The sequence below is a fragment of the Periplaneta americana genome, chromosome 1 (assembly GCF_040183065.1).
Source record: "Periplaneta americana isolate PAMFEO1 chromosome 1, P.americana_PAMFEO1_priV1, whole genome shotgun sequence".
In the NCBI taxonomy this organism is placed as follows: domain Eukaryota; kingdom Metazoa; phylum Arthropoda; class Insecta; order Blattodea; family Blattidae; genus Periplaneta; species Periplaneta americana.
Window position 1 is genome coordinate 4289146 of NC_091117.1, and position 72089 is coordinate 4361234.

A 72089-nucleotide genomic window follows, 5' to 3' on the forward strand; every position below is an offset into this window, starting at 1 on the left:
GCACAGGTACTGTCGTCCATTTGCCTACGTCACATCCCGATTTCTCTCACCCGCTTCAATTTCTGTTAGTAAGTTAAGTAATTAACTATCACGTGATTCTCCCCTTTCTACGACCCTGCGACATAACCACTTGGACGGACAGTAGATAGCATGTCTGAGTAATTTTATCTGTGCGGGTCGGGCAGAAGTGAAGATTGAATTTACAGTACGTAAGGTACTCTTTTATAGAGTAGGTACAGAATTATTTCAACATGAGTTACTAGTACGAAGGACTAAACTGGTAATTGGAATTAGGTGCAATAGTCTATAGTGCGATAATATGCACAAAAGAACTGAAGCCTGCATCGAAATGAACGGCCACCATTTTCAAAAATGTGTTTAAATATTCATATTATGATTATTCTTCAATTTAACTTAATTCTCTATATTGTACGCTAATGTGTTGTAGACAGTATAATATACACTGCATAATGAATATGTTCGCATGGATAACTCAGTTTGTGAGTAAAAACCCTTGTTGTTAATACTGTACTGTATTTTGATTAAATTATCGAACTCAAAATCGCGATATTTCCTAGTTTACGTAAATGGATGGACTACTTTTCTTCCCTCCTATACCTAGTAAAGTGATTTGTTTGTATTTTACGCCAGTATCATCGAACTCCAGTCGTGGAAGGGGTTAGCAAACGGTGTTTTCGATTCTCGAGCGTTAATCCAAAGGTATAGCGAGGTTAATATTAGAAATGTTAGTAAAAATAAAATGATGTCCCTGTACATTGGTGCTACAATTTGAGTTGAGATGCAGCACTGAACATCTGATGTGGTTTGAACCTTAAATATAAGTCTGCTGTCTGCCGCACGATTCAAGTGCTTCTCTACTTATGATTAATTAAGAAAAATAATTTACTTATACGTAATATCACAAGAGTCTCATCTTGTAGACCATCCGTAGCGTGAGTGAATTTATTTAAAGATATGAGAACTCACATGATATTTGAATAAAACTATTTCGCGAGTAGTAAGAAATAAATAACAAATAGAAGATATATATATTATTTTAATGTACCGAAGTACATATGATATTTCCATTCAGATATTCTGCGTCATCATACGATGAAAGAGTAATGGAACGGAGAAAAATTCTCTCCGGCGCCGGGATTTGAACCCGGGTTTTCAGCTCTACGTGCTGATGCTTTATCCACTAAGCCACACCGGATACCCACCCCGGCGCCGGACAGAATCGTCTCAGATTAAGTTCCAACTCTTGGGTTCCCTCTAGTGGCCGCCCTCTGCACTACGTCATAGATGTCTATGAACGTAGGACCGAAGTCCACACATGTGCTGAGGTACACTCGTTATGAGTGACTATGATATGCGTAAATCTCTTCGTGATTTAAGACGGCGCTTATTCCATCGGATCCCGGCCAACTAGTCACTCATAACGAGTGCATCTCAGCACATGTGTGGACTTCAGTCCTACGTTCATAGACATCTATGACGTAGTGCAGAGTGCGGCCACTAGAGGGAACCCAAGAGTTGGAACTTAATCTGAGACGATTCTGTCCGGCGCCGGAGTGGGTATCCGGTGTGGCTTAGTGGATAAAGCATCAGCACGTAGGGCTGAAAACCCGGGTTCAAATCCCGGCGCCGGAGAGAATTTTTCTCCGTTCCATTACTCTTTCATCGTATAAATAGAAGATAGCATAATAAATGTTATTACTATTAGGCTAAATATGATTTTTAAGTTCTTAACTTAATACAATATACCATTGACTGGCATGGTCTTGACTTCCTGCAATATTAAATTCATGGGTAAACATTTGACAACAGTTGTGGAAATTATGATTAGTGAAACAGCAAAATTAAACAAATATTTGAGGTTATAATATTTTATTTTGAACTAGGTACTTTCATTTAGTGAATTATCGACAGAGAGAATTCTCGTGATATTTGAATAAGACTATGTCGCAAATAATAATTAATTAATAAAAAGAAGAGATCAAGGGAACATAATTACATTACTATTAAATAAGATATTAAAGTCGCAAACTCAATACATTTCATTGGCCGCATGGCCTTGGCCTCCTGCAATACGAAATTCACGGATAAACATTTGACAATAGCTGTGGAAATTATGATTAGTGAAACAGCAAAATTAAACAAATATTTGAGGTTATAACATTTTATTTTGAACTGGGTACTTTCACTTAGTGAATTATCGACAACATGAGAATTCTTGTGATATTTTAATAAGAGTATGTCGCAAATAATAATTAATTAATAAAAAGAAAAGCACATAATTACTATTAAATAAGATATTTAAGTCGCAAACTTAATACATTTCATTGGCCGCATGGTCTTGGCCTCCTGCAATATGAAATTCATGGAGAAACATTTGACAATAGCTGTAGAGATTATGATTAGTGAAACAGCAAAATTAAACAAATATTTGAGGTTATAACATTTTATTTTGAACTGGGTACTTTAATTTAGTGAATTATCAACAAGATGAGAATTCTTGTGATATTTTAATAAGAGTATGTCGCAAATAATAATTAATTAATAAAAAGAAAAGCACATAATTACTATTAAATAAGATATTTAAGTCGCAAACTTAATACATTTCATTGGCCGCATGGTCTTGGCCTCCTGCAATATGAAATTCATGGAGAAACATTTGACAATAGCTGTAGAGATTATGATTAGTGAAACAGCAAAATTAAACAAATATTTGAGGTTATAACATTTTATTTTGAACTAGGTACTTTAATTTAGTGAATTATCAACAAGATGAGAATTCTTGTGATATTTTAATAAGAGTATGTCGAAAATAATAATTAATTAATAAAAAGAAAAGTACATGATTACTATTAAATAAGATATTTAAGTTGCAAACTTAATACATTTCATTGGCCTCCTGCAATATGAAATTCATGGGTAAACATTTGACAGTAGCTCTAGAAATTATGATTAGTGAAACAGCAATTAAACAAATATTTGAGGTTATAACATTTTATTTTGAACTGGGTACTTTCATTTAGTGAATTATCGACAAGACGAGAATTCTTATGATATTTTAATAAGTGTATTTCGCGAATATATTAATAAATTACTTATAACACACAGAAACAGATTATATTATAAATTAAGATATTTAATACTTACATTTGCTAGCACTGCCATCACGCAATATCACGGCCCACTGTATTGTTAAGGAAACAATGAAAATATTTAACATCTGAACATCAGGTGTGGCAAGATATTAAACAAATTCGCATCAGGTGTGACAAGATTGTTTCGACAAGATTGCAGTTGATAGTAAGTTGGCTTTGATTGGTCAAAACTCAATAAATTCCTACACTCCATATATGAATTGGTGCATGAGAGAAATATTCAACTTCTTCCTCTTCTCTATAATTCCTCACAACGTGCACGCAGAAAAGTTTCTTGCATAGAAAACTGGCAACATTGCTTTCCTACTTACATGAAAACATCGACAATTACACACTTAAATTATTATTATTATTATTATTATTATTATTATTATTATTATTATTATTATTATTATTATTATTATTATTATTATTATTATAAACTTAAGAAAAAATCGGATAGGATAAGCTAGACCAGGCATGTCAATTGATGCCCACAGGAGCAAGCGCGCGCCTTAGAGCCCAGGAGAGCCTGAGCGCTTTACAGCGGAAAGGAAATAGACAGACGAAAGAGGTGGTATATGCCGCTTGGTCGAGCTATATTCAGGGATGGCCAGCACTGATTCAATAGATAAAGGAAAGAGAACTTATTAAAATTGTATCCATGGTAATTTTTAGATTTGCCTGAGAAGTATAAGTGCATTATAAGAATGTAAGTTTTAATTTTAATGCTCATTTTTCACAAGTTTGATTTTTTTATTCAAAAGAAATATTTTCTCAACTTTTCGTATAGAAAAGTGAAATTTTCAGATATAGGCCTATTTATTTATTAGCCTTACAGAATGTTTTCGTAAATCTAATATACCGTATATACGTATTACTGAAGATAGTGTATTGAACATTTTGAAAATATTCGCTTGAAAATTGTTTGTAACGAAATGAATTAACAAAGCAACTACTGTTACATCATAAGCAAAAGATACGTGCCCATGTGTTGTAAAAATGTCAGCTCTATAGCTTCAGCAGATTTCGAGAAAATAATTTAATATTCTGATGATAGGAAGTTGCTCACAAATATCACCTTAAAAGCATAATGCGATAAGAGTTTTGCTATGTAATATTAGTTACACTTAAAACAGATACAGTTCCTAGGTAACTTTGCTTTGTACTGTAATATTGTTTTGATTAGTTTATTGATTACTTTTGTAAGGCTAAAGATACCGTCAATATAAATTCCAACTTATCATGTCATACTCAATCTCTTTCTTTATTAATGATGTGTTTCATCCACTTAATACAGTATAATATTATACTATGAAATTTAAGTGAATATTCCTTCTTAACTCTCTATTATGTTATTAAGATTTAAAACACAAGTGCAATATTAAGAAATCAGTGTTAGTACTTTTGTTTTACAGACAATATAGATAATATTAAACAGAAAGAAGCCATATAAAAATAACGACATAAAATTTCACGTTCCGTTTGAAGTTTGTGCACCACTGTTTTCTTCATCTAACAAGTTTCTTATTCATATACACAACCCTTCCTCTTTCCATACTTAGCGATTGCTGCCCGCGCACGACGTCAAGGTCAGAAAAACGCGCTTGCTTTGACATCACTGAGCTAGAATGTCGAATAATCGAGGTCAAACTGTAGGAAAGTCAAGGAAGTGGGATTCGAACGCTGGACACAGTATTCCCAGGCTTGTGGTGTACAAGAAGACCGCAAGCTCTCCTGATTTCCTTGTAGTTTAGCAGCAGCGGTACCGCGAATGAAATTTACGCCGCTAGGTGTTTCTGGCATCCGAGCTTCCATTGTTTTCTCTCTCGCGGCATTCGTTGCCTGGGCGACTCCATCTGTTCGCGATATTTTCAGCCTTCCTTTCTTTTGTTTCTTCGCTGACTTCTATCCTCATATTTCCTGAGGACATTTCTCTTCTGCCGTTCCTTTCATACGCCCGTTCGAGTTTAATCTTTTAGCCTTATCTTTAATCACCCCGTAATTTCTTCATTATTAATATTACCCAACCTCTCTACTCCATTAAGGCATTCAATTTCTATCTGCTTCTGTTGCGGTTCCAAAACGTATAATAACAACACTAGCATCATAAAGAAATTCTTATTACGTTCAATATCTTTCAGAACTCTGTTATTACAGCATACGTGCCACAAAGGTTGCCTTAGCAACATAACTATGACGTAGTAAACATACAAACATCATATTTATTAAAACAAGATAAAAACATTGATTTTTACATATATAAGACGTATTTCTGTGGTAAATATTGAAAGTACAATTTGTTATATTTGAAAATGTTACTCCTGTACCTATGCTGATATTTTTGTGTACTTATAGGCGTAATAGATCGACTATTGATAAGATTTTTTGTACTCGACAGATATTAGAGAAAAAATGGTAGTATAAGGGTACAGTACATCAGTTATTCATAGATTTCAAAAAGGCATATGACTCTGTTAAGAGGAAAGATTTATATAATATTCTTATAGAAGTTGGTATTCCGAAGAAACTAGTTCGATTAATTAAAATGTGTCTCAGTGAAACGTACAGCGGAGTCCGTATAGGTCAATTTCTGTCAGATGCGTTTCCAATTCACTGTGGGCTAAAGCAAGGAGATGCACTATCACCTTTACTTTTTAACTTTGCTCTAGAATATGCCGTTAGGAAATTCCAGGATAACAGAGAGGGTTTGGAATTGAACGGGTTACATCAGCTGCTTGTCTATGCGGATGACGTGAATATGTTAGGAGAAAATCCACAAATGATTAGGGAAAACACGGAAATTTTACTTGAAGCAATTAAAGAGATAGGTTTGGAACAATATTATTCCAAAGCCTTCACAAAACTGCACTGTAATGGTAACTAAGTAACAATAAGTGCACTGTAATGGATCTATTTCAGTATAGTTTCATGTTATGAAGAACGGTTCCCCTAGCAACAAGTTTCTGTGTGGGAATTCTAGCTTTTAACGCCTAACACCTATAGCTGTAAATACAACACAAAACACGATCGTGCAAAATAGTAATATGCGTTACAAGAGCGGTATGTTGAAGTTTTCATGTTCGAGGAAAAGTCTGAAAAAGCGAAACGTAGTTGAGCTTTTTTAATTTCCGAGAATTGAAAGAAAACATACCGCTCGTGTATCGTACATTATTTTGTGCGAAGATCGTTTATTACATACCTGAAAGAGGAATTTCTAATTAGTTGCAATGAAATCTCCATCTTGGTTTCTGTTCAATGACGATAAATTTGCAAAACAAATATATCTATCTTCAACACTGTTCCTATAAAATGTTTTCTGTGTTTACTATACTGCAGCAGGCCGTGATATACGTCTGTCTTTTCTTTCCCCCAGTCTATGATGAGTCTGGAATCTTGTTGATTTTTTCACGGCTTCCTTAATGTTGCTTGCATCACGAATGCAGTAACTTTAGTGGAGTTGTAGAGTTTATTTAATTTTTGCAAATATTTAAAAACAATAATTAACAGTGAAATTTAGGTGAAATTGCAGTGGTAAGTTTCCAATTTATAATTATTACTATATCGAACGTCTCTAAAAATAATATGTTAAAAGCCTAAAGCAGTAAAATCAATATGTCACTTAAGCGGTAAGAAGAGGGAAATTGTTATGTGTGTTAGGTTGGGAATACTGAATGTGGAATTTTAGACTTTCCGCGGATTGGTTTTGTGCGGAAACCAAGCAAATACGCACGATCTCGCATAAAATACTTTTTCATTGAAATTTCCAGTTTGTCCGGAATTGCTGTATAGCAGTTTGTTTATGGTCTGTGTGGGATCAAGAGGAAGATGTTCAGGAATAACAAATACTACAAAAAAATGTAATATATATATTTTTTAATGTAGAAAGCTGTTGTACAAAAATAAAACTAATCTGTCATCTCTACACTTGCCTTCTGCCTCACAATCTTACAATACAGTTAGGCTACTGCTGAGATATTCAACGATGCTACAATCAAACGCATTTGTTTCCTGCACGAAAATTAAACAAACGACACAACAACAACCATACACGTCACAAAATTACTGCATAGATACCCTCTGTATGTTAACTATTAGCAATATTTAGCATAAATCTTCCAACACTACTTTTACATTTCAACTATCTAAATTACAGTCCAGCCTTATAATGCAAAATGCATTTTGTATGCGCCATTTTTACACAGAAACAAAAGTTACATTCTTTGACAATAATTATTTTTTACCAACAGTTTTACGTGCATTTTACTGTGAATACAAATGTATATTTTGATGGAAAAAAATGTTTTGCTTACACATTTTTCTATTTCTACAAGTAAAATGCTATATCTCTCTTTTTTTTTAACAGTAATGACTATTATTTTTTGGGTATAAGACATAGAAATTTAACATTGCCATAAAGTATGTATAAAAACAAATAAAAAAATGACTATCAGTGGGCCATGTTTAAAAATTAGCAGGCTTTGAAAATAATTCGTTAAACAAGAGAACATCATTTTGTGGTTGCTAAATCAAAGCCTGCTAATTCCCAAGCATGGCCCTCTGATAACGTTATTTCTTCATTGTTTTTATATTATAATAATATACGTTTCTCATGACAATGTTGAATACCATGTCCTATATCCTGAAAAACACGCGGGATTTCATACTTTATACTTATAGAAATTAGACAAGCATAATGTTCTTTTAAACTGCTATTATATATGGGCACTTGTAATGACTCTAATGCAGAAATAACATTTTCACGTACAAAACATTCTTCAGTGACAGAAGTTTCATAAAGGAACATCTCAGAATTATTTTCATTACAAACTGTAACAGCACAGAATCCAGTAAATTCATTGACACGATGACTATCTTATTATAATTAAGTGTAGTAAGTACGTATTCTAGTGAATTTGTTGCGTATATCTGAGTATTTTGTAAGTGCAGGGGAAGAACAACGAACGTCCACAAAAGACGAATGTAAGTAATCTATTTACTGTATATCTTTCCATGACTATGAGCTAGAAGTTAACATTTTTTTAACCAAACCGTATGCAGAATACAGTATATAATTTGAAGGGAAAATTGTTAATAAATATGCTATTATTTATTAACAAAAATTACAAAATATTACTGCTTATAAATGTTACACTAAATATTGCAAAAAGCATGAAGCTCCTTAAAAAAACTATGACATAAGATGAACATCCTCAAACTAAAAAGAAATGAACATCACAATTAACTAGTTTAGCCAACAACTGACATGACAGCCAGTCTTACAAAAATAATATGCTGAACTTGCTTATTTTATTAGTTTTTTTTTCATACAACTTTTCTAAGAATTGTATCGTAAACATTACCATCTTCAGGCCAGCCACACCACCGAATTCTAAGCCATTTTCATAAAAATAGGAGTCAAAACCTTTCTTCCGCCACATTCATCTTACATATCTGAGCTCTACGTTACCCTCCAAGTAAAAAATTGAACATACATCTTGATTACACAACTTTTAACACTGTATCACTTCGGAATATGTATGATAAGAACTTTCTTGTGTTAAATTTTAACGTACCTTGTTTACAGGTTTCGACCTGTTTTGGGTCATCTTCAGAACTGGTCGTTGTTGGTCTTGGCGCCTCTTGTTCCCTGTGTGGGTGCGTTCGTAGTGTAGAGTCAAAGAGTGTATGTGTTTTGAAATTGAGTTGTGTGTTGAGAATATCGTTGGGGTGTGTTTTCGTGTGTCTGTATATTTCATATTGTTCTAGTGTGTTGAGTTTCTGGCTTTTTGGTTGGATGTGCAGCATTTCCATGTCTGTGTTGATGTCTCTGTAGGTGTGGTTGGCATTTGTGATGTGTTCTGCATATGTGGAGGTGTTTTGTAGTTTTGTTATGGCTGTGATGTGTTCTTTGTAACGTGTTTGAAACGATCTGCCTGTCTGTCCTATGTAGAAGTTGTTGCAGGTGTTACATTTGAGTTTGTATACGCCTGTGTGGTTGTATTTGTTTGTTTGTGTTGTTTGTGTGTTAAGATGTTTTTGTAGAGTGTTATTTGTTCTGTATGCGATGTTGTAATTTAATTTCTTGAATGATGTTGCAATTTTATGTGTGTTTTTGTTTTCGTATGTTAGTGTGATGTATTTTTTGTGTTCTTGTGTTTCTGTTGTATTCTTCAACATCAACACAGACATGGAAATACTCCACATCCAACCAAAAAGCCAGAAACTCAACACACTAGAACAATATGAAATATACAGACACACGAAAACACACCCCAACGATATTCTCAACTCAATTTCAAAACACATACACTCTTTGACTCTACAGTACGAACGCACCCTCACAGGAAACAAGAGGCGCCAAGACCAACAACGACCAGTTCTGAAGATGACCCAAAATAGGTCGAAACATGTTAACAAGGTACGTTAAAATTTAAAACAAGAAAGACTTATCATACATATTCCGAAAAAATTGAAGAATTAAACCAGAAATTGCCTCATATTAGTGAATATCAATTGTGGCATTACTTTGTAACATCATTTACAAAGCTGCGTGTGATGAATAACAATATTAACGAGAAACGTTTTAATGTAGTAAAAATGACAGAAGATACTAGGGATATGATACAATGGGTAGCTACAATGTGCTATAGTTACAGTTTGAAAGTAATAAAAAAAAAGAAAAGCTTGCTATCTTAGGTTACTTCTTAGTTGAATGAAAGCATTTATTAACAACAGTTTGTCTAAATAAATACAACTGCAGACCATACTCATGCCAACAGATACATATTAGAAACACAACAATGCATATCATAAAAACTTCGACATAACATCTAAATAAACGTCAATCACAAATCAAAACAAAAGATGAGCGCCTGTCCACAGCCATGGAACAAAAAGAGGCCATTTTGTTGTTGGATAGCACTTAAAGGCGTGGAAAGAAATCAACCTGAAGTCCCGGAAAATGAACCAATTGTATAACTTCTTTTTCTACATCAATTTCATATTTTAAGCTCGCACTTTACTGCTTTTATATGTGTATTACTGACTGAAGAAAATATGCGTTTTTCTCCGTTTAATGTGGTTTCAATTACTCTCAGTATTGTGTGTGAAAATTGCTTTCTGCAAAATATTACCCGATTATTCCTTGACTGTGTTATATTTATTAATGATCACTTTCAGACAAAAACAAACCAATTTCCAATTTTACTTGAGCTGCTGTAAACTGAACATAATTTAGAAATAGAATGACTATGTGGCTATTTATAAGGCACGTCCAGAAAGTTAGTGTCATTCACATAACTCCTGTATACTTCGAAAGAACAGGGTCACGGATGAAATGCATAATTACTTAAGAATGGTTTCATCAATGCTTCTTTAATATCAATGTTTTGTATTAGGCGTATTATTGGACGTAATGAAAGATTTGAAAAGGGAATTAATTTATTCTTTTTAGGTTCACTATGAATCAGTGATAAAGTCTACAACAATCAATCATTACAGGTATACCAGCTGTGATATAACACATGAATGGTCCAGGCAATAACAATTAAATGAGCTAATGGTGCCATCTGTTAGAGGAAGCCAAGTACTATCTTCTAAATGTTTTTCTTTATTTTTTCTTTAATGTATCACATCACATTATATTGTACATGTTTATTGTATTCAGGACCCTTGTGGTCACTCAAATTCTTTGAGCTGATGTCTATAATTTAGAAATTTATTATTCATTGGAGAAAAGTGATCAGAGTCCTGAATATTACGAGTAGAAATTTGAATTCAAATGGAAGAATGATCAAAGACCTTAAATTTTTAAATAAAAACATGGTTTATTAGCATGTTTGAAGGGACCTAATATGTTGTTAGGTTGACCAAACTGTATTGGTGTTGAATTAAATTTTATTACCATTGTTGTTAGTGTTTAATTGAAAGAATATTGTCATTCGCTTGAATAACATTAAGTAAAGTTATCTACAGAGACCGGAACTTTGGCAGAATGCCTTTTTAAATTTGTTAAATCTATCTTCATTTTCAAAGTAAATATGTACGAATTATACCTTTGTGACTGAAACGTCACAGTTTTATGTTGCCCTTTTCTGCCTTTTTTAATATAAATGCCTAATTTACAAAATAAATGCTTTTTTTTTTTGCCTTTGATTATTTATCTATTATTTATTAATTTATTATTAAAAATTGCCTACAGGTATATTTTAATTTATTTCTATAACCGCTTTAATGAAAGTGACTTCATCGAATGTATATTATTGTCTTTCAGTCAGTTCATATTCTCTTTGCAACAATCAGTGCTGCCGTGCAAAAATGTATAGCAGTAAGAGTTTTAATTATCGCTTGTGTTTATTTGAAAAGGCAACAATGAGTGCGGGTCTAATGTTATTTTCAACGGTTATTTTTCTTTCAGTTTTCATTGCGACATTGTTGTAGCTAGCTAAATATTTCATATAGCAACATATCAGCACAACCAAACACAAAAATGCACTTTCCAAGGCTACTGGGAAGAAGATTTCTTTGCTTTCAACAGTAATTGCAACATCGAGTCGAAAATCTCAATTTGCATTCGACTTACGTAAAGCTTTTCTTGCTGCCGAAATCCCTTTGTGGGAAGCGCAAGGTTGTGAGTCTAGTGCAAGGTTTTTGTAATTGCCTTTTATTGCGTATTTTAACTATTTATAATGCCTTTTTGCCTGCCTATTTTAATAATTCATAATGCCTAAACTTCCGATCTCTGGTTATCTATAATGGAAAATGAAAATGAAAGTAATACAAACCCTGACAGCATTGCAATGATGATGGTGATGATGATGCATTTCCATCACCAAATTGAGATGTAAGATGAAAAATTTAACTTTTTTCCATGTATATTTATGTCAAATTACTACAAACATTGATTGTTTTTCCATACCAGAGAGTGTAGTTACAACATGATCTATGTGACATTCTTGTGGAAAACAGTAGGCATATAGGACTCGCACAGTTTCATAATATCATTAAATTTATATATATTTCTAAACTCTGTCTCTCCCCTTTATTAAAACCTGATCAGAAGATCACGATTATGAATCGATATCTCTGGCCCACTCAAGCCCCTACAGTCTCGGCTGCGCGAAACGAGGAAACCGGGGCAAATTGAACGCTGCGCTTGCCGCCATATTGTTGGAGAGCAGACAAATAATAGCAGTGCGTAAATCACGCAATTTAACGCTGTGATGATCTAAAATTGACATATTATGGCCATTTTCGACGTTTAACGTAAAATTAGGACGAAATAAACATATTCAAAGTTTCATTGATATGTGTTAGAACATTAAAGAAAAGAAAATACGTATGCAGCAATTTATAGAAAACATACTGTTACATCCATAAATAGGCCTACACAATACACATTATAGATTGTATAATTTTACGATAATCAGCAAATTGTTAGGTTTCAGAGAATCTAAAATTATATTAACATATTAACTCTTAGATCACAAGACATAAATATATGCACCTTGATTACACAAGTTCCAGTTATAATCAAATTCCTAAGTGAAATAAATATGCGATAATCAGTATAGACTTGTTGTTAAGTTTTAGAGAATCAAAAATAAATATTACCGGTACTTTTAGACCACAGGACATAGGTAATCTGGTAAAATATAATATGCGAAGGTAGCCAAATTACATTGAATTCAATCTTCAATTAATAAAGGGAATGCTATCAATTATAAAAAGTATCGGTACCTAATACACTGCAAACAATAGATAACGTGAAGACCTAAAAACTAAACAATCACTTTATGCAAGATAAAAAAAAACACATACTTTTTATGTGTGGATTTTTTACATATTGTATTTTTATTTTAAATAAATAAAATAGATATATTATCATTGCTTGCGGAGTGATGGTACATAATTTTTATGCACATATGCAATATCAATAAGATGCCATTCCTTGCTTTTGTTAATAAAATATATCCGGCAAAACGTAAAAGAGTTATTTATAGGTGAACTCTGAATCATAAATTCACAAAGGAGGCTTAGCTATTATAGCTATTTATTTATTTATTATCTGTATATTTATTTATCCATATATGGATCTTGAATGAAAGTTTATTATCTTGCAGATAAATTCATTTACATAATAAAAACAAAAAGTTATCTTTCCACTAATGTTTTAACATCTGATGTGTAAGTTTAAATAATTCACTCAGTGGGATTTCTCTAGTCTGATATACCTGTACTAACAATTAAGTATTCTTTATTGTCGTAAACTACTGATTGATTTTTAATGATATTGATATTGTAACAACAGAGATAATATTATATCGTACCTTTTGCAAATAGCTTGGAAAATTAAACAGGGATGGTACTACCACAGTCTACTATATACAGTCGCGAAGCTTGAGGTGTTTTTTTTGCAAATCTCGTGATAAAGCGCTCCAAGCGGTTAGCAACTAGAAACAATAGACTGTCCATGGTCGACTTTGGACTGTGTCGTATTTCTATCGAGTGCTAGCTCGTTGCGTATTTCACATTGATACTTGTGAAATGTTCGTTATTGGTTATAATGAAAATGTTAATGGCTAAAATATAATAATTGGAATAATAATATGGGACAAGGAGGAGACGTTTGTAGTGCTATAAATTGCAGCAACAGTAAGAGAAAGAGGCCAGAGTTATCCTTTTTCCGATTTCCGAAAGATTCAGAAAGGTTCCTGGGTTTCCACAAGAATGCTGTGCAGAAACAAAACTGTTTAATTTGAAGTTCTTTGTGACTGTTAGAATACATTATATCCTTAAATTTCACAATGAAATGTTTCAGTCTAACCGAAAGGACATTAGATACCAGTTAAAGTTCTGTCACTTAGGCTGCTAAATTTCCAGAGAAATAAAGGTTAGGTCTGCTTTTTTTTTTTTTTCAGAGGATATATTTTTAATTGTAGCTATTAATTTTGTTATTATTTTTATGTGTTATTTTACTAAATACGTAGAAAAATTAAGTTTGTTTTAATGAAATTTATTGATCACGTTTTATTTTCACTTCTGGTGGGATTATTATTGCTTAGGCCTACTTTTTTCTTCAAAGGATATGCTTTTAATTATAGCTGTTAATTTTGTTGTTATTTTTATTTGTTGCTTTACTAGAGACGTAGAAAAAGTCTGTTAGAATAAAATTTATTGATCACATTTCATTTCCAATTCTGGTGTGATTATTATTGCTTAACCTCATCCCACTTTGTTAACTACGTAAGCCTACACTACAAGTACCGGTACAAGTAAGTTACTCCATTAATTCATATTTCCATTATTATTGTTGTAAAGATAAATGCAAATTAATATTTATTGGTTTCATAGTTAATTACCGCTATAATCCTGAATGAGTGAAGCTATTATAGTAAATTTTAGTTCGTTTTGCACAAACAAAAATTATATTAACTTATTTCTTGCAGGTATCTTCGAGTTTATGGTGGAATTTAATATACTTCATTAAAATAATAAATTAACTTTATGCATTTAATATTTCAATAATGGAAGGAAGGTGTTAATTTTTCCAAAAGAACACAACGAAAGTGTAACATATTTTGTCGTCTGCTAGGAGAGAGATCTGCGATGATGAGGCGATCCTAGTGGTGGGCAACTACCCATGTTTGCATTTTTACTACATATTGAGCTTCGCGACTGTATATAGTAGACTGTGGTATTATCGCCGCGCTCTCATGGTTAACATTCGGCAGGTCTTTGAGCGGCCTCATGCGTTCAGCAGGTCTTTGAAATTTAATTGTATTATTGTTTTCAATTTCTTGTGTCGCCGCTCCAATCACTCGCCTCAATTTCAATAATGCAACCAATAAGCTGCTTCAATTATTATTAAATGACACTTACTTGTCTAATCCACGTAGACTAAACCCGAGGTTGCAATGTCTTGTGCTGAGGACGAACATTAAGGTATGTGATTAAAAATTATTATTATAGAGTTATTATTAAGAGTTAAGAAAGCCAACGTACTCGTATATGAAATAATAATAATAATAATAATAATAATAATAGCCATTTAACAATATAACAAACTAGTGCTTATTCTTATCGAGAAAGTAGACGTGACAACGTGACGCTTAGAGTGAAACCTACAGAGCAACAATCGGTCGGCAAAATTATTTTTTTAAACCACACCGCACGTTATTGTATGATGCCGACATGTTAACCATGAGTCCGCGGCGATAATATATCATCTTTCAAAATTATATTTCCATTACTTTCACACTATTCACTAAAAATACCCGAGACAAAACAAATGACAAGTATGACAATCGTGTTTACCGCTCTATTTCTACCAGTAGCATGGCGGCATAAACATGCGCAGACTGGTTTCAATTTTGGACAGCACACCAGCGCTCTGTGTGAGTCTAGTATACTATTATAACGTCTTTGGGCCCACTCTTACTTATCCCTTACAGTGTGCTCCACTCAACCAAATCAAAATCAAATTTCTTAATGATTTAGATAAAGTTACCAGAGGAGCATGCAAAGAGCTTATTGGTCTTCCTCATGACTGCCTGACGGAATGCTCTACTCTCCTAAGAATATTGTGGTCTTTCGTTAATGAAAGCATCTTGGGAAGCTTATATACAACATATAAATATCTGTAATACTCTTCTTCGTGTTGATGACTGCCATCTCTACATTGTTAGGGACCTTGTAAGCGAAAAAGTTTCTGCTCTGTCAAAATTGAATATCACCACTATTGATGCTATCAACTGGTCAGGTCGTAAAATTCGTGAACACTTAAAAAATGTAGCATTTTGCGTGATGACCTAATACTAATCAATACCATTCTGCATCCAAATCCCCAAGAGCAAGACAAAATGTATGATACAATCTGGTAATAAGATAATGGTGCTCAACATTTTGCTGCTCCTGTTTAGGAATACCTGAACAAAGTATTTCCAAATAGATGGATCGGAAGAAGAGGACATGTAGAGTGGCCTGCAAGATCACCTGACCTTTCTCCACCTAATTTTTAAGGGAATATCTGAAAAGTAGGATCTATGCAATGAAGTCTGATAATATGGAGATTAGTATGGATGTAAAGAAATATCACCATCACTAATTAAAAATGTTCAATAGGAATTTGTCCTGTGTCTCACATGTAGTTAGATTGTAAAAAGAAAACATTTCGAACATCTAATTATGGGGAGATGTCAATGAAAAAATTCCATTTTTTCATTTTATTCTGTTATTTAAAGATTAGATTGCCAAAATTTTATTTTGAAATCTATCACGAAGTCCCAAAAATAATTACTAAATACCATAGTGCCACACCACTATTCTTTATAATCCTTAACTTTACACTTCCTTTTTCGAAATTACATTGTTTACCATAACTCAGAAACTAACTGATGCATTTTTGAGATTTTGTACACTTGCTTAATGTTGTACATAATTGTCAGCCAAATCTTCACATCATCTTCATAATTTGTAGTACAAGTGTACAAAATTTCATTTAGTTAAATTTATTGGTTTTTTGGTAAAAATTGCACATGAGTAAAATGAAAATTACTAAAATCCTTTATGCCATTTCTGCACAAAATGCCTGGTCAATTTTAATTAAAACTGTCATACACACTTCACATGTTGTTACATGCACCATACCGAAATCTCATAATGCTATGGTGCAAAGTTAAGGAGACTTGCGAAAAAATTTTAAGCAATATATTACAATTTCATTGACATTGCCCCATAAGTGAATTTTTATGTTTAAACCCAGAGAATTGAGTTCACTCATTGAAATACTCCTAGTATTTGTGTAAAAACTAGTAAAATTCTTATACCCAATTTTAAAATGTCAAATGTTGAAATAATAAAATTTTACTTTTACCGAAACTGTAATGAGTCTTTTCAAAGAAACAGCCAATTCAGTTAACAGTGCGAGAAATTCTATGGACACACATTTAAAAAGTATTGTCCATTAGATAAAGTGGGGGGAAAAAAATGGATAGGGTTCCTTTTTAAAATATTACTGATGTTGTCACAATTTACACAACAATAGTCTCAAAATATTTTCTTTTCATGCACATATTCCTTTCAAAATGTAAAGTTTGATGTGCTGATAGTTTTAAAACTGTCCTCCATTTAATCTTGTTTGAATTTATGCGTTCTTTATAAACACCCTGTATTTTGTTACTTTAATCAATATGACTGTGAAGAGGGGCAGTATTTCTTGTAGTATAAAACATTGTTCAAAGATATAGCATACATGAAAATATGTTTGTAAGTATGAAATTAGGTCGAAATTTTGAAACCGATTCTCACTATAACTTGAAGTGAAACGATTTGATTGCCACTGTTTCATATTCGTCACAGTTTTTCACGAAAAATTAGTAACTATAATGTGTTCTTCTGCACACACAATATCAGAGTATTACTTAACATGACACAGAATCAAGCAATTCACCAATCAGACAGAAAAATATGTTCTGATATATGCAATGAATTAGTGTTATTTATTAAAGATTAGAGTACAAAACCAGTAAGCATGGATTCATTCAAATACAAATTATTATGGAACAAGGTCACAATATCCAGAATGTAGAATGTAATATGCACACAAAAGTTAACAACATATTCATTTTCTGCCACAAATATGGCAACAAAACTTAACAAACAGAACTCCTAGTGATACTGTAAGGTTGCTGAATGAGTTAGAACGCAACCCAAGTACATTCTGAGAGTAATTATGTCTTCTTCAGCATTCATAAAACATTTCCTGTTGGAGTGCCAGTAACAAAACAAAATTATATTATGTGATTCACAGAAAGGCACTTCAGTATCCATCACAAGCCTTCGAACCTGTTGAGTGTTTCGAAATCAACATGACTGTGCATAATCTTGGTACAATCAAAATAACTTCATGGAAGTCAACAAAAAACATGTGAAATCAAAGAAAGTCTAGTCAGATTAAAGTAAGTCAAGTAAATTCAAACAAATGCATAAGTCAAATCAAGTTAACTGAAGGCAAAGGCAGTTGAGCGAAGCCAGAAAAGAAAGACACATCATATAAACTCAATGCAAGCAAATTCAAGCCAAGCAGAGAAAGCATGACAAGTCAATTCAAGAAGAAAAATCAGGTGAAGAAAAGAAAATGAAAAACATGAAAATCCAATAAAATTCGAAGTAATGAAAGACACGGAAATGAAATATAAGTCAGTTCAAGATAAGGAGAATCAAGTCAAATCAAGGCAAATCAAGTACTGTAAAAAAAAGTTAAGACAATCAAATAGCCAAGAAAAATGAAGACTAACTGAAACAAGAACACTCAAGTAAGCTGAAGGCATATCAAACAAAGTCGAAGAAAATCAGTTAGCATCAATTCAAGGCAAGTTCAGACATAGCAATCAAGTTTATTCAAGGAATGATAAGAAATGGGCATTGTCACTGTGTACATCACACTTTCGAATTAAACTAGTTCACAAAAATTGTTTAAATTTCCTAATCATACATTTAAAATATAAGAATATGACGGCCAGAACTTCATACAGATGAAGCAATACAAATTAAAAATTGTAATCCAAGAGAGAAACAAAATAACAGCTGTACGACAGCAACATAACTTGGTAACACACATCAGTAAGCCAAATAATACTAACTCTCAGGAAGAATTTCAGAACAATTAACACATATACATCTACCTACGACATTATTCTGCCTCTTCCTTTGCCCACCCCTATTTTATTGGCGACACAGAAGCTTGGGGGCTGAGCGCCGATCCCAGGTGCCATCTGCATATTTTCTATCAACAGTCTTTGATCAGGAGTGACCACCGTGCCGTTCAACATCTGAGCGGGTTGTGAAGGCATCTGCATTCCGCTTGGATCTGCCACCATAACAGGTGGTAACACAGCACCACCTTGAGGCGGCAAGCTACCATAGTTTGCAGGAAGCACTCCGTATGGATTCATTGGTGCCAGCATCGGCTGGGCTTGCATCTGGGGCGGGAGCAGTGAAGAATTGAGGACTGCCATCCGGACCAGATGGTTCATTTGAAGGAGCTGCTGCTGCTGCTCCCTCATGAACTTCTCGAACATCTCCTGAATGTGTGCCGCTGGGGGCGCCACTGGTTGCCCCATGCTACCAGGAAACAGTGGGTTCTGATGGTGCAGCATCGGCATTGGTGGAACACCGACACCTGCCATCGGCAACAGAGGATGACACATCGGAGGTGAGAGGCTGCTAGGAAAGTCCTTGTTTGAAATTACTTGAGTTTCGTATGTTTGAGGCGTTGGAAGGGGTTCATAATTGAAGAACTGTTCAACTGGCACTACCCCATTGCAATTTTCATCTGTGTCGGCACGATGCTGCTCCAAAGACGTGCGACAGACCTCCGACTCCTTACTCACTTTAAGTAACTTGCTCTCCGCTGCCTGACTCAATTCAATTCCCTCAGCTGCATGCATCGAAACCTGTCTCTCCATCTTCTGACATAATCCAAGCCGCTCAGTTGTCTGTCCCTCCATATTGTAACCCGCTTCACTTTGGTAATATACAGGCTGATGATTTGAGTTCTGAATTTTATTACCACAATCCTCATGTAGTCCTTCAACTATTCTCTGAGGCACATGTGTTCTGGCTTCACAACCCTGCTGCACCACATAGTTCCCGCACCAATTATTATTTCCTCGATTCAAATCCTCCATCTCTCTTGGTCCCCATACTCCATCTTTGTTCAAATCTTGCTCTTTCAAGCTTGGCTTTTGTCTATCATCCCCTTGATAACTCTTTCCTATCTCCCGTTCGCCTGTCTTGAGTTCTGTGTCAGATGCATCCCAACTTTCTTGCGTCTGAGATGACTCTCCATTTTGAACCACGCGGTGCCTGTTTGTTTGTGAAATGTCTTGGTCATAAAACCCTGTGTTATATCTGTGATTCTTACCACTCACTGAGTCTGTGCTTCTGTGATGTTCAGCCTTGACATTACTCTCCCTGTTATGACCTTCATTTTCAGCTGAATATCTTCTGTTTTGTTGTCGTTGATGTGAAGAATTTGTGTTGTATCTGTAATTATTGTTAGACTCTTTGCTTGTGTGGTGTTCAGCCTGTATATTACCTTCGACAGCGTTTTCCTTGTTATATTCTTCATCCTCAACTGAATATTTTCTATTTTGATGTCCCTGATGTGAAGTACTTGATGTTGCATTATATCTGTAGTTGCTGTTACTAACAGACTCTTTGCTTCTATGGTGTTCAGCCTGGATATTGATCTTGTCACTGCTTTCACCGTGATCTTCCTCCTCAACTGAGTATCTACCATTTTGGTGTCGAAGTGAAGTACTTGAAGATCTATTATATCTACCGCTGTTATTAAATTCTTTGCTCTTGTAGTAGTCAGTCTGTATCTTAGGTTTGGCATTTCTTCCTCTATAATCTCTTTTATCCTCAATTGAAGGTCTCCTGTTCTCCTGTTGACAAGTATCTTGGTCAAATGATGAATTGTTAAATTTATTGACAAATACTCTATTTTTTCTAAATCCATTTTGGATTTTGGTGTTGTCGAACCTTCCCTTGTGATTTTCTTCATCCTCCTCTGAATACCTCCCGATTCTTTGCTGCTGACCTACTGCATCTTCATCATTTGACGCTGTGTCATTTCTAGAGCTGTTATCGCTGACTTCTGTGCTTCTATGGAAGTCATACTGTTCTTCAGTCTTAGTTTTTCTCTCATCCTGTGGGTTGTGTGACGCTGTCGGGTTACTTTTATTCTGTCCTGGGTTGTGATGTTCCTCAGGATCCCAGCATTCGTTCTCTACAGCCTCCACTGGAGAATACTGCTGCACTCCAGAATTGTTACTGAAAGTAATTTCGAAACAAAGTTTTGGAATCATACTGTTCTAAAATGAAGACAATAACTTTCATTCTTATTGGTCAACTAGCCGTACCCGTGCGCTCCGCTGCACCCATTAGAAATAAATATAAAGTAATTACATAATTAAAATAGGATATTTGATCCAGGGAACATTCGTGTTTGATAGAAGGATAAATCGTTTAATATGTTACTTCATTTAAATTGTATTTAAATAATTAAAATGCGGTCATTTTGGTCCAGAGACACTCATTTGGTGCAATGACAATTCCTTTAACATGTTTCTTAATTGTTATTACATGCAACCATAGTTTAATGAAGATTGACATATCATTTAGTTTTAATGTGTATACTTTATGTTACTTGCTATATGTTTCAGAAGTTACTGTAATAACATTGTAGAATTATGTCCATCTAGAGAAACTACACTTTCCAATGGTGAAATAATAATTAAACAATTAATTTGCTTCTGATATTACTTCATACAAACACAGAAACATTCTCTTAGGCTATGTTGTTGTCCAAGACCCCTTATAGACAAAGTTATATGTTTTTATTTTAGTACAGCGCCTTAAATGGTGTTGTTATTGTAATTTTAAAACTCATTTATCTCATTAAATATCAGTCCTATCAAAATTTTGTATCGAATAAAACTTATTGGAAATTATTTTTGAAGAAACATTTGTTATGTAATAGTTTTCATGAAAATCAATAATAAGCGAGATATTTCGATTTATTTAATTCAGGCCCCCTTATAACCTCCCTTTTAAATAAAGTATTTTGAATGCCATATAGCCTAAAATCTAAGTTACAACGAACTTAATTTATATTCCAATTTTCATATAAATCGGTTCAGCCATTATCGCGTGAAAAGGTAACAAACATCCAGACAGACAGACAGACATACAAACAAAAATTTCAAAAAAGCGATTTTCGGTTTCAGGATGGTTAATTATACATGTTAACACCAATTATTTTTGGAAAATCGAAAATTACCAGAAAAATTTTGGCTACAGATTTATTATTAGTATAGATTATCACATTTTACATACTGGAGATAGAGATTGTTACTGAATAATTATACATACCCGCAAATATGAGAGCAAAATAACTGGTGTCATGTAAATAACAAATACAGTGCGTCTTCGCCATCATGCCGCGATCAATGATCAGCTGCGTGCCTGATGGAGGTCACGCTTCTGCTGTTGAGATGGCAAGCGCACTTGCGCAACTTAACTCTTTAAAACTTACAATGAAGCTTCATGCACAATATCTGGTTCTCTGATGATCAATATCTGTTATTCTGTGATGCCGCATGGCCTTGCAGATGAAATCAAGTCTCATCATAAAAAAAATCGATCGGGGGTCAAGGTCTTCTATAATCTTTTCGCTGTAAGAAAAATCCTAATGTAAACAATAGCACGTGTCTGAAGTGAGGCTTCATTGGCCGCTGTTTGGCGCCATAGATTCTCAGTACGTGTTCACGCCTACTGTTGTACCTTCCGTTTCATGTTAAACATTTCCCGTTACTCGTCAAGTAGGTCTAACCTCACTACTATGCATTCGTTTGCTTAGGAAACATTTACTTTATAATTACTGTAATTAAATTATTTTTAAGTCTCATGTCTTCACAATGGACAGTTGAGGGTACAGAAGCCATACTTCAGTACCACGTGCTTACGTGAACAACTACGAGCTCAAGTGACGCCAGCTTGTTACAAGAACAGACTACCTCGGTATTACTGTTGGTATTCATCCGCGTTCATAGTACATAACAAAATATAAAAGTAGTTTTTCTTTTACATAGCGTTTTACATATGAGTGAAGTTAAATGTTTAATCGTATTTAACAACTAGAATTCAATGTTTTATTTTCAAATAATACAAGATTATGGTTTCCAAATACGGACTATATTTTCCTGCGTCATGTGAGTGTTTCAACTGGGAGCCAATCACGGGTATGACAGCCAGGTGCTTGTGTTTACATTAGGATTTTTCTTACAGCGAAAACAGTATATATCTACTTTTTCTAACACCCAATTACAAAAATTAAGCCAGTGATTGTAATCTTGGGGCTGTAATTCATGACACGATGGAATTCTGTACGGCTTTAGTTTCAATAATTTCGTTGTCACTCCCACAGATGCTTTACAAATCCATATCTGTTGTGCTAAACGTGGGCTCCACTCTAATGTCGCATCAATTCCATCCAGTTTTTCCTCAGAACATGGCGCTTTTATCGTCATTTTCTGAACCTGTTTCATTATAATAATAATAATAATAATAATAATAATAATAATAATAATAATAATCTGTGGCGCTACAGCCCGTGAAGGGCCCAGAATGACCAGCCGGCTGCTGGCCTCACGCCCACATGCCGAAGCAGAGGTGGACGATCATCCAACCAGAATGGAGGTATCGTGTGGTTAGCACGATGATCCCCCCAGCCGTTATAGCTGGTATTCGCAACCGGATTTCGCTACCTATCGTAGCTCCCCAAGTGCATCACGATGCTGGGTGGGCACCGGTCCCATACACTGGCAGAAATTTCATGAGAAAATGTCTTCCCCCATGAGGACTCGAACCAGCGCGCATTCCGCAACGCGAGTCCTAGGCAGGACGCCACAGCGCGGGACACCTGTTTCATTGAATCTATAAAATAACTTTACTATTGTTTTTCTAGAGGGTACTGGCCTGTCAGGAAATTTACGTCTGAATTTTCACTTCGTTGAAGCACAAGATTTTCTATTCTTTATGTACGTGTTGTATATGTAAATACGTTTCCTTAATGAATATCTGTTTACCATGACAAAACAATCTGTTCTCTATATATTATTTTAATGTACCGAAGTACATATGATATTTCCATGCAGATATTCTGCGTCATCATATGATGTAAGAGTAATGGAACGGAGAAAAATTCTCTCCAGCGCCGGGATTTGAACCCGGGTTTTCAGCTCTACGTGCTGATGCTTTATCCACTAAGCCACACTGGATACCACCCGGGCGTTGGACAGAATCGTCTCAGATTAAGCTCAAACTCTTGGGTTCCCTCTAGTGGCCACCCTTTGTACTACGTCATAGATGTCTATGAACGTAGGACCAAAGTCCACGCATGTGCTGAGGTGCACTCGTTATGAGTGACTAGTTGGCCGGGATCCGACGGAATAAGCGCCGTCTTAAATCACGAAGTGATATACGCATATCATATATATTATTTTAATGTACCGAAGTACATATGATATTTCCATGCAGATATTCTGCGTCATCATACGATGTAAGAGTAATGGAACGGAGAAAAATTCTCTCCGGCGCCGGGATTTGAACCCGGGTTTCATCTCTACGTAGAGCATCCCTTCACACCAGTTCTGAGGATAGCTTACAATAGGCTGAAACTAGTCAAGGTAACCTTAAGGTGCTGACAACATAAAGTCCACTATAGTCTATTCAGTTGTTTTTCACGAGAAATGAGGGGTATTTTGATCGGTGTTCATTATAGATGCCTGTTGCTAGTAGCCAGAGTTGGGGTGTAGTCAATATATACTGCAGGGCTGTGTCTTCTGCAACTGGTACTGATGATTTTAATTTACTTCTTTTGTGGTTTATGGATGGACAGTATAGAAGAATGTCAAGTTACAGATGAACTGTTTTATTTATAGACGTCGTAGTGTTGACATGAATGGGAATGGTCTTGACTAGCTGCGTCAGCATACATGTCGTCTTAGCAGCAGAAGCGAGGACTCCCGCTGGGCATGCGGACAGTCAATCATCGTGGGCATGATGGCGAAGTTGCACTGTATTTACTCACTATACATTTTGTACAGCAACTAACAAAACTGCTATTTTACATAAGATTTGGTGAGTAGCCACTGTCTACATACAGGCTGATCTGTTTGTGTATGGATAATATTAATTTATTATTATAAAGCTATTATGATAGTACGATAATCAAAAACAAATTAGACAGATATTATGAGAACACATTAGAAGAAGAGCAGAATGGATAGGGCAACGAATAATTGGGGTTCTTACTTACAAATGGCTTTTAAGAAACTCAGAGGTTCATGCCGCCCTCACATAAGCCCATCATCGGTTCTTATCCTGAGCAAGATTAATCCAGTCTCTACCATCATATCCAACCTCATTCAAATCAATTTTTATACTGTATTATCATCTCATCTACATCTCAGCCTCCCCAAAGGTCTTTGCCCTCCGGTCTTCCAACTAACACACTATATGCATTTCTGGATTCGCCCATACGTGCTTAATGCCATCTCAAACGTTTGGATTTAATGTTTCTAATTATGTCAGATGAAGAATACAATGCGTTTAGTTCTGCATTGTGCAACTTTATCCCTTCTCCTGTAACTTCACCCCTCTTACAAGCAAACGTTCTGATGGAGGCAGATAAAAAAGTTAAATTTTTTTCTTCCACCATGTTAATAATGTCAAAAGAAGTGCTTATACAAATTTTGGCCACTCGACCGCAATTACGAGGGCCGTAAAAAAATAAAATCGTCAGGGGCCGCTAGCAGAAAAAAAACACAGTTTCATGGACAAATTTATTGGAACAGACATAGCAATTGTTGAGCTATTTTTCAACATATTTTCCATCGCAATTGAGACATTTCTCATTTCATGGGATCGACAGAGAGAGGTGCAGACACAGTCAAACGCTGGTTCCGATCTGAGGCGGCTGACTTCTACAACACAAAAATTGATCCTATGGTATGACAAATGTCTCAATTCTAATGGGGGATATCTTGACAAATAGCACAACAATTGCTGTATCTGTTTCAATAAATATTTCCATCCAATTGTGCTGTTTTCTATAAATGGCCCCAGGGAAAATCACTCTCTGGACGGCCTCATAATTGCAGTCGAGTGGGCAAAATTTGTTGTTGTTTTCTAATGCCAGGCATTTGACAATAAAGTCATTTGACCTCTTGCACTCCAATATTTTTCAAAGATACATTCATTCATTCATTTATTTTATTCCATAGATCTTACATGAGCAATGAAGCTTTAAGATGTGGAACATGTCAACATTTTACAATATTACAATTACAATTTTTACAAATTTTTATAGTTTTACAATTTAGTAATTTTCTACAATTTTTACAATTTTGTACAATTTTTTTTTACATTTTTTTTACATTTTGGCGAGATGTAGTGAGATGAGATGAGGTCCGAGGATTCGCCAAAATATTACCCGGCATTTGCCTTTTCGGTGGGGGAAACCTCGGAAAAACCCAACCAGGTAATCAAATCAAAGGGGGTAATCAAATCAAAGGGGTTGATGCCAAGGACTCGCCATAGACCATCCGGCTTCAGTCCCACGGCCATGTCATGGTTAGCCACTGACGCGCAGATTTTGAGATGTTCTGAATCCATTTCTTGGTTTGAGTTGCACAATGGGCAGTTAGGGGACTGATATATTCCAATTCTATGCAGATGCTTGGCCAAACAGTCATGGCCTGTTGCCAATCTAAATGCAGCTAGACGATTTGCATGGTAAATCGGGAATCAACTGTGGATTATGATGCAGAGAGTTCCATTTTTTTCCCTTGAGATAAAGACTCAAAATTTGTATGATCATTTCTTTTGACATTATTAACATGGTGGAAGAAAAAAGTGTAACTTTTTTATCTGCCCCCATCAGAACGTTTGCTTGTTAGCTCCAAATATTTTCTTCACCTTACTCTCGAACATCCTTAACCTCTGTTTCTCAAAGTGAGAGTCCAAGTTTCACAACCATTCGGAACAATCGGTAATACAGTGTGTCCACCATGAACCTGACACATTTCATTTGGCTGCCAAAAATCAATGAATGGAAATAAGTTTGTAATATGCATTGCAATATGTAGAGAAACTGTGGAAATTTCGTTGGCTATTTTTAAAAACCCGTGCGAGAGGTTGTACGTGGCACTGCAGTAGCGTAAGTCAAAATGGGGACAGCGCAAGAGCGAGCACAAGCGATCTGGTGATATGCTGAAACAAATTCGGTGATTCAAGTGCAACGCAACTTTCGGCGCGTGTTCCAGAAGGATCCACCATCACGGAACACCATTAAGACATGGAAACAGAACTTTTTGGCAACGGGAAGTGTGGTGAAATTGCATGGTGGCGGTAATGTGAGCGTATCAGAGGAGCGTGTAACAGCAGTGAGACAGGCGTATGAACCAAGTCCACGCAAGTCAGTTCGACAAGCGGGACGACAACTGCAGATGCCGAAGTCCACGGTACATAAGATACTGCATCGCTCTCTTGGGTTTCATGCATACAAATTGCAGTTGGTTCATGAACTGAAACCAGACGACGGTAATAAGGGGCAGGCATTTGCTATCGACAAGTTACAGCACATTGATGAAGACCCAACAATTTTAACTTGCATTGCTTTTTCTGATGAGGCCACTTTTCATTTATCGGGCAAAGTCAACACACATAATGCGCGTATTTGGGGGTCAGAAAACCCACGCTGCATTGTGGAACACATTCGTGACAGCCCGAAATTAAATGTGGTGCGAATTGATGCACAATTTGATCATCGGCCCCTTTTTCTTTGCAGAACAAACAGTTACGCGCAATACCTACCTCGACATGTTGGATCAATTTGTTGTGCCTCAGTTAATGCATTTGCAGCCGAACGTCATCTTTCAACAGGATGGCGCCTCACCACATTGGAGCCTGATCGTTCGAGAATTTCTCGACACACAATTTCCCGGTCGCTGGATTGGGCGTGATGGACCGACAAGATGGCCACCTCGATCACCGGATATTACCCCTCTAGACTTTTTCTTGTGGGGATATGTCAAGAACAAAGTGTATACAGGCCACAAAATTCGTGATCTTCAACAGCTACGCGGCCGCATAAGAGATACCGTCCATTCCGTTACGCCCGAGATGCTTCAGAAGACCTGGCAGGAAATTGAATTCAGGCTAAATGTTCTTCACGCAACGAGAGGATCTCATGTTGAGGTGTACTGATTTTTTTAATAAAACTTGGTGAGTTACTCTTGATATTGCATGCATTCTTTTCTTTTTACCCCAAGCAGTATGAATTATACAGCAATTTCAAATGTGTCAGGTTCATGGTGGACACCCTGTATAACTGTTTTATAAATTCTAACCTTCAGCTTTTTTGAGAGCAGACTGGATGACAAAAGCTTCTCAAGAGAATAATAACAGGCATTTGGGGTTCTAGTGTAATAATAATAATAATAATAATAATAATAATAATAATAATAATAACGCTCACCTAGCTTTGAACTGCAGGCGGTCCTGGCGGTCTGCCGCGGTGAGGTCTATGTACCTGCTCTGCTCAGCCTCATGAGTCTTCAGGCTCTCCTCAATGGCCAGTTTCAGCAGCGCTTCCTCGTTTTCCTGACCTCCGTAGACGGTGAATGTGCGAGCCTGGACGTCTGAGAACAGCTCTGCGCCGGTCTTCTTCTGCCAGCACGTCACTCTCGCAGGCTGTGCTTTTGCATTTGCTTCGGCTGTAACAGAGCATACTTGCTGAACTCCTAACACAAGCCCTGTCCTTAATGGGCATCCATACCCTTTCCTCCTCTCCTCATTAGTTTTATGCACATTGGAGGTTCAATCTACAACCTCATTCAATAATCCTTTTGTGCGAGATCGTGCGTATTTGCTTGCATTGCGCACAAAACCTATACGCGGTAAGTGTGAAATACCACATTCAGTATTCCCAACATAACACACATAACAATTTCCCTCTTCTTACCGCTTAAGAGCCATATTCATTTTACTGCTTTAGGCTTTTAACATATTACTTTTAGAGACTTTTAATATAGTAATAATTATAAATTGGAAACTTACCACTGCAATTTCACCTAAATTGCACTGTTAATTATTGTTTTTAAATATTTGCAAAAATTAAGTAAACTCTAAAACACCACAAAAGTTACTGCATTTGTAATGCAAGTAACATTAAGGAAGCCGTGAAAAAATCAACAAGATTCCAGATGCCGATGTTATTACTGCAATATGTTATATACTGTAAATAATATTGTTAAATTATTAAAATGAAAAATAAATCGTTACATAACCTTACCGTTTGTTTTAAGTTCACATTTATAGACTGGGGGAAAAAAAAGACAGACGTATATCACAGCCTGCTGGAATATAGTAAACACAGCAAACATTTTATAGCAACAATTTGAAGATAGATATTTTTGTTTTTAAAAGTTGCCGTCATTGAACAGAAATCAAGATGGAGATTTCATTGCAACTAATTAGAAATTCCTCTTTCAGGTATGTAATAAACGATCTTCGCACAAAATAATGTATGATACACGAGCGGTATGTTTGTTTTCATGTTCTCGGAACTTAAAAAAGCTCAACTACGTTTCGCTTTTTCAATCTTTTCCTCGAACATGAAAACATCAACATACCGCTCTTGTAACGCATATTACTATTACAGATACTGCCAGTGTTGTCACGACCTACTCACGAAAATCAGGAGAAAACCATCGAAAAAAACAGGAGATTAATTAAACATGAATTTTCTCTTCTTATCATAATATTAATTACAAAACAGTGTATACTGTAAGAAAGATGATACTGTTTTATTACTATATAGCACATCCCTAACCAATGAAATTGAACAGTTTTGCTAAATATTACTACTTCATCTTTACTCAGCATATGTAAATAAGTCATGCAATTTTGTTTTTACACAGTAATGTCTCATTGACAATGTTTCGCATTAAAATGTATTAATCAGGAGTTTTTGTATATTGACAAACGATTTTAGATAGAACAAGATTTATTTTAAAGATGATATTAAATAAATATACATAGGCCAAATAGAAATGATCAGGACGAAATTCAAATACAAACTGCTGAGCCATTCATACCGGAACCCACACTTTCTGAAGTCGAAATTGCGATAGAAAATCTGAAAAAGTACAAGTCTCCAGGTATTGATCAAATTCCAGCAGAATTAATACAAGAGGGCGGAAGGGCATTATCTAACGAAATTTATAAACTTGTACTTGCAATTTGGGAAAAAGAAATTCTACCAGAACAATGGAAGGAGTCCATAATCGTACCTATTTTTAAGAAGGGGGACAAGACTAACTGTAGTAACTTTCGAGGAATATCACTTTTGTTGACATCGTACAAAATTTTGTCGAATATTCTTTTGAGAAGATTAACTCCATATGTAGATGAAATTATTGGGTGTCATCAGTGTGGTTTTAGGCGTAATAGATGGACTATTGATCAGATTTTTTGTATTTGACAGATATTGGAGAAAAAATGGGAGTATAAGGGTACAGTACATCAGACTTCAAAAAGGCGTATGACTCGGTTAAGAGAGAAGTTTTATATGATATTCTTATTGAATTTGGCATTCCCAAGAAACTAGTTCGATTAATTAAAATGTGCCTTAGTGAAACTTACAGCACAGTCCGTATAGGTCAGTTTCTGTCTGATGCTATTCCAATTCACTGTGGGCTAAAGCAAGGAGATGCACTATCACCTTTACTTTTTAACTTTGCTCTAGAATATGCCATTAGGAAAGTTCAGGATAACAGACAGGGTTTGGAGTTGAATGGGTTTCACCTGACATAATTAGGAACATAAAATCCAGATGGGCAAGACATGTAGCACGTATGGGCGAATCCAGAAATGCATATAGAGTGTTAGTTGGGAGACCGGAGGGAAAAAGACCTTTGGGGAGGCCGAGACGTAGGTGGGAAGATAATATTAAAATGGATTTGAGGGAGGTGGGATATGATGGTAGACTGGATTAATCTTGCTCAGGATAGGGACCGATGGCTTACGTGAGGGTGGCAATGAAGCTCCGGGTTCCTTAAAAACCAGTAAGTAAGTATTAAAGACAGTACTGCATTAGCTGCGATTATAACAGACAAAAAACGATCCCTTTTCCTGTTTTTGCATAACTACCATTTAAACTGTTCATAATTTTTCCACTCTGATTTATAATTCTGCAATTAACCACCCTGAAACCGAAAATCGCTTTTTTGAAAATTTTGTTTGTCTGTCTGTATGTTTGTTACCTTTTCACGCGATAATGGATGAACGGATTTCGATGAAAATTGGAGTATAAATTATGTTCGTTGTAACTTAGATTTTAGGCTATACGGTATTCAAAATACATTATTTAAAAGGGGGGTTATAAGGGGGTCTGAATTAAATAAATCGAAATATCTCGCTTATTATTGATTTTTGTGACAAATGTTACATAACAAAAGTTTCTTTAAAAATAATTTGCGATAAGTTTTATTCCTTGAAAAATTTTGATAGGACTGATATTTAATGAGATAAATGAGTTTTAAAATTAAAATAACTGCCATCTAAGGCCGTGTAATGAATTAAAAAACAAATGACTTCGTCTATAAGGGGCCTTGGACAGCAACAATCAAAAGCTATGAAAGATAGCCTACAGAGAATGTTTCTGTGTTTGTATCAAGTAATATCGGAAGCTAAATTAACCGATTTGTATAATTAATTATTATTTCATCATTGGAAAGTGTAGTTTCTCTAGATGGACATAATGCTATAATGTTATTACAGTAACTTCCGATATAATATAATATAATATAATATAATATAATATAATATAATATAATATAATATAATATAATATAATATAATATAATATAATATAATATAATATAATATAATATAATATAATATAATATAATATAATATAATATAATATAATATAATATAATATAATATAATATAATATAATATAATATAATATAATATAATATAATATAATATAATATAATATAATATAATATAATATAATATAATATAATATAATATAATATAATATAATATAATATAATATAATATAATATAATATAATATAATATAATATAATATAATATAATATAATATAATATAATATAATATAATATAATATAATATAATATAATATAATATAATATAATATAATATAATATAATATAATATAATATAATATAATATAATATAATATAATATAATATAATATAATATAATATAATATAATATAATATAATATAATATAATATAATATAATATAATATAATATAATATAATATAATATAATATAATATAATATAATATAATATAATATAATATAATATAATATAATATAATATAATTTAAGTTATTTGAAGGGTTCACAACCATAGTGGGCCAAGCGCCATTTACTGAATACGTAGAAAACAAGGGTTAAAATTAGTTATTACCATAATTCAATGAAAACCTGTAACAAGTAAAATAAAATATACACATTAAATCTAAATGATGTCAATCTTCATTAAACTATGGTTGCATGTAATAAAATTTAAGAAACATGTTAAAGGAATTGTCATTGCACCAAATGAGTGTCTCTGGACCAAAATGATCGCATTTTCATTATTTGGATGCAATTTAAATTAAGTAACATATTAAACGATTCATCCTTGTATCAAACACGAATGTTCCCTGGATCAGATGTCCTATTTTAATTATGTAATTACTTTATATTTATTTCTAATGGGTGCAGCAAAGCACACGGGTACGGCTAGTATGTAATAAATTTAAAATCCGGGCATAGAACCAGGTGACTGCAGCATTGCAAAAACGAAGGAGAAATTCGGACTTTTGACAAAAAAAGAAGTAGAGCAGTAGATTCAATGGAAAAACAGGAAATCTCCTGCTTAATCAGTAGGTATGGCAACACTGGATACTGCCTCATATCACAAGTAATGTGAGTTTTGGAGAAAAATTTTAGTTGGAATATACAGAGCGTTCGGCTACGGGTGGGGCCAGGAAAGCGGCCTGCCTGCAGTGTCGCTTACGGGAATCGTCTATCCGTAAGCTTCCGCTTTCTATACTAATAGCATGCACATAAGAACTTTTCTACGTTGTACTAACCTTGTTATAGGCGATGTTGGAAGTGAATTATTAAATGAGAATTCACAATACCGTCCACAATACTTTGTAAAATCCAATCACAAAACAGAACTCGTTTTTCATCGTCTCTAGCCCGTAATTCATGCACAATACTCTCTCTATAGAGTTTTAATATTAAAAGTTTAGCAGCAGTAAAGACTGATGTTTTTGAAACACTAACTTCCTGTGAAACACGTCTTACAGGTTTTTTTAGGAGAGCGTGTAAATGATGCACTGATATCACCAGTTTTTTCTTCCTTCAGTACTCTTGAATTTCGCGTAGGAATTGCAGGATTTAGCGACCCTGTTGTCCTTAGTTTGTTAACAGGATGTCTAACGGTTTCTCTACCCGGATATTTCACTCCAAATTGCCTACGCACCTCTCTACATGACTCTCTTTTCACATATGCATCATACATCATAAAAACTCTCTGTAAATGAAAGAAAAGGAATTGTTGAAATGAAAATTGAATGACTAATTGAATCTTTTAATTACCGGTGTGTGTGTGTAATATTTAAGAAGAATGAAACTTATATTCAACAACAAATACAATCCTGGTTGGGGCAAGTTACCTGGTTGAGATTTTTTCCGTGGTTTTCCCTCAACCCAATATGAGCAATTGCTGGGTAACTATTGGTGCTGGACCCCAGACTCAGTTCGCCAGCATTATCACCTTCATCTCATTCAGACGCTAAATAACCTAAGATGTTGATAGAGCATCGTAAAATAACCTACTAAAAAAAAACAAATACAATAATAATAATAATAATAATAATAATAATAATAATAATAATAATAATAATAAAACGTGATATGAAAGTAGTAATAATAATAATAATAATAATAATAATAATAATAATAATAATAATAGTTGTTGAATTAGAAAATGAAACATATCATTTCATTGTGATATGTCTATATAGAGCACCATCTGGAGACTACGAAAATTTTATTCATTTATTGGAAAAGACACTGGAATACTTACAGAAACTGAAACATGAATGCATTATTTGCGAAGACATCAATGTCGATTATCTAACAGAAAGCAATAGGAAAGATCAACTAAATTCATTGCTAGCATCTTTCAATTTAATTTACACAGTAAATTTTCCGACCAGAATACAAAGAGATTCAGCTACTGCAATAGACAACATATTTATCGGAAAAGAAAGAATAGGTAGGTAGGCTGCGTCCGTCGCTATGTCCCATGCGAGTTCTAACCAATTGCAGCTATGATTTGTCTAGCGCCGATCATTCAATGAATTCCACCCACAATCTACTCCATCGTATTTATCCTTTCTTCTGACAGCCATCGGCCGCTGACTGTGTTTTGAGTGTACTATTTTTCTCGCTATTATCAACGTGAACTTCAAGGCAAAAAAGTGACAAACGATTTCAGGAAATTCCTATGATAGTGTGTAATGTTACACAGGAATTAGTTTAATGGAATTAAGAAAAATAAAAACAATTTTGGCTAAACACGTGCATAGAATTGGAATATATCAGTCCCCTAACTGCCCATTGTGCAACTCAAACCAAGAAATGGATTCGGAACACCTCAAAATCTGTACTTCATTGTTTGGTCATGATAATATCTTTGAAAAATATTGGAGTGCAAAAGGTCAAATGACTTTATTGTCAAACGCCTGGCATTAGAAAACAACAACAACAAAAAAACAAAAACTCTCTGTTCAAGCGAGAATTTTCCGTTTTGCATTGTTAGCAAATTTTACACACACGCTGAATATTTAAGCAACTGCGTCAAGAAACTGCACTGTACGTGTTAACATTGCAAAGCTGGCTCACAACTGATAACTTGTCGACCTTGACTGTCGAGCGTTTCTCAACAACTACGCGCACAAAGCGGCGTACCAGCACATGCCGCTTTCCTGGCCCCACCCGTAGGCGAACGCTCTGTATGTTCTTGTTGCAAATGCTCATGAAATTTGGATTTCCTTCATTCTCCTACGGGTGTCCCAGAATGATTTGTAAGTTGAGATGGTATGTCAGCACCAATCTTCTTAATCACTGGACAATGATGTCCTTTATTCATGGTGAAATTCGCATCCTTAGAGAGTACATGTGGTGAGCAAATACAGGATGTTCAGAAAGACAAGCAACCTTATGGAGAATCGCATGTAATTGTTGTTGTTTATTTCCCAGGTACTAAAGAGCACTGAACTGAGCAGACTACTTCTTGTGAGAGCATCTTGAGAATTCCGCCTAGGTTACTCAATCGTACAATATTTCAGAAAAGCTAAAGGTACGGTCACACGTCGCAACTTTTGCTGCGCAACTTTTGTACTGCAGCTGCAAAAGTTGCGTGTCGTGTTCACACGTAAGCCAAAAGTAGCACGCTGCACGCTACTTTTCGTGCTGCGCAACCCGAGTGCAGCAAAAGTTGCAACTGGAGGTTGCGAGTCTGTTCACACACAAGGCGCTACTTTTGCAGCTGACTTTTCAATATACATTTTGTGTTATGTTCGCATTATTAAGAAACTCATGTGAAAGCTTCCTTATCTATTATTTGCTTTTCTGTCCTAACTAGTATTCAGAAATTGACATTATTTTTACTATAAAGCTATTAAAAACGCCTATATACTTAAATGATAACCAACAGCATATTCACGTAATCAATGTTGGCAACCCTCCTGTTTGAAACTAAAGTATTTAAATTATCATTATTCCTGATAAAGTAATTGAGACAAACATCACAGAATCATGATAAACCATCTTTTGCATCCTGAAATACGAATTTATTACCAAGGACGTGGACATAACCTAATTCAAGGTATGACGTCATGTGGCAAACAGCAGTTCCTCCACCATACACTTTTATGACGTCACTAGTAACTTACTAATACTATAAACTGTTGTACATTATTTGTGAAACAGAAAGGTACAACTCTATATCACACACGAACTTTTACTAATAACTAATAAATATTAATTAATAATTATAATTAGGGACCTGAAAATTTCGAATTTGCGAAAACCGCGAATTTTTTAATTGTGGGGTAGAAAGTATTCTTCTTCATCTGTAAGGTGATTTAGCATGATTTTCTAGTAGAATTGAAAGTGGGAAAAATGCAAATTTCCTATCAAATTGCGAAATCACAAAAAATGCTATTTAATAGCGATTTATCATTAAAATGCTATTTTTCAAACAAAAATATAAAAATTAAAGACACTTTTTTTACATACTGTCGATCGATTATCTCGATATCAATTATTGTCTGCTCAATTTGATAAATTTTATATATTAATAATGGTCAGATGACTGATATACATATCATAATAATAGTAGTAATAATAATAATAATAATAATAATAATAATAATAATGTTTTATTTTCGCTGGCAGAGTTAAGGCCATAAGGCCTTCTCTTCCACTCAATCAGCCTTAATCAATACAATATATATTTAAGTTATGAATATTTACACTACACTTAAAAGGTTCTCCAGCAATATTCTTCAGTTAAGTTTTAACGACTAGTAGACTACATATTTATTTAAATTTAGATAAACCTATAAGGTAAAGTAGTAACTTAATTTATGAGCTAATTTAATTCAATCAATTATAATTAATTTGAGATTTGAGATAGCTAGTAAAATGATGAAAATTAATTTAATATAAGCTTACTAGAACTATGTTACAGGGAAAAAAAAAAATATATATATATATATATATATATATATAAATCTAAAATATATTTCTATAATGAGAATATTAATGTAATTGCCATTAGAGGTTTTGTAAATCTATTTAGAGAAATTAATGATAATAATAAGAATGGACAGATGTTAGTTTCATTATAAGTAATAAATATTAATCAGCAATTAATATCGATTATCAAGTTCTACAGACGTGGACAAATTATTAGACAAAATTAATTATATGTTCAACGAAGCTATATTTCTCGGTAGAAATAATGAACAAAAATGTATTTTAACAGATATAGTGAATAGAAAATTGAGTCTTGAGGTTACTAACAGTTTGTGAACATTCCCTTATTCTTTATTAACACGTTGATTTTGTCAGGGATGCTGGAAACCAAAGTTTGACACTTTCTTTGAATATCAGCATCATTTAGCCAGATGTCAGACAGTGCTTAAATGAGTCCATATTTCGTTGTAAGCCTCTTTTGTTCATTTTCTTCTTCAGTATAGATCACAGATTTTCAATTTCGTTCATGTCCGGTCTTCTTGCAGGCCATGGGAGAATATCTTCTGCAGTATATAATTAAAACATCAGTAGCACCAACATAGCCAGAAAAAATATACTTAACCATTGGGAAAATATACCAGTAGGTGTAAACAATCATATTTACAACAATAGAGAGACTGTGAATTATACTGATAGTTGATATGACGAATTATATTACGTTTCCTAGAAAACGTTTTAGTCTAATAATTTGTCCACGTCTGTATATTCGATATGGGCTTGGCTAAAATGTGTCGCGTTTGTTTACTCGGCCATTTGCTTTCGAGATCGCAGCAGAATTGGATAGTTATTCTAGTTATATTGGCAGAGTTGGTTGAATGTGTGAGACACGAGTTCCTTCGTAAAATGGGCGAACAACTGTAACTGCTCATGAAAGAGTTTAGCTGTATTCCATTCAGGGACTCTATTCTTCAGATGCTAAGACAATTTTTTGTGAATTCTGCAATTGCTGCGTTGGAGAATAAAGCATTTTCAGAATGTTGTTTGCAAGCAGTGGCGGCTTCTCAAGGGGGTTGCAGGTTTGTACACCCCCCAGTAATGTTCCTAATCTCCCGGCTTTGTCACTATTAAAAATATATATTTTCTTTTACAATTTCATTCATGACTATCTGCAGTTGGCGTCTTGTTTTGTACGTCTGCAGGAGCCTCCGAGCCTTTTGGTTTGCAAAGATGTTGAAAACCTATCGAAGGTAGTTTATAGAGATGTTCGGCTAATGAGGGGACAGGGGGTTAGAGGCGTGGTCTACGGCTTTCCTCATTGAGAACGGTTTGTCGCACTCCCTGACATGGACACCAACGTCAGTGCAGAAGAAACTAAATTCACTGGGAAAGTATCTGTTTCAACTAGACATTTGTCCGAAGTAATAAGCATGGAAAATGTATTCATTCGGCTTGTGCAACGGACAGTCGCATATTTCGCACATTACTTTCTCAATCTGCATGCACACAAAGGCACAATACATAAAGTAGCTTGTATTTTGCTTTAAAGTTGTAAGAGTTGTCGTTCTGACAATAAGTGCTGCTATCTTCCGACAGCCTACGAAAGCTGCATTTGAATTTTATGAACGAAAACGTTGCACTTGGTACTTGGTAGCATTCTGATGACGATTCTGTGCTCAAATGTTTTTCATGAAGGTAAATCGCAATATAGAGAGCTCCGCCCACGACCTCTTCCACTTCTGGACTTTCTGTATAAATTAGCTTTATATGTATACACCCTCAGGTATACACAGTTTTAAACTTTGAAGTAAAGTACGTTTTTTTTTTTTTTTTTATCCAGTGTCACCAGGTTGTCTTTTCGACATTTCTGGTCTTCTCTGGCTGTGGCTTAATTGTAACCCACTTCTGAGGTTGGGGCACCTGGAAGGCGGAGTTACATTACCCCGATGATGTGATAGGATGATTATGATAATGTAGTGCCAGGAGAGGTCTTAAATCTAAACTTAACCTAAATTCCAGACCATGGACGAACACAGGAATAATCCCCTTTAAGGAAAAATTCCTGTGCTCTAACCGGGAATCGAACCCGGGACCTCATGAACTATAGCCAGAAGTTCTGACCACTAGACCATTAGGCTGGTCGAAGTAAAGTATGTTTAACTCCTCTTCGATATCCATTGTGCACCACCATATTTTCAAACCACCAGCCGCCATTGTTTGCAAGTATTGTGGACACTAACAAACAATGTTGACAGTGAACGTGTTTTATCACAGTATACAGTGAAACCTCTCCTTACGGACACTCCCAAGATACGGGCACTCCTCATATACGGACAGATTGTTATGTCCCAACTGAAATAATATAGAAATAATGACAAATTCAACTCTTGTTTATGGACACACTCAGACATGGACACGGACAGCTGTTCCACAGTCCTAAAGCTTGCTTTACCTCCTGACTGCGGACAGAACTTTGATTTCAAGACCTAATGTGTTACAAAAATGGAAAATTTAGTACAAAAATTCCTTAACATGAACGAAAACAATAAGGGTCCCATAGTCTACCACTAGCCCAGCCGGCTACCCCTTGTCAGCTGGAAGCGGGTGGATAAACAAAGTCATAAATTTAACCTGTCTGATGGGTCCAAGGTTTGTGCGATCGTGAAATTGTATTCGACACATGATGGGGTTAGTAGGATTATTCTCTTCACTTCAATCAGTTGTTCTGTTTCGAGAGACATGGCACCTGAACGTAAAGGTTAAGTTTAAAACTGTAAATGACAGAACTGCATAACTGTAGACCTAGAATAAAATTGCATAGCATAGTACTGTATTTTCCTTTTTCCATCTTACCTACTGCAGGTAAAAATTGCAAGGAATTTACTGTAGTAGACTGTATTTAAAATTAAACTACAGTAATAAATTTCATTTAAAGCATGAAGGAATACATAATGCATCCATGTTGAATCTTGCGTACACTACTTTTAACACTTGAATATAATTAATTGATTAACTAGTGGACTTACTAGTGTTAATTATGTAAGATTTGTGCGGCTTACAGCTGTTTCAGTGCTTCACGCACCATCCTCAGAGCCTACTAGATCACGGCACCATCTCGAACTTCTCTGCCTGTTATGTGGGTGTGTTTGATTGTTGAAAGGTGTTGAAGAGTGGAGTCAAATAGTGTGTGTGTACTGAAATTGATCTGTGTGTTGAGAATTTGATCAGGCTGTGTTTTAGTGTGTTTGTATATTTCGTATTGTTCTAGTGTGTTAAGTTTTTGGTCCTTGGGTTGTATGTGTAGGATTTCCAAGTCCTAGACATCACCATAACAAAAATCGAAAACAAACACACCTACAAAATATACAGAAAACCAACAACCACCAACACACACATACACAACACATCTAATCACCCCACACAACACAAACATGCTGCATTCAGGACAATGGTACACAGATTACTCAACATACCCATGAGCCAACAACACTGCAATGAAGAAGTGAACACAATCAAATACATAGCACAAGAAAATGATTACAACCCAAACATAATAGACAACATCATAAGGAAGATAAAACAAAAACTCAACAAACACAAAAACACACAAAACATAACACAAACACAAGAACACAAGAAATACATCACACTAACATACGAAAGTAAAAACATATACAAGATCGCATCCTCATTCAGAAAGCAGAAATACAACATAGCATACAGAACAGAAAACACACTACAAAGACATCTCAACACACAAACAAACAAATACAACCACACAGGCGTATACAAACTCACATGTAATAGTTGCGATAAGTTCTACATAGGGCAGACAGGCAGATCATTCCAAACTCGCTACAAAGAACACATTAAAGCAATAACCAGAGGACACAATACATCTACATATGCTGATCACATAACCAATGCTAACCACACATACAATAACATAAACACAGACATGGAAATCCTACACATACAACTCAAGAACCAAAAACTCAACACTGGAACAATACGAAATATACAGACACACTAAAATACACCCTTATCAAATTCTCAACACACAGATCAATTTCAGTACACACACACTATTTGACTCCACTCTTCAACACCTTTCAACAATCAAACACACCCACATAACAGGCAGAGAAGTTCGAGATGATGCCGTGATCTAGTAGGCTCTGAGGATGGTGCGTGAAGCACTGAAACAGCTGTAAGCCGCACAAATCTTACATAATTAACACAAGTAAGTCCGCTAGCTAATCAATTAATTACATAATGCATATTATAAATTTACTGTTAGATTGGGGAGCCTCCCTCCCAATAAAGGACACCTCCCAGATGCTGACAGATTGTTACGTCCCTTCGATGTCCGTAAATGAGAGCTTTCACTGTTTCAGACAGGCGATGTAATTTGGAGGAGGAAAATGCTAAACTGTTCACAATCTTTTGAGAAATGAAACGTAGAATGCACAAAGTTTAATTCGGAAAAAAAGGTAGATGCTAATTTGGAAAAAGCTAGATGCTAATTTTGAAGAAAATAAATGCTAAAAATTCAGCTCCCTACTAATACTCCTCCACAATAATAGTATCCTCCAATCACAATCTAAACACCAGGTCACAGGAGTGCCAAATCCTAGCAATTCCTGCCCACAGAACATCCCACTATTCATCCTCTTTTACTGTCTCAGTCCCCCGTGAATGGAATTCTCTACCTCAGAAGATTAGGGGCTGCCAGACAATAACCACTTTCAAGAAAAGGCTAAACGATTTCTTACGGGCGCAGTCAAATTAAAGTTATAATTGTGATCGAGTTTAATAATATTATGGTTTAATTAACGACGCTCGCAACTGCAGAGGTTATATCAGCGTCGCCGGATGTGCCGGAATTTTGTCCCGCAAGAGTTCTTTTACATGCCAGTAAATCTACTGACATGAGCCTGTCGCATTTAAGCACACTTAAATGCCATCGACCTAGCCCGGGATCGAACCCGCAACCTTGGGCATAGAAGGCCAGCGCTATACCAACTCGCCAACCAGGTCGACATCGAGTTTAAGAATTTAATTTCATTTAGGTATGACTATCATTACTATTACTGTTATTATTATTATTATTATTATTATTATTATTATTATTATTACATAATTATTTTATTGGTGTTGTGAAGATAAAAAGAATTGTCATTGTATTATATGTTGTTGTTGTTTTCTAATGCCAGGCATTTGACAATGAAGTCATTTGACCTCTTGCACTCCAATATTTTTCAAAGATATTATCATGGTCAGCCACTGAAGCACAGATTTTGAGGTGTTCCGAATCCATTTCTTGGTTTGAGTTGCACAATGGGCAGTTAGGGGACTGATATATTCCAATTCTATGCAGGTGTTTGGCCAAACAATCATGACCTGTTGCCAATCTAAATGCAGCTACAGACGATTTTCGTGGTAAATCGGGAATTAACTGTGGATTTTGATGCAGAGAGTTCCATTTTTTCCCTTGGGATTGTGTTATCAAATTTTGTTTGTTGAAGTCTAAGTATGTAGATTTAATAAATCTCTTCACAGAGTAATACGTAGATTTAGTAACAGGTCTGTAAGTAGCAGTGCTGCCCTTCTTTGCTAAAGCATCCGCATTCTCGTTTCCCAGGATTCCACAATGGGATGGTATCCATTGGAATACAATTCTTTTATTGAGTGATATTAATTGAGAGAGCATTTTAGTTATTTCTGCTGTTTGAGATGAAGGTGTGTGTTTAGAGACTATTGATAGAATAGCTGCTTTGGAGTCTGACAATATTAATTATGTATTATATTGTCTTGTATTGTAGTATTGTATTGCTTTGAATTGTATTGTACTAATTATGTTATACTCATAGCATTGTAGTAATTTCCTATCATACTGGTTGAATGGAAGAGAAAGCCGAATGGCCTTAACTCTGCCAGTTAAAATAAACCATTATTATTATTATTATTATTATTATTATTATTAATACTGTATTAGACCTTACTTTTGTGGAATAGGGTCCAGATAACAAACATGGTTTACTACACTCACGATGCATTTTCTGTCCAGCACAGTTCCTCTTCTTCTGGCGTGAAGCTTCTTCAAGAAGAGGCCTCTCCAGTTCCTCCAAGTTGATCACCGTCCCCAAGTTTTTGCTGCGCTTCCCCTTGCTCTTTGCATGCTTTGTCCCACTGAAGTAATCTTCCTTCACGTCTTTCTTCTGTGGCAAGGTGTGGACCACTTCACGCATGCACACTCTGCAAGCACAAGATTTAATCTCATGTTTTAGTTTGACTCAAAGTCATTACGCATAAATAAAGACGACAAACTGTTGCTCTTCAGAACAATAGATCATAACTAGAGCTCGGACACTGGCCTTTTGCCTATTTTACTCCTGTGTATTTAAGTACAGGAACTTAATATAACATCAATCTTAGGTATTTTAAAAGCACCTGTCCAAGGTCTATAGTGCTTAAATGTCTATTTTGAGTATAAGAGCCTATTTCAGAAATATGAGTTTATTTTCACCTTACATAAAACTTGCAAATGAATTTTAAAGAATCTGGAGGTTCTTTGCTGCCCTCACATAAGCCCGCCATTGGTCCCTATCCTGAGCAAGATTAATCCATTCTCTATCATCATATCCCACCTCCCTCAAATCCATTTTAATATTATCCTTCCATATATGTCTCAGCCTTCCCAAAGGCCTTTTTCCCTCCGGCCTCCCAACTAACACTCTACATGCATTTTTGGATTCGCCCATATGTGCTACATGCCCTGCCCATCTCAAACGTCTGGATTTAATGTTCCTAATTATGTCAGGTGAAGAATACAATGCGTGCAGTTCTGTGTTGTGTAACTTTCTCCATTCTCCTGTAACTTCAGCCCTCTTAGCCCCAAATATTTTCCTAAGCAACTTATTCTCAAACAACCTTAACCTATGTTCCTCTCTCAAAGTGAGAGTCCAAGTTTCACAGCCATACAGAACAACCGGTAATATAACTGTTTTATAAATTCTAACTTTCAGATTTTTTGACAACAGACTAGGTGACAAAAGCTTCTCAACCGAATAATAACAGGCATTTCCCATATTTATTCTGTGTTTAATTTTTTCCAGAGTATCATTTATATTTGTTACTGTTGCTCCCAGGTATTTGAATTTTTCCACCTCTTCAAAGGATAAATTTCCAATTTTTATATTTTCATTTCGTACAATATTTTCGTTGTGAGTCATAATCATATACTTTGTCTTTTCGGGATTTACTTCCAAACCTATCTCTTCACTTGCTTCAAGTAAAATTTCCGTGTTTGTGGATGTGAATTATACAATGGAATAATAAGTTTTCATAGAGGTCAGTGTCAAGATATTATTTCTCACTTTCTAATGATATAAGGAGATATTCTACACATCAGGATTTATGGCTTGTTATCTTCTCTGACTAGATCCTTCTTCTTTCTCGTTTTTCACGTAATATTAAGCTATAGAAACTGACAAACAAACATTATTTTCATGGGGGCAGATAGAAAGTTATTTTTTTTCTTCCACCATGTTAATAATATCAAAACAAGTGCTTAAATACAAATTTTGCCCACTTGAGCGCTATTACGAGGGCCGTAAAAAATAAGTTTCCCTGGGGCCGTTCACAAAAAGAAAACACAATTTAATAGAAAGATTCATTGGAACAGATACACCAATTGTTTAACTATTTTTCAACATATTTCCCACTCGAATTGAGACACTTGTCATATCGTGGAATAAACTTTTGTACCTCTGTGTCGTACAAGTCTGCTGCCTGGAATGGAAACAAGTGTGGACAGCTGTCTGCACCTCTCTGTCAATCCCACGGTTTTTTTTTTAATATACCGGTTTATTATTAATTTAATATTACAGTATAACCTCAATTTTCCGTCCACCGCTTATCCATTTTGTGGATTACCCATTTGTTTAGTTTTTGTAATAAGTGAATAAACCACTCAATATCAACAAAAATGGCAGGCATTACCAATACAAATATATTACTCCACTGAAATGCTGAACAGTGTACAAATGTACAGCGAATACATTTTTAATTGCAACATGTTATCCAAAATTGTTGTTTATTTATTAAATGTTTGTCTGCTGTATGTATTTTACAAAATATTATGCATCCTGATTACACAACTTTTAACACTGTATCACTTCGGAATATGTATGATAAGAACTTTCTTGTGTTAAATTTGTTAACATGTTTCGACCTATTTTGGGTCATCTTCAGAACTGGTTGTTGTTGGTCTTGGCGCCTCTTGTTTCCTGTGAGGGTGCGTTCGTAGTGTAGAGTCAAAGAGTGTATGTGTTTTGAAATTGAGTTGTGTGTTGAGAATATCGTTGGGGTGTGTTTTTATGTGTCTGTATATTTCATATTGTTCTAGTGTGTTGAGTTTCTGGCTTTTTGGTTGGATGTGCAGTATTTCCATGTCTGTGTTGATGTTGAAGAATACAACACAAACACAAGAACACAACAAATACATCACACTAACATACGAAAACAAAAACACACATAAAATTGCAACCTCATTCAAGAAATTAAATTACAACATCGCATACAGAACAAATAACACTCTACAAAAACATCTCAACACACAAACAACACAAACAAACAAATACAACCACACAGGCGTATACAAACTCAAATGTAACACCTGCAATAACTTCTACATAGGACAGACAGGCAGATCATTTCAAACACGTTACAAAGAACACATCACAGCCATAACAAAATTACAAAACACCTCCACATATGCAGAACACATCACAAATGCTAACCACACCCACAGAGACATCAACACAGACATGGAAATACTGTACATCCAACCAAAAAGCCAGAAACTAAACACACTGGAACAGTATGAAATATACAGACACAGGAAAACACACCCCAACGATATTCTGAACACACAACTCAATTTCAAAACACATACACGCTTTGACTCTACACTACGAACGCACCCTCACAGGAAACAAGAGGCACCAAGACCAGCAACGACCAGTTCTGAAGATGACCCAAAACAAGTCGAAACATGTTAACAAGGTACGTTAGAATTTAACACAAGAAAGTCTTATCATACATATTCCGAAAATATTATGATCAAAGACGAAATACAATGGACATGTAGATATAGAAAAAAACTGTACTGTAAACACTTCGCTAATGATGTATTTTATTTGTCATGAACACTGGGAATTTCATATGTATGTTGATAAGAAAAAGTGAATTACCTTTAAACCTGTTTAATAAGCCACAAATATCGCTACAGAACAGAGGAGTTACCTTTCCATTTCCTTGTGGTCATTCTGATTTCGCAGCCATTCCATTTTGCGCAACATCTCCAAGGCATTTGCTCGTGGATTCGTAGAATTTTTTATAGTCGTAGGTAATGCAGGGACCTCGCTGTTTTCTTTCCTGAAACAATGAAATCAAATCTGTATACACACAGGCACTGTAACCTTCAGAACATGTGTTGTTGTTTTCTAATGCCAGGCGTTTGACAAAGTCATTTGACCTCTTGCACTCCAATATTTTTAAAAGATATCATCATGGTCAGCCATGTGTTCTGAATCCATTTCTTGGTTTGAGTTGCACAATGGGCAGTTAGGGGACTGATATATTCCAATTCTATGCAGGTGTGAAAATGGCAAGTTGTAGCCGATTTAAGTGAACACCATATTTTAACGTTTTGGTGGCTACTTCACTCACGCACAACCCCCAGAATGTCTGGAGGACCACACCTGCTGTTGGTCGACGGGTCCATTGGACCTAGCTGGGAGATCTTGTTGATCACCAGCTTTCCCTCCTTAAGCCACTGGAGGACGATTTTAGTGCCATAGCAGGTCAGCACTAGGAACAGAAAAGTAGAAAGAGGAGGAAGGAAAGGGAAATGAACCCCTAGGCCTTGAATGCTCTAATGCCGTCAGGGTCGAAGAAAGTAAGAGTTCAGTCAGAGGACTGGATAGGAAAGGGTAAAGAGGGAATTAGGTATTGGATAGAGGAAAATTATACCAAATTCAGTCATTAACTCATCAAGCTGACCAGTGCTAATTGATGAGTAGCCCCTCCCTTTAGTTCAGCTTGTAAAATTATGCTTACAAACAGCTGCACCACGGGAAGGTAGGGATGGGACATTGGGTATTTGTCCAGGTTGGTTCCTTAAAGCCTTCAATGGCAAGGGTTAATGGCTCTCCCCCCTGTATCCGACAGATACCCTTTTGCAGCCTCAGAACATGTGTAGTAACTGCTAAAGATCTTCTGATGGAGGAAAAATATCTATACTGTAAATAATTTGCTTTCATGTCATGAAAAATTTGTGATGTATCTACTTTTGTTCCATTATTTCACGCTTTTATATTTCAGAAATAGGCCTATCACTTTATTTCCATAAGAAGTAAAACAGATGTTGATACGAGGCGTGTTCTTAAAGTAAGTTCCATTTTCAATTATAGCCGTCGCATCGCTGCAATCGTTACTTTGCGCATGCGTGTTTTCTTCTTCAGTCCTCAGACAAGCTGTGCATGCAGTTTCAGAGCTTCAGTCCGTGTGTGTGGTTAGTTGTGATCAGTTGAAATGTTTAAAGTGATCGAGCACCCCGCCGACTGTGAGATGCGGTCTGTTATCCGTTTCTTGAATGCGAGAAACATCAAACCAGCTGACATTCATCGTCAACTTCGTGAGGTGTATGGTGATGATGTCATTAGTGATGGAATGGTCAGGAGATGGGTTAGGAAGTTCAACGAGCCGCGTCTCTGTGCATGACGAGCAGCATACCGGTCGGCCATCTTTAATCAATGACGATTTGGTGCGAGCTGTCGTTGAAAAAATTCATGAGGATAGGAGGTTCACAATTTCTTCGCTTTCTTTGAATTTTCCACAAATGTCGCGGAGTGTTCTCTACAAAATTGTGACGATCGATTACGATATCGAAAATTGTGCTCCCGATGGGTACCCAAGATGCTCACCGAGGAACACAAAACCAAACGAGCTTCCAGTGCATTGAGCTTTCTCACACGTTACAGTAACCAAGGCGATGAGTTTCTTGACCATGTCGTGACAGTGACGAGACTTGGGTGTCTCACATGACACCTGAATCGAAGCAGCAGTCCATGGAATGGAGGCACACTGCATCGCCAAGGAAAAAGAATGCATGACTTGAGGCTTTCCCGGCGTTTGATGTAGAATAACTCTTCTCAGGTTCTCAGCCAGGTGAGTTGGAGATTAGCTTCCAAGCTTTCGGCGGCTAGCTCTGCCATCTTCTTCAGGGACGAAGTGATGTGGGACCACGTCTAGCCGGTATATATGCAAAAGTAGGGCTTCCCGCTGCGGGCCAATCAGGAGCTAGTTCCTAGTCCCGACCGCCAGGCACATTCTGGTTGGTGGACACGGCAGCCAATCAAGAGCTACTTGCTGGTCCCGACTGTCTGCCGTGTGCTGGTGGTCTGAGCGTATTGATGGCAGGTTTCCATGCCGTACTCAGCTGTAGACCCCCGTCTCTGTTGAAATTATTGCCATCTAGCTGGATTTCGATGGCTTCCTTGATAACTAAGTCCCAGTAACCTGATGTCTTGTCCAAGATGGTGGTGGCGCTGAAATCTATCTTGTGGCCAGTTTCTAGGCTGTGTTGGGCTACTGCAGACTTATCAGGATAATATAGTCTTATGCTGCGTTGGTGTTCCTTGCAGCGTTCCATAATAGTTCGTCCCGTCTGCCCGATGTAGCATTTCCCACACTCACAAGGTATTCTGTAGACACCAGGTGTCCTGAGACCAAGGTCGTCCTTAACTGGTCTCAGCAAGTTCTGGATCTTTGTGGGCGGCTTATGGATGGTTTTAATCCCGTGTTTTCTTAGCATTCTGCTAATTTTGCCCGAGATGGGGCCGTAGAACGGGATGTATGCTTGGAAGCTAATCTCCAACTCACCTGGCTGAGAACTCGAGAAGAGTTATTCTAAGGAAAAAGAAATTCAAACAAACCATGTCAACACGCAAGATCATGTGCACTGTTTTTTGGGACAGAAAAGGAGTCCTACTCATCGAATTCTTGCCTCGGGGTGAAACCATTAATAGAGAAACCTATTGTCAGACCTTGAAGAAGCTCGTCTAAGGTTTTCTGCGTACCCAGGTTTCAAGCAGAAATCCCACTCATCTCTAGGCCAGCCTCCTTCGTGCATTGCCAGCCGGCATTTGGAGAATGTTATGGAATGATGACGAAATGTTGATGGAATGATGTAAATGCCTAATATGGGGAAATGAGAGAACTCCGAGAAAAGCTTCAAGTGCGACCTTGTCCACCATAAGTGTCACTATGGACTTTTCAATGAAAAATCCGGGATTCTTTTATTGTAGGATATCACTTAATTTTCGTCAAGTTTGACAAACGATTCTGACGTCACAACATGGCCGACGTAAACCAACATGACGAGTAAATAAACCTCACTGAGATATCACCTCAACTAACCCACTAACCTTCTCACATAAGTTGACCTCATGTCACTGAGATATCACCTCAACTAACCCACTAACCTTCTCACATACGTCGACCTCATGTCACTGAGATATCACCTCAACTAACCCACTAACCTTCTCACATACGTTGACCTCATGTCACTGAGATATCACCTCAACTAACCCACTAACCTTCTCACATACGTCGACCTCATGTCACTGAGATATCACCTCAACTAACCCACTAACCTTCTCACATACGTCGACCTCATGTCACTGAGATATCACCTCAACTAACCCACTAACCTTCTCACATACGTCCACCTCATGTCACTGAGATATCACCTCAACTAACCCACTAACCTTCTCACATAAGTTGACCTCATGTCACTGAGATATCACCTCAACTAACCCACTAACCTTCTCACATACGTTGACCTCATGTCACTGAGATATTACCTCAACTAACCCACTAACCTTCTCACATACGTCCACCTCATGTCACTGAGATATCACCTCAACTAACCCACTAACCTTCTCACATACGTCCACCTCATGTCACTGAGATATCACCTCAACTAACCTACTAACCTTCTCACATACGTCCACCTCATGTCACTGAGATATCACCTCAACTAACCCACTAACCTTCTCACATACGTCCACCTCATGTCACTGAGATATCACCTCAACTAACCTATTAACCTTCTCACATACGTCCACCTCATGTCACTAAGATATCACCTCAACTAACCCACTAACCTTCTCACATACGTCCACCTCATGTCACTGAGATATCACCTCAACTAATCTACTAACCTTCTCACATACGTCCACCTCATGTCACTGAGATATCACCTCAACTAACCCACTAACCTTCTCACATACGTCCACCTCATGTCACTAAGATATCACCTCAACTAACCCACTAACCTTCTCACATACGTCCACTTCATGTCACTGAGATATCACCTCAACTAACCTACTAACCTTCTCACATACGTCCACCTCATGTCACTGAGATATCACCTCAACTAACCCACTAACCTTCTCACATACGTCCACCTCATGTCACTAAGATATCACCTCAACTAACCCACTAACCTTCTCACATACGTCCACTTCATGTCACTGAGATATCACCTCAACTAACCTACTAACCTTCTCACATACGTCCACCTCATGTCACTGAGATATCACCTCAACTATCCCACTAACCTTCTCACATACGTCCAACTCATGTCACTGAGATATCACCTCAACTAACCCACTAACCTTCTCACATACGTCCACCTCATGTCACTGAGATATCACCTCAACTAACCCACTAACCTTCTCACATACGTTGACCTCATGTCACTGAGATATCACCTCAACTAACCCACTAACCTTCTCACATACGTCCACCTCATGTCACTGAGATATCACCTCAACTAACCCACTAACCTTCTCACATACGTCCACCTCATGTCACTGAGATATCACCTTAACTAACCTACTAACCTTCTCACATAAGTTGACCTCATGTCACTGAGATATCACCTCAACTAACCCACTAACCTTCTCACATAAGTTGACCTCATGTCACTGAGATATCACCTCAACTAACCCACTAACCTTCTCACATAAGTCGACCTCATGTCACTGAGATATCACCTCAACTAACCCACTAACCTTCTCACATACGTCCACCTCATGTCACTGAGATATCACCCCAACTAACCTACTAACCTTCTCACATAAGTTGACCTCATGTCACTGAGATATCACCTCAACTAACCCACTAACCTTCTCACATACGTCCACCTCATGTCACTGAGATATCACCTCAACTAACCCACTAACCTTCTCACATACGTCCACCTCATGTCACTGAGATATCACCTCAACTAACCCACTAACCTTCTCACATACGTCCACCTCATGTCACTGAGATATCACCTCAACTAACCTACTAACCTTCTCACATAAGTTGACCTCATGTCACTGAGATATCACCTCAACTAACCCACTAACCTTCTCACATAAGTTGACCTCATGTCACTGAGATATCACCTCAACTAACCCACTAACCTTCTCACATACGTCCACCTCATGTCACTGAGATATCACCTCAACTAACCCACTAACCTTCTCACATACATCCACCTCATGTCACTGAGATATCACCTCAACTAACCCACTAACCTTCTCACATACGTCCACCTCATGTCACTGAGATATCACCTCAACTAACCCACTAACCTTCTCACATACGTCCACCTCATGTCACTGAGATATCACCTCAACTAACCCACTAACCTTCTCACATACGTCCACCTCATGTCACTGAGATATCACCTCAACTAACCCACTAACCTTCTCACATACGTCCACCTCATGTCACTGAGATATCACCTCAACTAACCCACTAACCTTCTCACATACGTCCACCTCATGTCACTGAGATATCACCTCAACTAACCTACTAACCTTCTCACATAAGTTGACCTCATGTCACTGAGATATCACCTCAACTAACCCACTAACCTTCTCACATAAGTTGACCTCATGTCACTGAGATATCACCTCAACTAACCCACTAACCTTCTCACATAAGTCGACCTCATGTCACTGAGATATCACCTCAACTAACCCACTAACCTTCTCACATAAGTTGACCACATGACATCACCCCATTCTCCAATCTAGCCACTACCGATATCCTACAGTCATATAGACCCAAAAATCCTTACCAGGACTTGAACCCGGATCGTCTGACCACTCAGCCACAGCAGAGGTCAACTGTAGGCATCTGTTCTAAGCCTCACCTCTTAGTACACTCCTCTTTGGCCTTCTGCAGCAGCTCTTCGACTCTCCTCTGGTTGTCAGCTTTCAACACACTCACTTCATCATCTTCCTCCTCCTCAGAGTAATCAGATTCGAAGCTCTTCTTCTGTGCCTCCAGAAAGGAGGACAATCTGCAGTCTTGTTTCTTCTCCTCGTGAGTAGTAACACACCCCACAACATTCAGACTTCCACAGTCTCCTCCACTCCTGGAACCTTTGGCACGGTTCCGTGCAGAGTCTCTCTCTCTCTTGCTCATTGTTGTTCACAAACCTGCACATAACAAAACAACAATTAAACACACACATGGAAACTGAATCACAGACGTGTGAGACACACTTGTGCCTCAATGAGTCCTTATTTTACCTAAGTACAACCAGAGTGCCAACCTTCCATCAGTAGACCTGGGATTTTATAGTAATTGTCACCATGGTATAAAGGTCGCACCCCCAAACTTAGCTCAGCATGCTTCGCAATTAGGTCGTTACAACAATTTCTAAACAGCAGTATCTTAAAGACAATATATTTTGCCTATTTTCATTCCATTATGTCCTACAGAATAATATTTTGGGGAAATTCTGCAGATAGTAAAATATATTCTTATTACAAAAAAGAGACATTAGAATAATAGTTGGAGCAAAGGCTAGAGAATCATGTAGATTATTTTTAAAAAAATTAGAGATTTTAACCTTAACAAATCAATACATAGGCCTATACTCTATAATAAATTTCCTCTTATGTAAGTTAATAAAGAAAATTTTCCAACTAATTCAGCCGTACATAGTATAAATACTATGCTTTAGCAAAGAAGGGCAGCACTGCTACTTACAGACTTGTTACTATATCAACGTATTACTCTGTGAAAAGATTTATTAAATCTACATACTTAGACTTCAACAAACAAAATTTGATAACACAATCGCAAGGGAAAATATGGAACTCTCTGCATCAAAATCCACAGTTAATTCCCGATTTACCACGAAAATCGTCTGTAGCTGCATTTAGATTGGCAACAGGCCATAATTGTTTGGCCAAACACCTGCATAGAATTGGAATATATCAGTCCCCTAACTGCCCATTATGCAACTCAAACCAAGAAATGGATTTGGAACACCTCAAAATCTGTGCTTCAGTGGCTGGCCATGATAATATCTTTGAAAAATATTGGAGTGCAAGAGGTCAAATGACTTTATTGTCAAACGCCTGGCATTAGAAAACAACAACAACATAGTATAAATACCCGCAGAAAGAATGATTTTCATACGCCATCATCAAATTTATCATGCTATCAAAGGGGAGTACGTTACATGGCGATAAAAATGTTCAATAGTCTTCCCAAAGACATTAAGAATCATAGCCAAAACCCTACATTATTTAAGGTAAAACTAAAAAATTACTTAATATCTCACACTTTCTATTCTGTAGATGAATTCTTGACATTTCACAGTTCTGTGTAAATATTTTAATACTATTAAATGGTAAACATATTACATTGTATAAAGTATTATTGTTATTAAGGTATTAATTCTGTACATATTTCATATTTGCATTTATATATATTGCATTTATATTTAAAAGTAAGAATTGGACATGTTCTTTGTTCTATGCTATAAAGCAAATGTAAGAATATTATGGAACGAATAAATCTCTCTATCCATCACACTTTTATGGAATTCTCGTTTTAGTGGCAAACATATATCATTAATTCGTCAATTTAAGCACAGAAACATAATCATAAACAAAAGCAAATAAGATATTTTGAATTCAATATTTTCTAACGTTAATAAAAAAAAAAAGAGTTGGGACAAGTTTGGGGGGGGGGGGCAGTGCCCCCCATAACTCCGCCTATGGTTTAACTTCACAGGCGTCAATGTTGTTAACTGTTGGTAAATAAGTAGAGTAATTATTTAAGTTCCGTTTTATTAAGATGGCCACTTATTCTGAATTAGATCTCCTTGAAAATGCTTAATTATGAATCAATGAAAATGTAAGAGAATACCTCAATCTATTGCAAAAGGCTATGTTATTATAATGATAAGTGAAGAGAGTTGGCCTACAATGAGCACGTAAAATGTGTTCTTTCAACTATTTTCGAAAATGTTTGCTGTATGAATTCAAGTACTAGGCCTATAGGGATGACAATTTCTCGGTTCATATGCTACATCATTTAACAAGAATGACAATCAGTTCTTTTAATATAATTATTCAAATTTCAGACGAAGTAGGAACATAACATCCATTATTCCCGAAATAGTGCACGAACTATTTAATACGCAACGATACGTCTTTTAAATGCCACAAATGTCAATGTCATTGAGTTCTAACGTTCGTATTTACTTTCTTATCAGCATTCTACATCATTTTTCGGTATCCACTTTTTTATGCGTCGCAAATACCCATGAATGGTTCCTTAACAAAACCAAGACTGACATGGAGATGTGTTCCCAGAATTCTGTTTCTCTTTAATACTTACCTACTGAATCAAATATAACGACAATATCCAAAACGGCTCGCAACAGCATAAAATATTTAGCAACACATTTCACGTCTCGCAAAATGCCTACTATTTATGGCGTATGCCAACGTGAGCTTAACCTCTTAAAAAAAAAAAAAAACAGCTTTACGAATACTTATTTCAAGCATATAACTAGGTGAAAAATGCAACAAAAATACACCGCACAAACTGTAATAATTCAGAAATTAAAAAACTAAATGCTTGTCAGGAATAAAATTCACAACTGTCATTATCGTCTTTTATAGACCATTACCTCAATCAAAGTTGTTTCTTTTTAAACTTGGCTCACAATTAATTTCAATGAACGTGTATTTTAAACGTATAGTAAATCCACAACACACTAACAAATTTTAATGACCCTAAGTACAATGTCACATTTATAATCTTCTCCATATAATAACAAAAGACGAATTAAAATGATAACAACGTTCTCTCATTCACCAAACTGTTTGTATCCGAAATCGACCGGTAACAATCGATTGTTTCAAATATTCCCGCGATTTCTATACAATCGCATACTGAGGGTAATGGGTACCAACAAAAATGAACTGCTTTTCCTCTTTCAGTCAGCATTGTCACGCCAAGAAGTTTTATTTTAGTAAAATATTTCATTCTGGTCAAATTGGTCAGGAAGAGTTACACATAATCTTTCAAGATGACAATTCTACCTAAATTAAGATCAAAAGCATAATCCCAAGATCTAAATTCGTCATTGTCATCATTCTGAATAAAGTTTTATAGACAAAGAAACGTGATGCGTCTATTCGCATGCCTCGAAGATTTTAAATAGATTTCAACCTTTTCCGGGAAAAGAGAAAGTGTGCAACCGTTAGCAAATGCACGAATAACAATTTTTTTATATAATTTTATCTAATTTCTTTGTCCAAAATAATTTTCTTCGCCATATTGGCCATATTTTTGCAGAGCCAATTTCGTACTGAATAAGTAACCATGGAATGGATTCATAGCGGGAATTTAATTTCTTCGTTCAAAATAATTCTCTTCGCCCTATTGGTCATATTGTTACGTCCTGAATAAGCAACCATGGAATGAATTCGAGGGATTGGTGGGAGAGGGTTATAGCCTGTTGGTAGGGGTTGTAGCAGCGATTTCCTATTCGCTGGCGGATGGGGTAGGAAAAACGCGCGCGTGAAGGTGAAACTCATTCATTCTTGGTGTCGGACACAGCTAACTAGGTACTGTAAGCATGAGTGGTGACGAGGATCTGTACTTCTTCCAGAAGTTGAGCAGGGAGAACCTCACCAAAGAGACGGTGAAATACTGCCAAGAGCATGGACTACTTGCTAGTCATTACAAGTGTCCAACCTGTGGGAAATCCATGAAATTAGCGGAACGCAAAGGAATTAGCGATGGTGTAGAATGGCAATGTAAGTTCCAGGGCATTGACAATGCACACCGTGTTGCTCGTTCTGTAAGGAATGGAACCTGGTTCGGTAATTCCAAACTTACTCTGTCGAAGCTTCTTTTGTTGACATACTGCTGGTTTACGAAAATTCCCCAGCAGAATGCCAAAGAAGTTGCGAGGGTAGAGGGCAACACGGTGCTGCAGTGGTATCTGTACTGTAGGGAACTTTGTGGAGTGATTATGGAAATGCGTAAAGGCAAATTAGGTGGAATGGGACATACTGTCGAGATCGGCGAGTTCAGTTTGAATAAGAATAAGCGTCACGAGGGTAAGCGTCTCGAGGTCCCGAAGGTGCTTGGTGTCGCCGACCGTGAAACTCATGAATGCTTACTCTTCCCAGTGCATGGTCGGCCCAAAGATGTTTTCCTCCAGATTATCAAGGACCGAATTATGCCAGGGACCACGATCTATTCTGATTGTTGGAAGGCATACGATGTCTTGAATGATGAAGGGTTCCAGCATACCGTTGTGAATCACTCTATTACATTCAAGGATCTCGAGACATGTGCCGATACGAACCTAATTAAGGGTCTATGGTCACATGCTAAACGGAGTTTGCCTACCACCAATCGGAAAGGGGGAGCTATGTTCGACTCCTACCTGTCTGCTTTTATGTACCGGCAATGGAGGGGCCCGAACCATACATTTCACAGCTTTCTCGAAGACATCGCCAGGGTCTACACACCTAAAGTCAGCGACTAGTTTCGGGATTTCCTGCAGGTGCTGTCTAAGGGGTCCTTTTCAGGGCCCGCAGGGACCTAAGGGGAATGATGTGACGTTCTGCGAGAACTAACATAACCTCTCATTCCCAAACCAACCTCACCGTCACGTGGCGGGTCCTGATTAAAGCAAACGAGGCTCTGGTGTCGAATGCGCGATACTGTAGGTATTATATTTTTAGTGAATCTTCGATCTCGCTGCGCACAATACACGGGGAAAAATTATAACATTGAAAATAACCTCAAAATTGTAGTAGGCTACACCATTAAAAACACGACGTGATCACTGCGAAAGTTATAAACCCACCCCAAATAGGCTTACCTTTGTTTCTTATATACCCGATCGTTGATTTTCTCAGCATTTTTCGTACGAAATCATTACGTAACCATTGGTACTACTACCATGTTTCACTACGGAGGAAAGCACTGTCTTTTTCAATCCAGGGTAAATCTATATGACGTGTACCTAACCTGACAATAATCTTCGACCTTAAAAAAACTTGCTTATTTATTTTTACTGTATATTTTTAAAGTTACACCATTTCAGTTTCATTTTATCATGAAATAACTCAGCCCTCAACACAAATCAAATGTCAGTCCCCTCTGTTGTACGTAGCAAGATCGTAGATTGTGTATTTTTTCGTATTTAGGCCGTGTCTCAAAGCTCAAGTCTATACTACATGCTAGCCTAATAACTAGCAACTAGCTGACTTGTAAACTACACACTAGAGAGCTTTGAACATGCATGCTGGAATCATGGCCTTCTTCATAGACTGTTTTTTTTCAAAGCCATGAAATTACGGTATAGCACTAAATTAAGAAGGCAGTGTCCTAATGCAGTTTAATTACAAGTTATCAGCTGTTATTTTTTAGAAATTCGAATTCTTTGTTTATAAACAGTTTTACAGTAAACAGTTCAAGAAACTTAATTCTCAGGTTTGTGAAATGATAATTTCCTGAGACATTAGAAAAGAAACGTAGAAAGATGTAGAATTGTTAAAAGTGTTCAAAAGATATCTATGAAAATTACGTTTGGCTATCAGCAATCGAAGTAAATGTGGAAAAGGTAAGGGCCTGAAATATTACAATATTTAAAAAAGGTAACGCAGATACTAACAATGTCAATGTTCCAAGTTAACGTGTTATTCTACATTGGACTCACATTTTATTTCCAAAGCATCATCAGATTTCATAACCCCCAATTGCTGATGTGGTATCCATGTTTGTTTAGTATACAAGTCAACAATCAATCAAGCATTTTCGTTTACTAGCTACTACGGAGTTGATTACTATTCACTATGTAGCTTTGGATCGTAACTTCTGATGTCACACCCGGCTATTTAGTCAACAATCTAGTTCACTTCAGCTGAAAATGTAGCTTTGAGATTTGGCCTTAGTTCAGTTCTGCTGTAAATGTACCTTTGGGACATGGCCTTATTATGTTAATGCTCTTGTCACAAAAATAATACACCATGTGAATGATACCACACTTGCATGTCAACAATTGTGGTACTGCATTGATAAAGTAAATAATTCTTTTATTTATAGGTTCGTTAGAATTACTAGCAGGTTCCTGTTACTTCAGCAGTAAGAAGAAGTAGGTAAGACCACTGTCTAATATATACAGTCACGAAGCTTGAGTTTATGAGGGTACTAGGAACAATAGACTGTGCAGGTACTATTTAGCATTGTCTGTGATGAGGCGATAGTAGCGATCCTAGCGGTTAGCAACTATCTGTGGATGCATATTTACTACGTATTGAGCTTCGTGACTATATACCAGACTGTGGTAAGACCGTGTCTCAAAGCTCTCAAGTCCATACAACACACTAGCGACTAGGTGACTTGCAAGCCACACACTAGGGAGCTTTGGACATGTAGGCTATGCTTGAATCCTGGCCTTGTTCATAGACTTTCTCTAGAAAGCCTTGACATCACGGTGCAGCACTGAATTAAGAAGGCAGTGTCCTAATGCAGGTTCATTATGAGATATCAGATATTATTTTTTTTTTTTAATTTTAAATTCTGTAATTATAAACAGTTTCCCAATAAAAAGTTAATGAAACTTGATTCTCAAGGTTATGAACTGAATGGTAGTTTCCTCACACCCTAGAAAAGAAACATAGTAAGCTGTAGAAATGTAAAAGATTTTGGAAAGATATCTATGAAAATTACTTTTTGCTATCAACAATGGAAATATGACTGTGAACAATACCTATGTCATTCGTTTAGGATAATATAATATATTTTATATATTTTTCTAAATTATAGACATCAGCTCAAAGAATTTGAGTGACCACAAGGGTCCTGAATACAATAAACATGTACAATATAATGTGATTTGAAATATTACAGAAAAAAAGAAAGTTAATTGTTGAAGGCAAATATAAGTGGATTAATTGAAATAGAGATGATGATGTAATATTTGAAGAGAATCCTTGATAATATTTATAAGAATAGACATTACAGAATCAAAAGGAATGTGAAGTTTCTTAAGATAATTCCACGTGAATTTTGTGATTGAACCTCTACTGCCAAACAGCAAACCAATGACGGACCATTGTTTAAGAGGGACGTTGTACTTTTGAGAAAGATACGGCAGACAAGGTTCATACGTGTATATAGACTTCTTCTCAATATCAACTTCGGTGGCCTGATTTAGGTTTCTTTCGAAATGGATAGTAGGGTCAAGAACAAGAGCTCGTTTTAAGCGTCCGTTAATAGCAACAATGTCTGCCCGTCTAAAAGAACCATTTGATGATACACAATGTACTTCCTCATGAATCTCCAAATTTAAAGGTTTTAACGATGTCGGCAAAGCACGTCGTACACGATGATGTCAATATTCAGACTCGGTTATTGACAAATGAGGCATAGCATCTACTTACAAATTAGCACAGCAGCAAATGTATAGTTAAATTAAAACAGAAACTAATGGAATATGTTGTGAAATAAATAAAAAAAACAAGTGTCTGTTAATCACAGAACAAGGATTAAGCCTACGACGGTGATAGGTAAAAAGTCGTAACTCTTGATTTAAAAAACTTTTTAGGAGAGGTGAAAAGTGAATTATGTATTTCACTATATTAATTTTTATGAGTAAGGCACTTGACTTCACAGTATAACCTCATTGATATTATTAATAAAAATCAAGATTCGGTAAAATACTAACCCAATACCGAGAGAGATACACGTTTTACCAAGTCACATAAGCTTGGTCAAGGAAAGTGGGCCATAAGACAATTAAATACACTCCTATGGAATGACAAGGTAACAAGGAAAACTAAGACAAGTATATATAAAACTATAATAGAAAGTATATGTAGCTATGGCTCTGAAACTTGGGAAATGAGAGACAGGATGAAGAAGAAATTGTTGGCTCTAGAAATGGATTACTGGCACCGTAGTTGTCAAATTTCGAGGATGGACCACATTAGGAATCAGGATGTCCGAAATATAATGCAGGTATCAGGAGATATCTTGCAATCAGTGGAAACTAAACGTCTGATATGGTATTGGCATCTGCAGAGAATGTCAGCCGACCGCTGGCCTAATAAGGTCTTCAACTGGACTCCCCTGGAAAAAAAAGAGAAGAGGAAGGCCAATGAAAAAATGGAGCAAGGAGGTTCAGGAGGATATGGTCTGCAGGGGTTACAAGTGGGCGATTGGCAAAACTGGAGTACCTGGAAGTTGAGAAGCGGGAGATGGTGACAGCCATAAAATACTCGGAATACATACATATTAAAATTGAGGGTAATAAATTCTAAGAATGTTAATTATACCAAAAATGATATTGTCTGAGGGTAAATCCTTTTACATGTAAGTAGAATGGACATAAATAGTATGGTGTGAAAATCTGAAATGTTTAATTTTTTAGGGTTGCGACCTTTTCTTAACATTGACCTACAATAATAATATAAATAATTTATTGAAAAGAATACAGTGTATAAGTACATCACATACAAAACAACCAGAATTCTCACACTTCGAGTTGCTAGCAAATATCAATGTCGTCAAACGATGCCGGCATGTTACAATGCATATCTTTCCACTTTTCCTTCTTTCCTGCAAACAAACAAACAAATGCCACATACTACAATGAAAATATTTAATCAACAATAGATCAGCCTCTTCAGAAACTGTACACTATAGAATTTTGTAATTCTAGGTTTAATTTGTAATTCAGTAAATACAAAAATATTCTTTGTTCTTAATTTCTATGATAAATTGTCTAGCTTTCATTAATGAGGTAGTCTTGTCGTACTTTAATTTTTATTGTAATTGTAAATTTAATATTAATTGTAATCTTATTCTTCATATTATAGTTACAATCCCCTGGTAGAGGGGCAGAGAAGGCCTGATGACCTTATCTTTACCAGGTTAAATAAATAAATAAATACCTACTGATATTCACCAAGAATCGATTCCACTTATGATTCAATATATTTTGATAAAGTATTAGTAAAAACTTTGTAGCTGACATTTAACTGTAGTTGAGATATGGTACCGGTACCTTTATAGTTGTTGCATTCTACTTTTCTTACCTACAGGACATACAACGTGGCAATATTCAACTCATTAGGCATTTGTTCTACACTACAAGTAAATAAAAATTTATTATTATTATTATTATTATTATTATTATTATTAATTATTACTACTACTGTTATTGTTATTATTATTACTTACAAATGGCTTTCAAAGAACCTGCAGGTTCATTGCCGCCCTCACATAAGCCCGCCATCGGTCCCTATCCTGTGCAAGATTAATCCAGTCTCTACCATCATACCCCACCTCCCTCAAATCCATTTTAATATTTTCCTCTCATCTACGTCTCACTCTTCCCAAAGGTTTTTTTTCCCTCCAGCCTCCCAACTAACACTCTATATGCATTTCTGGATTCGCCCATACGTGCTACATGCCCTGCCCATCTCAAACGTCTGGATTTAATGTTCCTAATTATGTCAGGTGAAGAATACAATGCGTGCAGTTCTGTGTTGTGTAACTTTCTCCATTCTCCTGTAACTTCATCCCTCTTAGCCCCAAATATTTTCTAAGCACCTTATTCTCAAACACCCTTAACCTCTGTTCCTCTCTCAAAGTGAGAGTCCAAGTTTCACAACCATACAGAACAACTGGTAATATAACTGTTTTATAAATTCTAAATTTCAGTTTTTTGACAGCAGACTGGATGATAAAAGCTTCTCAACCGAATAATAACACGCATTTCCCATATTTATTCTGTGATTATTACTGTTTTAATGTCATTAGTTACTTATTATTATAATACCTTCCTCTGCTGGCAGCTGCTCCTGCTGTAGTAGAGGGACCTTGTGCAGCGGACATGTTGGTGGACAAGCTATGTCCGTCTCTTCCTCCTCGTTGTCAGTTACCCTGGTAAACAAGCACCTCAGTTACACACAACTGTACTGGAATTCATGTCAATACACACTTCCAGGCTGTTTGAGATAGCAGTGGTCTATCCCCACTCCACCCCTGCAGTCCCATATTTTTAGAGAACTGCTGCTGTTACTGAGGAAAGTTTATTATTTAACGACTTTGTACCAACTACGAGTTTGTTTGCTGTTCGTTGAATTAGTCATGGAGAGATGAGACTTAGAATTACCGACATATTCCAGGCTGAACTGTCTACTCTACAAGAAGCAGTATCATGGTGTCAAGAAAATGGCTGTACTGCCAGTATTTTCAGCGACTCCCTGGCCTCCATTAACGCTATTGGCTATAAGTATAACGTTCACCCTGTAGCCACTGACATAAGGAACACAATCGGGAGCAGCAGCGCCCACATAGGATACCTATCCTGGCTGGAGGCCACTTGAGAATTACAGGCAATGAAAGGGCTGACGAATTTGCAAAGTCCTCAGTGCAGTCATACCTATTTCCTATATGAAGAAGGAACCTGCAATGCATACAGTTGTGTGTTGTGTAACTTTCTCCATTCTCCTGTAACTTCATCTCTCTTAGCCCCAAATATTTTCCTAAGCACCTTATTCTCAAACACCCTTAACCTATGTTCCTCTCTCAAAGTGAGAGTCCATGTTTCACAACCATAAAGAACCGGTATTATAACTGTTTTATAAATTCTAACGTTCAGATTTTTTTTTTGACAGCAGACTAATGACAAAAGCTTCTCAACCGAATAATAACAGGCATTTCCCATATTTATTCTGTGTTTAATTTCCTCTCGAGTGTCATTTATATTTGTTACTGTGACTCCAAGATATTTGAATTTTTCCACCATTCCAAAGGATAAATTTCCAATTTTCATATTTCTATTTCGTGCAATATTTTGGTCACGAGACATAATGAAATACTTTTTCGGATTTACTTCCAAACCTATCTCTCAACTTCCTTCAAGTAAAATTCCCGTGTTTTCCCTAATTGATTGTAGATTTCTCCTAACACATTCACGTCATCGGCATAGACAAGCAGCTGATGTAACCCGTTCAATTCCAAGCCCTCTCTGTTATCCTGAACTTTCCTAATGGCATACTCTAGAGCAAAGTTAAAAAGTAAAGGTGATAGTGCATCTCCTTGCTTTAGCCTGCAGTGAATTGGAAAAGCATCTGTCAGAAACTGACCTATACGGACTCTGCTGTAAGTTTCACTGAGACACATTTTAATTAATGGAACTAGTTTCTTCGGAATACCAACTTCTATAAGAATGTTATATAAATCTTCCCTCTTAACTGAGTCATATGCATTTCTGAAATCTATGAATAACTGATGTATTGTACTCTTATACTCCCATTTTTCTCCAATATCTGTCGATACAAAAAATCTGTTCAATAATATATTTTTATAGTAACACGAAAGCTAACATATTTTAATGAAGGATTTATAGATGTAGCTGTCTAGCATCTATAGCATCACTCTCAATGTTCATGGAATTTTAGACACTGTACAATAAGTACGTGTATTTTCAGGTAATCAATATTATTTTTTTTTTTAAATAATAGGTCTATATAGCATTTTTATTTACATATTTTTATGCCATATTTTTGGCTGAACTACTTTTGACTATATTTCTCTATGTACAGTGACATATAGTGATGTTCCAGTAGTAATTAAGGAAAAAGGTGAGCTATGTAAATCATATTTAATACAAATTATAATTTTATTATGTACAAATTAATATTATGTCGTATAATTTCTTTGTCATAACGTACACCTGAATTTTTTTGACGCAGATAACATCTATTTACGGGTCTACACCTGAAACATTTTCTACAGTCATATCACACAGAAACGACACACTGAGCATAGCTAAGTTTTAATGTTCAGTAACTCTGTAATGATAAGGACTGGGGTAGTAAAAGCCGTATGTAAATTGCTCAGAAAATACACAGGTTTATGTACTGTATATATTAATTAATCTAGGAGATGTGTCGGAGTGTTGTGATATTAGCAGTACAGTCCACACCTGTGGAGTAACGGTCAGCGCATCTGGCCGCGAAACCAGGTGGGCCGGGTTCGAATCCCGGTCGGGGCAAGTTACCTGGTTGAGGTTTTTTCCGGGGTTTTCCCTCAACCCAATACGAGCAAATGCTGGGTAACTTTCGGTCTGGACCCCGAACTCATTTCACCGGCATTATCACCTTCATATCATTCAGACACTAAATAACCTAGATGTTGATAAAGCGTCGTAAAATAACACAATAAAAAAAAATAGCAGTACACCCCACTCACCGTGTACAAGCACAGCATCCATAGGCGATACAAGACACGATGAAGATGCAGATCGTGATCACGGCGATCAACCCCACCACGCTGATCTTGATGAACATCTCGTGCTCCGACCGCGAATTCAGTTCTGTGCACCAAGATAAAACAGTTACAATCCACGTCATGCTACCTCACTTCAAAATCTTAATTCATTACTAGACTGGATATTGAGAACTAAAAAAATCATGCTTCAGACACCTAAAAGAGCACTTAAGATATTATGAAAACTGTGGGAAGAAATGCAATAAATAAAACTCTACCACAGCTATAGTGCTTCTATACAAAACAAATGAAATATTACATAAAAATATATACTCTTTCAGATTTTATTACAAAGCTATAGGGTGTCATTGGCGGCCGGGTAGCTCAGTTGGTAGAGCAGCTGGCTACGGATTGAAAGATCCGGGGTTCGATCCCAGGTGGTGACAGGACTTTTTTGTCGTTGCCAAACTTTCAGAACGGCCCTGAGGTTCACTCAGCCTCCTATAAAATTGAGTACCGGGTCTTTCCCGGGGGTAAAAGGCGGTCAGAGCATGGTGCCGACCACACCACCTCATTCTAGTGCTGAGGTCATGGAAAGCATGGGGCTCTACCTCCATGCCTCCCAAGTGCCTTCATGGCATGTTACGGGGATACCTTTACCTTTTTTATAGGGTGTCATTTATAAATGTTTTCTATGACATAACTCGCACAACAATAGTCGGAAAAATATTTTGTTTCGACTATTATACTTTTACTAAGTCATACTACTTTTGACCAATAAAACAGTACAGAACGACGTGTTTCAACCAATCATGGCTGTTTATCTTACAATTTTTATCACCTTCCTAACAATTGTCTTTATCATCTCCTTAGCATTTCTTTGTTTTTTAATCACCTCCCTAGCATTTGTTTCTTTGTTTGCCAACATTGTACCTTTTAAAATGATTCAGGTTTATTTCATCATCCTTAATTAAAACTTTTCTATCATTTGTCTTGTTTATATTATTTGGGTTATGTTATAGCCCTGCTGTATGAGATTATGGATAGTCACGTATAAGAGATTGTTTAATATATATTCATAATTGAAGTGGAATGCAACTGTTTTAATAAAAGTGAAACAACCAACAAAAGCCTTCTTGACTAGTAATCGTCCATACAGTTCAATGAAGATTGTATAGTTGGCACAACTAGTAACGAGAGAACAGATCATAACACATTACTGCCATCTGGCGGAATATTTGTAATTATGAGATGGTACAATAATAAATTTTTAAGACAGCTAGCATTTTCGTAACTCAATATTTTATTGTATTAGAGTACTTTATTTCTTCTATTCTTTATATACTTTCTTCTAATCGTGTAAAAATCAATTGAGGACCGTTTTTGCGAAACTTGCTAACTGTAAAAACTAAATTTTATAGGAAACACAAAAAACTGAAATAACTGCAAGCTTTGCTATAGCTCTCACATAGCAGAAAGCAAGTTTTGAAAAAACGATCACACTTTGACACACTACTGTGAAGGAAATAATAAGATTTTCCTAAGAAGCCTTTAGCATCATGTAGAGGCCTGTCTTATGTTAACTAATCCACCAAAATCTCAATTTTGAAAATTTTGCAGTTAGCAAGTTTTGCAAAAACGGTCCTCAATTAAATCCCACTCGAGTTCTGATTTTCTCAAGATAAATCGAAACCTCTAGTGACATTACTGTTGACTATTACACTCTTACTACGTCATACTACTTTTGACCAATAAAACGGTACGAAAGGACGTATTTCAACCAATCATGGCTGCTTATCGCACAATTTTATCGCGTCCCTAGCATTTGTTTCTTTGTTTGCCAACATTTGAAACTGCGCTGGTCTGGACGTCAAAAAAAATATATATATATATAAAATTACAAACCACTCCAGTCGATGCACAGCAGTTTCAAATATGACTCGCATTGGCATTCAAGAACAAGAATTAATAAAAATCACTGATCATACCTATGCATCTTCTGAAATCCGATTTACAAATAAATGAAGAGCACCATTCGGAAATCCTGAAAAGTTGAATACACCATGTAGGCCTAAATCAACGAGTTCCACTTCTATTTCGCACACGTCCAATATAACATCAATTGAACCACCAACCACATTCAAATTTGAAAATTGTACATTCAATAATAATTATTCCTTTTAAAATTATTCATTCGGAAATCCTTAATAAGTTGAATACACCATGTAGGCCTAAATCAACGAGTTCACTTCTATTACGTACACGTCCAATATAACATCAATTGAACCACCAACCACATTCAAGGTTATGTTATAGCTTCTGCTATATGATATTATGGATAGTCACGTATCAGAGATTGTTTAATATTAAGATTTATTGAAAATCATCTGTCAAGTGACGTTGATTACTGGGATTCGGATAATTGAAGTGGAATGTTGCATTTTAATAAAAATGAAACTGAATCAACAAAGCCTTCTTGACTAGTAACATTGCCATCGTGTATAATAGATCGAGAACTTCTCGACGAGAAGGCATTGCTCACTACTGCCATCTGGCATGCATCTAACGTAATATTTGTAATGTTGAGGTGGTACAATAATACATTTGTATTTCGTAAGCCAATTAATATTTAATTGTATTGGAGTACTTTGTTACTTCTAATCTTTATATACTTTCTTCTAATCGTGTAATAGTCAATTAAATCCCACTCGAGTTTTGATGTTCTCTAGATAAATCAAAACGTCTAGTGAGATTACTGTTGATAAAATATTTCTTTCTAAATACTTAGAGTACAAGGTGTGACTTGTCCGAGCTTTTCCTCCCAAATATCCTCATTCAATTTTAATTGCTATTATGACTTCTGAAACACACTGTATAACAATTTCATTTTGCGTACACTTTACACGTATGAATAATTTTTTTTACGTTTGTTACTCAAATATTAAAAAGAAAACTTCTATCTCAAGTCCTCAGAATGTTCCAACATATTTATTTATTTATTTATTGGTATTTGTTTAAAACTATCTTAGTTACTCAACTTTACAAATACGTCACACCGCTGGCAAGGTGTGCCAGAGGTACTCAATGATTTCAAATAAGCTAGATATGCGACTTATAACATATCGGGTACAGTTTAAGATGGACTCCCATCATACAACCTCTGACATCTTACCAACAGTGTCTTGCTCAGCATTCTGCGCTCCCAGCACTGCTGTGATGTTATCCGCCTGGATGCACGCTTTGAGCTCTTCATCCCAGTTGTGAAACCTGCAACATTTCGCATTTCACTATTAACTATCTTCACTTTAGTACTGCATCGGGAAAGTAAAATAGGCGAAAAAAAGGCATGTTATCAGCATTAAGTTAAATCAATGAAAAAAAGACACAATGAGAAAGTCTATATCACAAACAGGACATCTTGTAATAAAGAGTTTTTTAATAACACTACTGGGTGTTCATTTCAAAGTGTGTCATGACGTCACTGTTGTTGGGTCACCGATTTGAAGCGAGTTTCAGCTGATATGTTAGAGAAGTTGCCTATTATTTAAGGCGTTCTTCAATCTGAACTTGAGAACGTGTACGGTATAACTTGAACGTCGTAGCAACAGATGGCGGTCTGTACGGTCGGTGTGCTACCATAACCTCTTTCGAACTGTGTTTTGCGCCGGCAAGTCGTACGCAGGGTATTTGTTATCATCGGTTGCGTACGGTAACATTCCACAACACAAATCAAATGCTCCGTGTTCATGTTGACCGTCGAAGTTAATGTCAACAAATACGTAAGTAATCGTCTTAACCCTCTCCCCATATCCCGACAGTACGTATTTCCAAACAGTTCACATTCCTGCCACTACCGGCGTTACCGTACGTATCGGCACGTACTCTTCAGAATGAACGCCGTACTTGCTAGCCAACTTCTCTGCCTCTTAGATTATACACCTGAGCTGCGGAAGTGTAGGAAGACTGAATTCTCTAGGCTCATCAGCTAGCCACATGACGACATACAGCGAGCCAAGACACATTTTGAACTGAACACCCAGTAGACTGCCTAAGACGGTATGAAGGGTAAGGCAAATCTGGATAGATGTCTTCTTTCTCCCTCCACTTGGTCTAGTAGTGGATAAATGACACAAGTAGACGTAGTGGCGAAATTTCAATATCATTTATTAATAATTTAATTTCACTTTATGCAACACTGTAATACGATGGAAAGAAGAGCAAGAACATGTAAAGAAGAATGGGGCATGAATTATCTTGCATATATTTTATTTATTTTTATTTTAGTAGGTTATTTTACGACGCTTTATCAACATCTTAGGTTATTTAGCGTCTCAATGAGGTGAAGGTGATAACGCCGGTGAAATGAATCCGGGGTCCAGTACCGAAAGTTAACCAGCATTTGCTCATATTGGGTTGAGGGAAAACCCCGGAAAAAACCTCAACCAGCTAACTTGCCCCGACCGGGAATCGAACCCGGGCCAGCTGGTTTCACGGCTAAACGCGCTAACCGTTACTCCACAGGTGTGGACTCTTGCATATAAAGGCAAGAGACAGAATTCAAAAGAAAGTGCATCCTTCTTCATCTGTTAACAAAAGAAAATCAAATCTCAACCTTTTGCAGAAAAAGTAACGATGAATAAATTGTTTTAGGATATTAAAGAATTTACGGTGAATTTTTAGGAATATCGTCGTACATCGAACAGAGAGTAGGCATTGTACCGACCAGCTGAGAAACAAGTGAAGAAATAAAGTTCTGTGAAAGAAATATAGTTAGGTGATAATGATAAAGTGGAAACAAAGGGCAAGACAGGCAGTGACGTCAGGATAAAGATTTCTTCTTTGTAAGAATTACAAAGCTTGTACAGTGATGGGAACAAATTCTGTGGTGTTCGGGTAAAGGCGGATGTCATTTTTTTGTGCACACGGAATTTTGTTCCCCAGATAAACACACAAGTTAAATTATACAAGTGAGTGTGCAAAACTCAAAAGAATAACAGTTGATGCATTTTATTTGTGTAAAAAATTATTTGCAATAAGGGTCCGAAGTTTAATTTTCATTTATGTGGAAACTCATTTTTATGACATCTCCCTTTACCCAAACAACATAGAATTTATGCTTTTAGGTGAAATATACTGAAAAGAAGAAATTTAGACATTTCTAAAATAAATACATCTGCATAATTTTAATTTGTCTCTTCTTCTAGACCATGTCTCGTTTTCAATTTTGAATATTAGCTTTCGGCACTTGTTTTTAAGTTCACGACGTCATAGGTTTGTTTGCCGAGCCTAAACAAAGACGATTTTACTGATTTAATAATTTGTAGTACTTTTAATAATAATTTGTCTCAGTTTCGCACTTACAGTTAGTATTTTATTTCTTTTAATTATGTCCACTTTTTAAAAAACGTGTATTATTTTGTTACGTACACAAAAACATACTGAATTTACCTGTAAACAATCTCAGAAGGTTTCGTTGAGGAATTTGCTGGAATTGTGGCCAATTGGCCAGAAATTCATTCAAGTAATGACCAACATCATAACGATACTGTTCTCCTGTGCGGAAGTAAGTTTCGAAAATAAATTTGTAATCCTCTGTTGTAACATTCATTTCGACAGTAAGAAATATTTAGAAAATTTAAATGAACTTTGGTTGTAATAATAACATGGGTGATATTATTTATTTTTTTGTTTTTAATACACGGCTGTATTCATTTGTTGACAAAAACAAAAGAACAACGTCAGCAACAGACGTGACCTACATCGTTTATCTATGTCTAGAGGATTATACTGGTCCCGTGATTAGGCCTATCTCATGTTTATCTAGCTACCGAAACAAGTGACGGAAGCTGCTTGCTATTCAATTATTGAATACGGGGAGAATGACTCAGTACGTATGGAACTTTAATAATGAAGAGGTTAAAACTTTTTTGTTAATGAGGCAATTTACGTGTAATTACTTTTCATATATACTCGTTAATAGCTGATTATTAAAATGTGTTCAATTTTATTACAAAATCGAATGAAAAATACTAAACATAAACTATTATCTTTTAGCTCCTTCGTAACTAAAATCCATTCCATATAAACTATTTTGTACCTATTACACAAGCAGCGCTTGACTCTGTCTGTTTCATCGGGCTGACACAGCATTCGATGGTCCACACACTGCTCGTCGAATAAGCACTTTTCGCCATATCTCTTCACTGCAACAAATAAAAATTACATTTAGATGGCGTTGAACATTATAACAAAACATTCGTGGAAGCAATACTTTACAACGTTATGTGAAAGAAAGTACTATTTCGCAAATTTGCGAATTGTCAATTTCTCTTTATACAGGGTGAACATTTAAGTAATGTAATTAATTCCAGGGAGTTATTATTTGAGAAATTCCAAACAAAAAAGTTTAATACAATTTTGGTCGAAATTTGATCCGAACAATGTAACTTTTCGTTCTAAAAATAAATTTTACAATGTTATATTTGTTCGGATAAAATTTCTGCACATTTAACCCTGCATTACTCAGGTGGGGTGTGGTAAACCCCGGTGCGTATATTTCAACGAAAATCTAAGAGATGGAGCTAGTGTGTACTCTGTGCATCTGTATACCTTTCAATCATATCCAGAAGAGTTCAATTAAGAAATTGTTTAAGTGAACTAAGAATAGTATATTTAATTGCGTTTATCTGATTTCTGAAACTTGCGGAAAAATATATTAGTTATTTAAAATGGGGTTTGCGAAACCCCACCTGAGAAATGGTGAGAATATTTATAACATGAGTAACGCAGGGTTAAAGGACAAAACTAAAATCCTTTCAATCATGTATTATTATAATATACAGTTATCTTCAATCGACTAAGCATATTGGGAATTAAATAAATGACTTTCCCAAATCACGCTATGAAATGTTTCATATAAAACAATTTTTATCTCGAAAAGAAAGGAATAACGAGAAAAATTGTATTAGATTTTTTTGTTTGAAATATCTCAAAGAATAACCTCCTGAAATTAATGACATTACTTACGGTTCACCCTGTATACAGGGCGGAATATGTTCAATTACACAGAATAAATTCTTCAGATAAAAGGAACAGAATTTTGCTTTCCCATTTTGCGTTATTCTCTTAACTTTGCTTAGAGTCATTAGGCAGAAATCTATATTTACTTTCATACAGAGTGTTTCAGAAATACTTTGGTAAACCTTTGAGGCATGTTCCTCACACCAAAACAATAAAAAAAAAAGTTAATATAAACATATGTCCGAAAATCCTTAGTTTTTTAGTTATTGAAGAAAGAACATAATGAAGCATATGTTAGATATTGTAAGCTTGGCAGCAAGTGTTGCAACTTATCAATTCAGAAACTCATAACAAATATTCAAAATGTTCTCCTCTTGCTTCCACTTTCATTGTTATGAGTTTCTGCACTGATTAACATTGCAACACTTGCTACCAAGCTGACAATATCTAACAGATGTTTCATTATGTTCTTTCTTTAGCCTAATAACTAAAAAAACTAAGGATTTTCGGACATATGTTTATATGAACTTTTTTTCTTGTTTTGGTGTGAGGAACATGCCCCCAAGGTTTGTCAAAATATTTCTGAAACATCCTGTATTTTTTATAATGAGAAAATATAAGAAATAAAAACGTGTGAAATATGTTAAGGATACAATAAACAACGGTAAACGAATCAATACTTTACAACGTTATGTGAAAGAAAGCACTATTCCGCAAATTTGCGAATTGTCAGTTTCTCTTTATACAGGGTGAAACGTAAGTAATGCCATTAATTCCAGGGAGTTATTATTTGT

The 72089-nt window shown here is 36.0% G+C and overlaps 2 protein-coding genes and 1 non-coding gene across 8 annotated transcripts in view; all 3 read right to left on the reverse strand.

Moving 5' to 3' along the window:
- Positions 1-7011: 7011 nt before the first annotated feature.
- LOC138699720 (trichohyalin-like) lies at positions 7012-54857 on the reverse strand. The gene is made up of 6 exons (XM_069825851.1): positions 54656-54857; positions 51872-52160; positions 45898-46029; positions 42641-42846; positions 28264-28501; positions 7012-20993 (listed from the first exon to the last, which is right to left on the reverse strand). The coding sequence occupies exons 2-6, from the start codon at positions 52144-52146 to the stop codon at positions 18839-18841; spliced, it is 3006 nt and encodes a 1001-aa protein (XP_069681952.1). The 5' UTR covers positions 52147-52160; positions 54656-54857; the 3' UTR covers positions 7012-18838.
- On the reverse strand, positions 38654-38725 carry TRNAY-AUA (transfer RNA tyrosine (anticodon AUA)). The gene has a single exon. It is a non-coding gene; the product is annotated as a tRNA-Tyr (tRNA).
- Positions 54858-60004: 5147 nt separating the features above from the next.
- LOC138699787 (uncharacterized) overlaps positions 60005-72089 on the reverse strand; it is a 24382-nt gene continuing 12297 nt past the window's right edge. For 5 of the 6 annotated variants that reach the window (XM_069826116.1, XM_069826200.1, XM_069826362.1 and 2 more), the window contains 5 exons: positions 70373-70478; positions 67448-67542; positions 64258-64381; positions 61838-61941; positions 60452-60612 (listed from right to left, as the gene is read on the reverse strand). In XM_069826116.1, coding sequence (XP_069682217.1) covers positions 60542-60612; positions 61838-61941; positions 64258-64381; positions 67448-67542; positions 70373-70478 — 500 coding nt within the window. In that variant the 3' untranslated portion in view covers positions 60452-60541. Of the gene's footprint in view, positions 60124-60451; positions 60613-61837; positions 61942-64257; positions 64382-67447; positions 67543-70372; positions 70479-72089 lie in introns of those variants that run through there. The other variant, XM_069826056.1, reaches the window with a different exon arrangement.

Coding starts and splice junctions, on each gene's coding strand:
- LOC138699720 (XM_069825851.1), bottom strand. CDS start 52,146: ATGAGCAAGAGAGAGAGAGACTCTGCACGGAACCGTGCCAAAGGTTCC. Junction 46,030..51,871: donor AAAGAGGAGTGTACTAAGAG/GTGAGGCTTAGA, acceptor TCATTGTTTCAG/GAAAGAAAACAGCGAGGTCC. Junction 42,847..45,897: donor GACCACAAGGAAATGGAAAG/GTAACTCCTCTG, acceptor TTGTGCTTGCAG/AGTGTGCATGCGTGAAGTGG.